At 40.6% G+C, this 60,948-nt stretch overlaps 2 protein-coding genes across 3 annotated transcripts; one reads left to right on the forward strand and one right to left on the reverse strand.

Moving 5' to 3' along the window:
- Window positions 1-8,792: 8,792 nt before the first annotated feature.
- Window positions 8,793-26,720, reverse strand: pias2 (protein inhibitor of activated STAT, 2). Of its 2 annotated transcripts, XM_083912365.1 has the most exons (15): window positions 26,679-26,720; window positions 23,139-23,202; window positions 20,487-20,663; window positions 20,215-20,302; window positions 20,081-20,131; window positions 19,102-19,192; window positions 18,877-19,011; window positions 18,638-18,743; window positions 18,074-18,147; window positions 17,351-17,511; window positions 16,544-16,677; window positions 16,143-16,335; window positions 15,804-15,940; window positions 15,687-15,724; window positions 8,793-13,378 (listed from the first exon to the last, which is right to left on the reverse strand). In XM_083912365.1, exons 3-15 carry the CDS (start codon window positions 20,596-20,598, stop codon window positions 13,163-13,165), a joined length of 1,536 nt encoding a protein of 511 aa, XP_083768491.1. In that variant the 5' UTR covers window positions 20,599-20,663; window positions 23,139-23,202; window positions 26,679-26,720; the 3' UTR covers window positions 8,793-13,162. The 2 variants fall into 2 exon arrangements, with proteins under 2 accessions (XP_083768491.1, XP_083768492.1); XM_083912366.1 differs by lacking the exon at window positions 23,139-23,202 and having other exon boundaries at window positions 26,679-26,702.
- An 18,656-nt stretch (window positions 26,721-45,376) lies between these two features.
- LOC310945557 (ubiquitin-conjugating enzyme E2 L3) lies at window positions 45,377-60,129 on the forward strand. Its single transcript, XM_083911688.1, has 4 exons — window positions 45,377-45,438; window positions 53,952-54,047; window positions 54,130-54,316; window positions 58,525-60,129. The coding sequence occupies exons 1-4, from the start codon at window positions 45,412-45,414 to the stop codon at window positions 58,677-58,679; spliced, it is 465 nt and encodes a 154-aa protein (XP_083767814.1). The 5' UTR covers window positions 45,377-45,411; the 3' UTR covers window positions 58,680-60,129.
- Window positions 60,130-60,948: the final 819 nt, after the last annotated feature.

Here is a 60,948-nt window from a genome sequence, read left to right on the forward strand (position 1 = left end):
ACATTCACCATCCATCATACATCCATCATCATCTCAAACCTCTTGTCCCTGTCGGGGTCGCGGGGGGGCTGGAGCCGATCCCAGCTGACATCGGGCGTGAGGCGGGGTCCACCCTGGACAGGACGCCAGTCTATCACAGGGCACATAGAGACGAACAGAGACAGACAAACACTCACACTTAAAGTCACCAATGAACCTAAATACTGCATGTCTTTGGACTGTTGGAGGAAACCTGACAGCCCGGAGAGAACCAATGGTATGTCAATCCTGTGTCATTGTTTTACTGCTCCAAAGATCAAAAATCAGTGATTGCAGGTTAAATTTAAAGCTGCAGTTTGCAAGTCTGGCAGATCAAGTTGACTTAAATTTCTAATGTTTACAACTCTCACGCCCCTCCCCCCCTACCACCGAGCTCCTCCCTCCATCCCATCGAGTGCTCGTTAGTGCACATGCACGAGATTCCTGTGAATGCGCCTGTGTCTTCTCTCATCAATAAACAGCACAGAGTACACACTACATGGAGGTAGGCTGGCTTACTTACTCATAGATAGCAACTGCTAACGTAATTTTGTATATATATCTCTATTATCATATTGTAACATGCACAGGGTTGGGGGGGGGGGGGGGGTATCTGTGGCGTGTGAACGAACTGTGCCTGACTGTCAGCTCTGTGCTGAGTGGACAGGGGCACTAGAGGCGTGTTTTTTTTCTAAAGAAGATTTTTTTTGTTCTATCGGAGCAGAGTGTTGGCTTCAGTAAATATGATCAAACAAGTGGTGAATAGTAAATGGACTTTGCTTATTTAGCACCTTTCTAGTCTTCTGAAAAAGTGTTTCTGTCCTCTAAAATGTCCAGCACTGACTTGTTTACATTCCTCTCCTGAAGATGACCAATGAATAGTCTTCTCATATTAGACGGTGAGTGGTTTATGGATTAGTGACGTACCAAGTAAAGTTGTTTGTACGTTTGAATTTCACACTGCTCTGAGGTGTACAGAGCACAAGCAGGAGTGGGTGGGTTGAGGCCAGATACTACAAATCTCATTGAGGGAAAAATAATAAATGTGCTTCCAGCCCCAGGGACATCAAACATACGTCCTGAACATCAGTTTCCAATCAGTTTCCAATCCGGCCCACTGGATGACTCTGCAAGGTGTGAAAATGGCAGAGCAGTAATTGATTCTAATTTTTTAATGAAATGCACTTGTTCGTATTTGCCCTCTAGGGGTCATGCTGTCCTTTGTATCAGGCCCTATGCAGGATACGCTATTAAAGATCCCACGCTTCCGTACAGGCTTGGTGACGTGTAGACTACTGTTCATGCAGGAGCTGCCATGTAAAATATATTTGTCAAGAAGGAGAAAGGTGGACACAGGACAAGGACAACTGAGCAAAGTTAAAATAAAGAAATTGTTGGCAGGTTTGAGGAAACAGCGGTCTGTTTTAAAGCAGCGGCTATACTCCGATATAACTTCCACATCCGCAGACTTGTACCGGCATGCGTACAGTTGGTGCAGCCACTTTTTTGGGAGCTGCACACAGACACTCGTGGATATTGGTGGATGACAACATTTATGTCAAACAGACGGAAACGAACCTTCGCGGACATGCGGGCGGATAATTTTGGCTTTAGTCCTAGATAGATTACCGATGCTGCTCTGAAAGCTAGCTACCTTATTGTTAATTAAATAGAATTAGCATCAAAGCCATACTGAAGACATGCTAAAGGCTGCAGAAATCATGTGCACCGCTAAGCCTGTTGAAAAACTCTGTTGCAGATAAGATTTAAGATCTTGCCAGCCCACCTGACATGCCTGAGTCAGACCCACAAAATGAATGCACACATGTGCACTGATATACTGCTGAAATCAGCAGTTCGTTCTAGTCTGTATGTTTAGGTCATATCTTCATGACAGCAATGAGGGGGGTGAATTTTTTTGTACCAGGCTAGTTTTTATTTTATTGGAGGTTATGAATAATAAGGGGCGTGGCCTCTTGAGTAACAGCTAGCCCTCACTTTTCCTCAGAGGTAAACGTCAGCCAGATGGACGTATCTCCTTCCCCCAACGTCACATACATGCCCTTTTTTGTACAGAGGAAATGAAGCGGAGTCAAAGTCTGACAAGATGGCGACTCCCAGAGGTGAGGACGATTGGATCAAGTTGAAAGAACGGACCTCGACGGAGAGGCTACGTCTATTTTTTATACAGTCTATGGGTCAGACACATATTAGACCTATCTGTGTACTGGAGAACCGATCTTCTGATTTAATTATTTTAATGCCAAAATGTCAGACAAAGACTTGGTGAAAACTCTTATGACACCATTTCAAGTTCCTCATTTTCCTTTATCAGCTTTATGCAATTGCAGACTTCCCCTGGTTGTTTGTGTGCTGCAGACACTCCGAACAGTCTGAATTGATTCCTGTAATGGACACTAGCCTGGAAACCGTGTAAGCAATTACAGCAGAGTACAGAACACCAGGCAACACACACCTGAGTAAACATAAAATTACATTTTAACACATACAGAGAGTACAACTACAATAAGTGACATAGTTAAAGTGGTGATCATAATATTGGCTAACTGGTAAAAACAATAATGATCATTTAGCACGGCCGTGTTAAGGTTAGGGGCTGATTTGGTAACAAGGCTCCCAGAGAAACCACACTGCCTACAGCAGCCCAACACCTAACGAGCCTCCCAGCCACTCCGCTGAGAGCAACAGCCGCTGTTCATTCCTCCATTAATTGGGATCTTGCCTCTGTCTGCCATCCACTGCCAGTCAGAACCATGCCACACATAATAAACGCTTACTGTTCTGGCCTGAGTATGTGTGTAACTTCTTCTGCTTCTGTCTTTTGGAGAACCTATTACAGCTGTGGAGAGGCCTTTTGTTGTTGTTGCAAATTAAGGGCCTTTTGGCTGACCCTAGATAGATAATCAAGATCAACTTAGATAGATAGATAGATCGATAGATAGATAGATAGATAGATAGATGGATAGATGGATAGATGGATAGATGGATAGATGGATAGATGGATAGATGGATAGATGGATAGATAGATAGATAGATAGATAGATAGATAGATAGATAGATAGATAGATAGATAGATAGATAGATGTGTCTCTTTGCAGTTGTGTTGTGTCTCTTTGTGGTTGTTGTCTCTTGGTAGTCATTTTGTGTCTCTTTGTAGATGTTTTCATGTCTCTGTCATCTTTTGTGTCACTTTGTGGTTGTTTGTAGTCGCTACACATCTCTCTGTAGTTTTGTGTCTCTTTGTGGTCACTTTGCCTTAGTGGTTGTTTTGTGTCTCTTTGCGGTTTTGTGTTTCTTAGTAGTCTTTTTGTGTCTCTTTGTTGTCATAGTGTATCTCTTTGTCCTAATTTTGTGTCTCTATGTAGTCTTTCTGTGACTCTTTGTAGTCATTGTGTACCTCTTTGTCATTGTGTATCTCTGTCATCCTTTTGTGTCTTATTGTAGTCGTTTGGTGTCTTTTTCTAGTCGTCTTGTGTCTTTGTAGTCGTTTTGTGCCTCATCGTGGTCATTGTTTGGGTCTCTTTGTGGTTGTTTTGCATTTCTTTGTGGTGGGTCTGTGTATGTTTGAGTAAGATGTTGCAGGTGAAGCCATGGGGGGCCCCCGACACTTTGGGCCCCTGGGCATGTATCCAGTAGGCCTGTTCAGTTTGAAACACTGTATAGCTCTTTTGAAAACAGATACAGTATATTTGGCACATTTTTAATACCTAAAGTACCAAGAGCAAGAAAAGTGGCATAGTACATACATAATGATCATTTCTTCTCCTGAGACTCTGCAGTTATAGAAGGCCATGATAATCACATCTACATGTTAGAAATAGGAACTAAAGACAAATGGTGTTTTGTGTTTGTGGAGCCTGCTATTTCACAAACACCTGAGGATGGCACTGACTTTAACTTAACCTCAACTTTCACTGAGTCCATGTCTGAGAGTCAAATCTGATTTCCCAAGATTACTTTTCCCCATTTTTCCCTCTGCTTTTCACACACGCCTTCCCCTGCAGTCCCGTGCCTGCTCTCTGGTTGTCATCTGACCTGTCATGTTGAATGTACAATGATTAATTGGGCCTTGTGGCCCCTGACCTTTGCACAAAGATTAAACGGCCCTTCCCACAGGTGACAGGAGGTCACTGTGGTTACTTTTTGGGTTGTGAACAAAGTCAACGAGAGAAGAATTTGACCTCAAAGAAAGAAAATCAATTAACTGCTGTTTACTTTGTTGAAATTTTGCAAAATATTAGTCTTTTTTAAATGACCATGGAGGGCACAAATCATAGGAACAGCAGTACTATCTTATCTGACAGTAGTGATCATTTGGATTGGAAGGCCATGAAGCTGGGTAATGTTTGGAAATTCTAAATGTGTGGATTAAAGCAGAGGATGATGATGAACATGATGTTTACTGATCAATTACCTGTCAAACTCAAGGCTCTTTGGTCACATAAGCAGTTTTCTCATATGACCTCCAGACATTGTCCCGAGTTTCCCTTTCAATTCAATTCAATACAATTTTATTTAAGGTGCTAAATAATAAAAAAGTTATCTCAAGACACTTTACATATAGAGTAGATAAAGATCACACTCTATGATTTATTTATGATTTACAGAGACACAACAATTCCCACATGAGCAGCAACAAGTCGTTTAATAATAATAATAATAATAATTATACAAATTATTATTGTTATTATTATTATTATTAGGATTATTATTATTATTATGTACAGTATTAAAGGTTGAATATGGAGAATGAGTAGAACATCTCCATCTAGTGTCTCAAGATCGTAGTTGCAACAAAATAATTCCACCACTCAGGTTGCCAGGTTGGTCAGATCTGGCCCAGTAGCCTACAGGAGACCAGAGTCTGTTTGAGCCTGTTTGAACCCATCCCCTCCAGCAAATCACACCATAAAAACAAGTATTGGAGGAGTTTGACTGACAGTTAGCATTGGCTGTTGGCGTTAGCCGATCCAGCTAAGTAAAGATGAAAGTGATGTTAGCGATAAAGGAGAACCATAGCCAGAAATGCCATAGCGTTTAATGGCATTTCTCTCCTTTCTCTCAGTCCATGGAGTGAATGCTCGGCCTATATTGACTCTGGTTTTGCCCGTCTCCGCTCACTCAGCTGCTGGGACAAATAACGCCCCCTTCACTGAGGCTCCGAAGCAGCTGCAGGATTGGCAAACTCCATTTCACCCAGTGCCAGTCTATAGTAGCTGCACCCAACAACAGACAACCCTGGCAACCAGCAATGCTATTGGCTGCTGCCATGGAAACACAATGGGACAGAAAGTCATTGTTATGTTAAAATATTAATTCTGAGTAAATATATATTTTTGTGGAAAAGCAATACTTTCATTCTGTTCCCCTCAAAACACCCCTGTGGGTGTATTATTATTATTATTTTTTTAATAAAGCTTTTAATAGAGATTCTAAATATTCAATCTTGAGCACACAGTGGCGTCTAAAACCTTCCCTCTAACAGACAGGAACTGGGAACAGACCCAGCTCTATGGAGGACGGACATCTGTCTGCACCGGTTGGGGACATGTAGCACTCAATAGCAGAGTGTCTGTGTGTCAGATCATGCGTTCTCAAGTCCTATACTCTTGGCTTAGGCGAGGGGTGGCGAGTGGAGGCCGTAACACAGATAACACCTCAGTTACACAGCCAGTTTGAAATTTGGTCACAAACAGCCGAGTCTCTTGCTGTTCCTTAAATTGGTCTGATGATTTGGGCGTTGGCTTTTTCCTTTGTTTTCATCCTCTGTACATGACCCTTACTGTGAATACACCGCATTCACACTTGTGCCCAATCGGACATTACACAGCCTCTGTACTCAGGAGCTGGCAGGGTAAAGTCTGTTTAATGTCCAGTCCAACTGATTCGGTCATTTGCGTTCTTACATAGCTACAAATTCGCCGGATAATGTCAAGATAATTTAAGGATTGCACAGTTAAAGGGGCTGTACAGACATGCTGGATCCAACAAACTGAGGTTTTGCAACAAGATGTGACAGTTGTATTCATGTGTGTTGATGTTAGTCCACCTTCAGTCACAGACTCATACTCCCCCTGTGTAACACTGAACGCCGGAGGAAGTCTTTTCTTCCAGTGGCCATCAAACTTTATAATTCATCTCCCCCGGTCAGGTAAGGAACAGTGGTGACACTGTGTCCTGAGAAAATGTCACTTTATATCACTTTATATCGTCACTACATCACTTTATTAGTTGCACTGTTACTTAGTTCAGTAAGAAATGCTGCTACACTTTTAACACTGTTATCACTTATCGCTCCTTATCACTTATTTAGTTTGTACTTATTTTATTTCAATATGCTGCTAAACTGCACGGTGCGTATTGTTGTATAATGCATATACCTACGTTTAACCACAATGTCCATTGCACTCTGTCACATTAGTTATTGTTTGATTTATTTTATGTTAGCTTTCGTTTGATTTGATTTATGTTTTTATGCTTATTGTTACTCTGATCCTTTCATCTTTGTATTGAAACTGTTGCACAATAATTTCCCTCGGGATAAATAAAGCTTCTTGAATCTTGAATCTTTCATTAGGAGCCATTTCATTGGAGTGAGAGCATCTTAGTCTAAACTGAGCTGCTGTGACATCCAGGATGATCACAGCCTCATGAAACTTACAAACACAAACTACAGACCTGGAGCATTCAGGGGACGGATAGTTTTTACTACAGACACTGACAACAGGGTTCTCAACAGTTTGAACAGCACAAGTGCTCGCCATCCAATCACTGAAAAATTCTTACAGAAATCTCCAAATGTCAAAAGTTTTTGATCCCAAATCGCGGCATGGAGTTTTATGATTCTGAGCATAGAATGGTCTTCATAAAGTTAATCAGAATGTATTAAGCCTGTATACACGTCCACAATCTATTTTAATGAATGACTTTATTGAAAAAATCATTCTTAATGCTGATTTGGGACTAGAAGAACTTGACACAGTGCTGAAGGTTTCCACTTGATTACTGATACTGTCTCCCCTGAATATCCCATCCCCACCATGGAAAGCTAGTTAGCTGTGGTCTGTGTCACTTATTGAGGTTATGCTGCTCTCCTGTGGACAAGGAGAGGAGTCGGTTTTCTCTTCACTGAGGCCATGATTGAAAATGTCTGTTCAGCTCTAAAGTGATGTATACTTGCAACATTCTAAATCTAAAAGCTGCGTTTGAAGGTAAAGGGAGCTGCCACTTCTCACGATCTGGTTTGTGACTTAAACCATCGTATGGGACATTTCCATTAAAGAAAGACCATCACTGTTGGAGATATTTATTAATTGGTAGTATTTAGTGCCATTAAGTTTAGTATTCTGTTTAGTAAGAAGTTAGTTTTGATTATTCTGAATCAATTTATTTGATTTCATTAGGATTTAGATTTCTTTTTGTATTCTAGTTGAGAATTTGTTTAGTTTAGGTGTTTCTTGCTCTTATTTGTGTTTTGTTTCATTTGGGCACGTTAGTGGGGACCTGAAATATAAAGGTAGGCTGTCGGTAAGGGACCAGCATGCACCTGGGTGAGCAAGTGTTTTTTACCGGAGAGGTAGAGGCACAGGAATTTTCTTTGTTCTTGGTTTGCTGGCTTTCTGGTTCAATAAACCATGTTTTTTGTTGGAACTGCACATTTGTTTGGACATGATGTTTTTCCCATCCGAGTACACCACAACCCATGGTGCAACCGTGGCCCTTTGATTTTTTGATTTGTTTTGACAGATACGACTCATTTTTAACTTTGCTATTGACAAGTTAAACAGCGCAGCTGAGGTTCAGCAGCACTGATTCATATGTATCAAACTGCTAAAGGTGAAAATCCTGGACTTTTCTCCAACTCACCGACATTATGATAAACACTGACAATTCTGCAGTACACAAACAATATTAGCACACACGCACACACACGAATACAGCAGAGCAAGTACAGAATACCAATACGTTATCTGAAGCAATATGCATAATTCAGTTCTTGCCGCCTTTGTGTCTGCTGCTGCCTTGACTTATCTTCAAAGACACATTTGAAAAGAGGTTCGCAACCCTTTTTAAAAAAAAAAATCATCCTTGGTGCAATCACTTTCCATGCATTTGTCTTCATCTCCTGCACAAATACTGTTAGTAAGTTCTCCTCATATAATGCAGCTCTGCTACCAGCAGCCACTTTTCTTCCCTGCTCCAGTTTGTATTTCGTTCTGTTTCCATTTCAGACAATTTTCTGTTATTTCTTTAGATTTTATACATTATACATTTAAAGGTTGGATATGTAGAATCTTTATTAAAAGCTATATTTTAAAAAAAATAAGATTCTCCTAGATCGCTAATATCACTTTCATCTGTACTTAGCTGGAACAGCTAACGCTAACTGTCAAGTCAAACTCATCTAATCCTTGTTTTTATGGTGTGATTTGCAGGAGGGGATGGGTTCAAATAGACTCAAGTCTCCTGTCTCCTGGCATTACTCACTCGGCAGCAAACCTGGCAACCCCAATTCAGGAATTATTTGTTGTTGCGACTACGATCTTGAGACACTAGATGCCGATGTTCTGCTCATTCTCCATATTCAACCTTAAACGTCTTTTTCAGAAAAAACCATCCCAGAGAAAAGGTGAGAATGTTTTGAAGAGTGAGTGATGGGGCAGATGCAGGTTCAATCCCTGTGGGATCAGCTAAGAGCTCTTCATGCGAGCTCTTTACTCCTGAGAGTAATAAACCTTTTTAGACTATTTTCAAGAGTGACAGATTTTAATCGAATAAAAAAGAAAACTTTTAATAATTAAAAACACCCACACATGGTACAACAATTCAAAATTCTGCAAGTTTACAGATACAGGAAAACAAAGACAATTTTGTAATAAACCCTCCTTGTAATGACCCTTGTGAATCTGAAGTCATTTTCTCAGAGTCTGTTATCATGGTGTCAAAAGAGAAACATCCAAGTGACCTGGATTATGTTTCAGAGTCCATAAAGTATGAAGAGTACATAAGAAAAGTCAGCACATCTGCCTGCGGGTGAATACAGACAATGTCCAAAGTCTAATCAGTAATCTTACAAAACAGTGACCTTGATGCACACACTACCCACTAACGTTTGTTTATCTCGGAGTAAAGATGCTGTAAAGGTTGGAAAATCCTTTGATGATGTTGAATTTGCATGTTTTTACTTTACTAAGGCTACGTCCACGCTGCTACACTTTCATTCTGAACGGCATTTCAGAACAAAAACCATCTCTGTCCACAGGAGCATTTCAGCGCCGCATCAGAGACAATCTGCGTCCGTATGAACACGCCTGAAAACACATATCACATGACCATCGGCGTACACCATACAGTCTATGGCATAAAATGGGCATGGGTCTGCCAGTGTGAACAGAAGCAGATGTCCAACGATACTCTGCGGTGGAAAATCATGTAGGAGTTGAAAATACAGAAAATGCTTTGGGGGAAGAACAACAATGAAAAGAGCAGAGATTTAAGGCGGTAACGATGGTGGGAGTCCCTCCAAAGCAAATACAGCAACATACTTGTGCGGTTCCAAGAGCATTATCATCACCAGAGAAGGCCACGGCAAAGGGAAAGGATTACCCACACAAGGAGGAAATCCCAAAAGGGATAACACACATATAACACTGACGGGGGTGCCAGTGTCGTCGTTTACAAACGTCTCCGCTTCTGTGCATCCAGACTAGTGATAGACGGCCGATATCAGCCGATATTTGCTTTTTTACATGTACCTTTATTGGCCGATGCGGGCTGCTGTGTTCACCTTTTTCAAGGCATTTTTTACACACAGGCATCCACAGGCAGCTCCCTGTTGCTGGAGATGCCTTTCTTAAGTTCAATAAACGTTCTTTTTTTTTTTTTTTTAAATTGAGACTTAACATTTTCATCATCATTGTGTCATTGATATGATGTAAATAGAGGGAGCAAAAGAAGCATCGGCTCCAAATATCGGCTCAAGAAAATCAGCAGTCTGTATCGTTCATCGGCTAAGGCTGATGAAAAAAAGATCGGTATCAACATCGGCCCTAAAAAACCCTAAACCGGTCGATCCCTAGTCCAGACTAAGACACAACCCCAGAGTTTTTCACACTAAAAGGGGCTCAGGAGGGTTTCCAAACATCTCCATTTCATGGGCTCAGAAACACTGGATTAGTGTGGACATGAAGCATAAATGTAGCAAAAGTTTTTAAATGAAAATGTAGCAGTGTGAAGTAACTATGGGTTGCTCACAAAAACATATTCTCTCACTTGCCAGCAGCGGTTCTGCTACGTTCAGATAGTTTATAGGTTTATTTTAAAGGTTTATTTCTGCCTCTTCTCCAATACATTGAAAAAGAATAAATTTAGCCACAGTTTTGCTGACAGTTTTCAATCCGATCACGATTGTCTCAAGTCTGGTAATTATCCAGAGTAACAGATTCTTGAAAACACAGCTGTTGAATTTTTGAAATGTGCCTCGTCAACTAAATTTCATGGCGACTGAAATCTCAAAACCTGTTCACATAAACCAAAACCATCCGTGTAGCTGGACTCCAGTGAGCTAAGTGAGTTTTTTTTATTAATTTGGGCGAATTGATCATCACGTTAACTTGAAAGCGCAAAATTCATTAGCATGTTTGAATCAAACAGATGCTGACCCAAAGTGTTATAAATTAGCAAACTTTTACATCACCTACTGACATCAGCTACTGACAGTGTTGTGTCTGTGTCAGTATTTGAATAAACTCAGTTGTGTCAAGTCCGGAAAGGTGGCGTGCAGGTCCCTGAGATTGAGCTCCTGATGGCTGGAGTCCGCATGAACCACAAGACATCCAGAAAATGTGGCTGTGACGCAGTAGCTGCCCCCTTTATGCTCCTTTATACTAGTGCTTGCTGTCAGCTATGAGAAAGTGGGCAGCGTAGGTGTCAACACTGAGCAAATGTTCAAGTCAAATCCATCCGTCCCATCCCAACACACAGCACCATCGACATCCAACATCCAAATGTAGCAGAGGCCAGAGTCCAGAAGGATTACAGAGTGGACTTCAAAATGAAGACAAGATCAGATGTTTGGCAGCATGAACTTTTTGGAAGTTTTACACCAACTTCTGGGAAAACAAACTCTTTCATTCACATTGTGTCAAAATCCACTGAACTGTGACGTGCTAGTCAAAGCTGAAAATTGAACTTGAAAAAATAACAGTTGAACATTTTGGGAAATACGGTTGTTGACTTACTTTCTGAGCATGAGACGAGAAGATGAATCAAGAAAAATCTATTTCATGTCTGTTTTAAGCAAAAAGCTGGAGTCAGGACATGGTTAGCATAGCTTAGCATAACAACTGGACAGGGGATGAAACAACTAGCCTGGGGCAGCACAAATTGTCTCCTAAAACCACAAACTGTAGCTCATACATGTCTGTTTGTGGAAGGAGCAAACACCGGAGATATAGCAAGTTAACAAGTTCAAACCTCGTTGAAGTACTGACTGACAGCTGTTCGAACCAATGAAAACGTTTGAATTAATGACCTGCCTTCCGTCACAGTCAACAGTCAACAGTATGTTTATCGGTCCACAAGACCGAGAGGCTTCCTGCTTCCAACCATTCACTCACTTGCATGGATGTTGTGTGAAACAAGGTCCTGCTGACAGCAGTGAGTTTGAGCTCTAGAGGTGTTGCTAGGTGTATTCTCGTACTGTGGGCAGAGCCAGGCTACCTGTCACCCCCCGCTTTCAGTCACACTACTACATTCTCTTTCTTTAATGGCATTTAAAAACTAAAAAGATCTGTTTTACACTAAGTACGTCCTGTTCTGGTATACATCTAAACATCTCAATCTCTGTAAGCAAATGAGCACATTTCCCTACATTTGGAACAATTCCTTTGGGTGCTTTCCTTTAACAAACCATATTCATGTTTTCAACTTAGAGAAACCAATAAATGGACCACAAGGGAAAGGAATTCCATTTGGGAGGCAGTGGTACGGACCGGCTGGAATCATTTACAAAGTATCTGAACTACATTTACAACTTTATTTAACCCAACACTAGTTAAATTATTATTGCTCTGACTAAATTACAAAGGAACATTTTACATTGGTATGCCAAGAAAGCTGCCCAAACCTCGTTGAAGTACTGACTGACAGCTGTTCGAACCAATGAAAACGTTTGAATTAATGACCTGCCTTCTATCACAGTCAACAGTATGTGTATCGGTCCACAAGACCGAGAGGCTTCCTGCTTCCAACCATTCACTCACTTGCATGGATGTTGCGTGAAACAAGGTCCTGCTGACAGCAGTGAGTTTGAGCTCTTCTTCCATTCGTCCTGACTCTGTCCCATGCTAATGAGGCACACAGTTCAGGTCAACCAGGCCAGAACCAGCTCAAGTCAAATTCACATGTACGTTCATGTTAACAAATTGGTATAAATGAAGAGTTCAATGCTCTTAATATTTCCAAAACTGGAGTAACTGGTGAAAAACTATTACAGACATCTATCTTTCTGCCAGGGAAACCTCTCAAGAGCTGAGGGTGGAAGGTTATTCAGATATTTCTACAACTATATATGGATGACCAAGACTTTCTGTTCGGGTCATAATTATACTCTGTGAGGAAATAAAGAGCTGAAGTCAGAGAGTGATGGGTGAAAAGAGTGATTCATGGAGCAAGCCACAGAGATATAGAGATTTTCCTAGGGATATGGCAGACCACACCAGAGATAAAACACCAGAGAATACTGGAGTAAAACATGGCTACAATGATTTTTATCTGTGTGTATGTGTAATGTTATTAAGGTATGTATGATAGCACACAAAAGTATTTCCCAAATGTTGAAGTCAAGAGAACTTGAAGCTAAATGGCAATTCAGTAACACATTATGTTGTCCTTGACCACTGAACCATCTATAGCAGATCGGAGGAAAACCCCATTTTCAACTAAAAACCCCAGGGGCAAAAAGAAACATGCCTGGATACAGTTTTTAACATCGTGAAAATGTTCGATCCATCAAAGCGTTCATGTATACCAATTTGGGTGTTCCTGTGTAAAACTCATGGCATGCCATGTGCACTGAAAAGGCCACAGAAAACAGGCCTGAAGAGGTCCAGGGAGACGTGGCTCAGTCTAGTGAAATGATGTCTGATATGCTGCTGTCAGTCCCTCCTACAGCGCCCCCTCCTGTGATGACCCGGGTCTCGTGGATGGAGCTGACAGTGTGGGTGCTGGTCTCATAGTGGCTGCTGGAGGAGGAGACCAGGGCTGAGCTAGTGCTGGCCGCAGCTGCACTTTGCATGCTGTTTGTCAGGTTCTCCAGGAACATCTGTGGCCGGTAGTGCTGCGCAGGGAAAACAAGTTGCATCAGGAACAACAGCATTAGTCAGGACTCTGTAGTCAAACTCATCCACTCCAATGTATAGCAATTCAGTTCCTGCAATCTTGTATTTTTGTATCAGCTATGGGTACATTTTAGTCAAAAATATTTAACCGTGCAGTCCCACAAGAGAGTCAGGCTTTAAGTGTAATTCCAGTGTAAAATCATCCCATGGTCTAAGGCACTTACATACATCAAATAAGCCATCAAAACTTTTGTGTATAAACTATTAACAGAGAAATCCGGGAGAGTCACTAACAGACGGATGTTGCTAACAGTGTTTAGCTCGGGGAAGTACAGTGAAGTCATTACAAGCTGTTATTTTGAGCAGTATTAGTGGTTAAAAAGACGTTTTAATGTCTTCACCGTACTTCCCGAGCTAATCAGTGTTAGTGACTCGCCTGGATTTCTCCGTTAATAGTTGTTACACTAAAAAAAACTGTCTCCATGGCTTATTTGATGTATGTAAGTGCCGGAAAAGACCATGGGAGGATATTTCACCGGAAATACACTTTAAGTGTGAACTGATCTTGTCTATGTTGATTTGTGTCACTCAGACTGTATATGAAGATGGACGAGTAGACAACTCCCTGGTGGCTGGCTGCAGTGTGGGTCTTAAGTCCCGACCCTCCATGTTACGGAATGGGACATGAGCCAAACTAAAAAATCAGAATACACCTCAAACATTTTTCTCAAAGATAATTTCTGTCACTGTAGGTAGTTTTTAATCACGCCGATGTTTGTTCAAGTATTAGTTTTTTAAATTTGTTATTTGATGCTATAAAATCTTGTACTTGTACGGGCCGGACCTTGATACTGCCTGATCACTACTGCACTGACTCTGGTTGCAAAATTACTACACAGAGGCACCCGTATCGCCCCATATTTTGGCTTTGTTTTCGTACAGTGTCACTCTACAACCAAACTGGGCTAGCATGCAAAAAAATGCATTTTTTGCTTTTGAATTGAGTTTCGGTTGTTGTTTATTGGTAATGTTGAGGCTACACACCAAAAACACAGATTACACTAATGAGTCAGATTACCTTTTTTTTTGCAATAGCAAGATTACATTTGAGGCCTTAAGAATTCAAATGAATACATCCTGTAACTGGATTTTTCTATGCGAACGTACATATATCTATATCTTTTATATTGGCTCCGTGGTAAAGTTGCAGACGCCTGCCCATCCTGGGCTCATACTGAGATAACATCTTGTTCCTGCTTTTAGCACTTGATTTGTACACAATTTGCTCACAGCCCCTCATAACTGCCAATATAATCCCACCTAATCAGGTAGTCGCCAATACCAATAAAATTTGGATCCAGTTCTGGGCGTGCCCGAAGCTTGCTGAATTTTGGTCTGATATATTTCAAACCCTCAAGAAGGCTCTGAACCCAAACTTGGAATCAAATCCTCTGACTGCTCTTTTTGGGCTCCCTCCGTCTAAAAATCTGCCTCTACCACCCTGCTCGTCAGATGTAACATTCTCCTTAAATGGAAACATGTTTCTCCACCGACTCATAATAGTTGGATACGTGAAATTTTACAATGTCTAAGGTTAGAGAAGCTAAGGTTTTCACAGAGGGGATCTCTGACAGCATTCCACAACACCTGGGACCCACTGCTGGCTCTTATTAGCAATAGTCTTACTGTTACTGCTGATGATGCTGAGGACGATTCCTAGTGCTGGAAGGAGGGCAGGATTCATGTTGGGGTTTTTTGTTTGTTTTTTTTGGTCTTTAATTTCTTTCCACTTTAAAGCAGACACACCGTGCAACTGTTATGCTTTTTCTTGTGTACTTGTCTGCAAAATTTAGTTTAAAACATTTGTGGAAAAAAAATTCTATTTCATAAAGCCCTGGCTATCATGAAAAACAAAAAAATGGAAGTAGGCTCATGCATATGGCTCTAATAGCTTGAGAAAGTGAAATAGTCAGATGGATACAGCTGTTCCACTTGTCAGAAGCTATTTATTTGAGAAGAATCCAAACCACACAGAAGGGCCCCATCCCAGAACCGAACCAAGACCCTCTTGCTGTGAGGAAACGGTGCTAACCACTACACCACCGTGCTGTCAAAATAAATATATCTTCACTACCAGAAAAAAATTAACAACAAATGTAAAACAACACTGTGAGTGGCTGCTTCTTAAAATCTGTTTTGTTACAGAATTCCTGAAGAATAACCATGTTTTTAAACATACAAATCTGCTTTGCTCAAGTAATAAAGAGGTCTGCAGCTTTTAACAGTGGAAAACTGGAACAAACTTACCTGAGGATCTGCTTGAATTAAGGAAAACAAATCCAGACCTATGTGTGAGAAAAAAAGAGATTATTAACAGTGCTACATAGTGATTGTGCTTACAGCCGCTCTATCCAGCTGACTCACTCTGCATGTCTGTTGGGATGGTGGCCAGGGTGGATGGGTGGAAGGGGACTGCATAGTCAGTGAGCGTGGAGGTCAGATATGAAGGGTCCAGGGCCTGGACATTTGGCACGCGCACAGTGGGCTGGTAGGTCAACACTCTGAGAGGAAACAAAAAGCTTTTACTGGGGCAGTGTGCGTCAGATCGCATCCTTCCACAAAACAGCAACAATTTGACACAATGTCTAAACGTTCAGTGTTGTCACTGGATAGCAACAGAAATAGAAAGTACAAACTACAGATTTCCTCTAGAAACAAGGTTGGTATATGCAGGTCTGTCTATGGTTCTAGAGACTTGCTCACCCCTTCGCATGCATCTCCTCGCTCTTGGAAATGTAAACGCAGCGTTTCTTCAGTGGAGGGTCACTGTCCTCTTCATCAGAGGAGGAGGAGGAGGAGGAACTCTCCAGAGTCAGATCAATCACATCTGCCTTCTTGGTGGTGCTCGGCTCAGTAGAATGGGGGACCACTGAAGACTGGCGTATAGGAGTTGAGGCTAAAAGACAAAGGTTCACGGTTAAGGCTGCTATTATTCTAGATTAATCCCTGAAATCCCCAAATCATTGTATTTGGTTTTTGTTTACGTTTTACACAACGTCCTAACTTCATTTGAATTGGGATTGTAGATCAGGCTGTGAAACAAAAACTTTATTGCTGGTAGGATCAATTCAACCCGAACCCACTTATCACGAAGATGTACTTACTCTCAATTTTTGGAATCGACTGAGAGGGAACTTTGACGGCCTCTTTCTTTGGTCTCATGGGACACCAGGTTCCATCTTCCTGGAATTTGATTTCGTCCACATCTGAGCAGTCATTAAGGATCTCTAAGAATAAACTGAACAAAGAACAAAACACTTAACTTTGTACCTTTACTGGTCACACGGGCTGACTGAAGTTCTCATAAACATTGGTGAATAAAGACTTCAGGTTCTTGTGTGAATTTTAATATACATGAGCATGAGGACTAAAATTTAAAAAATCAATTTTTTTTCGGCCCACCTTATTTTTCACATGCTGCTTGATCCAAATACTGAAGGTGCTGGTTGAAATTAGCTTAGATCATTGATATGATATTAAAGAAAGTTAACCTGGAAAAATGGCTGAAATGTAAATGATCCACCAAAGAGAAGACGTATCAGTCAGATCAGAGTCAATCACAGCTGGGACTGAATACTTCACTCTCATGTGCAGTGAAATGCTCTCAGTAGTCTGGCTGTCATTCAGGAGAGCAGTGCTGCAACACTAGCAGGCCAAGGTCACACGACACAGAAAAGAAAGGATCAGCTTTTTACCAGTTTCATTGTAGCTGATACTGATCCATTCAAATATGCTTGGGACATGAAAGTAAATTTGTGGAGTTCTAACCGCTACAGTGAGAAACAGAAATGCGTGTTTATACTTAGAGATTAGGATGAAGCACAGGTAATGAGAACCCAGCACCAGACTAAATGGGCACTGAATGCACCACTGCCTCAGCAAAAGCAACAGCAACAACTAGTTGAACTAACCCATCAATGATGAGACTCTCGTATGCAGCCTTCTTGTCACATACAGGACAGATCCAGGTGGGTTTCTTCTCATTCATCTGCAGATAGAGGGCAGCGTCGAAACACTGCAGGTGAGAGCAGGTCACTGCCCGGCATGGCACCGTCAGGCGCATTTTACCCAGCTGGAGGACAAAACATACTGAAGTCAGTCAAAACTAATCCATGAAGAAAATGGTTGGTCTACTGGTATCTGCCAGTGAAACGGGACCAAGAAGCCGTTTATAAGTCGCACATAGCATTGGCGTATCATGACAAGCAGTGGCATGTCAATTAGAATCTGTATACAGTAGGCAGGTGAGACTTATATAACGGTGAACTACGACATTTCATAACAGATCTGTGAAGTTGTTGTATTTCAATAATGGCAATGGCAGCTGTAATGGACACTGTGGCTACATCTACATACTAATATGTCATACCACTAACAGTCAATAAAAGTAAAACAGGGCTTCTGGTGTGAGCGCCCAGTTGTTCATTTTGGGCAAAAGAATGGCCATTGCTCGCCACCTTTTAAATGTGAATGTATGTAATGTAGAACTGTGGCAGAAAGTGTATGATCCACAGGCACAACACATACTGTGTATCAATTATATTCACATTTCCTTACAAAATATAATTTATTCTGTCAGAATAATTTGAAAGTTAATATAATCACATACACTTTCTTCACAAGTGTTTATTTACCGGACACATGAGGGAGACTCGAAGGCTTGTTGTAGCAATCTCACTGTCTGGATCTGCTGTCAGCTTCTCTTTGACTGGAACACAGAGGGCATGGGAAAAAAACAGAGAAACAAAAGGACTCGGTAAAAAACGGTATACAAAACACCAAAACCATATAGAAAAATAAACTTCCACTTCTATGAACCTGACATCACCAGCGGCCCCGCTGTGTCTCTGTGCATTGATTCTAACCAGTTTGAGACCCATTTTCTTAAGGGTTGGGTCCAGTCTGCATCATGTCTGCTTTTGGACAGGTCAGTATCATATCATACACCCAATATGTTGTGTAGTGCAGCTTTACTCATCATGGTTAACTACAGTGCATGTTAATACATTGTCCGATTACCTGTGTAACCTGATGTTTAAGATGAACCTGGTTTCTTGTGTGCTAGTAAACATACTGATGTTTGCTTTTCAGGTCAGGTAAATGTTTTGGATTCATCAGGTGTGACTACCTAAAGGTAAAACTGCTGCTGTATAACTTCTACTGGGTAACACTATCATAGTTGATTACAATATAGTTACTTAGTGCTCTGGAGTGGTCTGGGTTTCTGATGCCCTTCATCCTCAGCCTCTGCAGGAGCAGTGGTGATGTCAGCTGCCTCACCAGGTAGACAGACATAGAATAGGTCTGAAAAGAAATATGATGGAACAGCCTTTACAGAGACGTCCCAGTTACTGTCCCCAAACACAACATCCAACTCAAGCACAGGAAACCGAAGAGGGAAGAGCTTAAAATGTTCCAATGAGGTTTATGTCCTCACTTTTCCAATTTCAGGTGCCCATGTCACTGAAATCTGATTGGGTACCGCAGAGGAGAGTCGGACAAGCGAGGTAATGTTTAGAGGTCTTCCTGGTCTCTTCTGTTCCACGCCGTTTTTTGGTGGTGGTGCATAACCCTGCAGGAAGAAATGGATTTGTCTTTATGGTAAAACTTCAGTTAGATTGGCTTTTTATTGGAACTGTTCTGGAGTAAAAGGAGCACTTACTGGTAAAGGAAAAAGTTTCCCATTGACCTTGATACAAAGACTGTTGGGGTAGTTATCCTCTTGAGGGCAACTTGTCTCTGACAAGCAAAACCTGTCAACACAAAAAAAACATTCAACAACCTAAGTATACACTGGAGATCAAAATTATTGAACAAAGTATTCATTCTTGATTTATTCTGAAATACTGTTTTGTTTTTTTATTGTTCATAATTTGATAGAATATCCACTGTGGCTTTACCACTGCTGTACTAGCATGTTTTTTTTTTTTAATAACCAAGGAAAAACAATCAACAAAAACGTATTAGTTTACTTATTTTGGGAAAACACAGTGATCAGAATTAGAGAACAGTAACCACTGTGTCAGAAGAGAAGATTTCAACAATGTTTTCTTCTATGGGATTCAAAAATGAACAGGAAGTCTAGAGGCCACAGCTTTGAATGACTTCAGCACATCTGCGTCCACAGGACATCACTAGTTTCTCACACTGCTCTGGTTTGATCTTGGTACATTTGACTCTTCCACACGTCACTAACTGGAGTGGGTTTCTTACACATTACGTTGTTGACAAGGATTTTCCAGAGATTCTCTATGGGGTTTAGATCTGGACTCTGGACATTTCATTGTTTCAATATTCTGAGCTTCAAGGAACTGCTTCACCTGTTTTGCAGTGTGACAGGGGACATTGTACTGTAGGAGAATTGCAGCTGATTGGAAGACAGTTGCAGGGAAGGTGTTGCATGTTGCTGAAGGAGGTTCACATAAACATTTGCATTCACCCTGCCATGTAGCTGTACAAGAGGCCCAACTCCTGCTGCAGAAAACATCCCCAAACCATGACACTTCCTCCTTTCAGAGTTAACCGGCTTCTTTACACACTTTGGGTTCAGTCTTTTCCCAGTCCTACGCTGAATATCCCATCAGTTGCTAAGAGTTACAAGATCTATTATTTACATATCAGAAAATTGTGAACATTCTCACCTTAGTTGGATTTGAACCATATAGTCCCTTCTGCCACCTGGTAGAAAGTCCCTGTAAATAACAGAGGTTAAACATACTGAACATATTTTTTATTTACATACAGACTTGGCATGATTTTCTCAAAACAGTCCTACCTGGAAATGCATACTTCACGAACTTGCTGGGGTGTCAAGGCAAAGATAAAATATTTTTCTTGGTGATACCTCTGTGCAGGACTTGCTCCTGAAAACATAAATACTTGCTTACTCTAATGGCTAAAATATCATGGTTCAAAACACACATACAGTATAATATGAAGAAAACTTCCCCAATGTCATTGTAGTTGTGGTGGACACAATCCACTTGAGTTAATTATTCATGATAATTATCTTTATCACTGTTAAAAGTGAAAGAAAACAGTACAGACCTAGACTTGAAGGCTTGATCAGGACGTCCAGCACATCATAGAAGGGCAGGGTCTTCATCTGTACATCAGGGTGGACGGGGGGGACGAGAGGTACTGGCTGCTGGAGATTCATGCTGGTTTTGGTGTCGTGCCACACAGCTGTTCCACAGGCTGAAGTGTGTGTTACAGGACTGACTCCTGCTAACAGAGGTGTCAAGATTCAGTTGTTTTTTGTTCCTCTGATCCAAGTAGCTGAGATCAAGAACATCCATAAAATCAGCTGTGATAAACAGGTATCAGCCAACTCTTCACTTCACCCAAACTAAGGCCTGTGGAAAATGCCAAAGTTCATGTTGAATTACAACTTTGGGTATATGTTTTTAGAAAAGATATGGTTTTAAGGTGGTGAAATCCGTTTTCCATTAATGTGCGTGAAAAATGGCAAACAGCTACAACCGGGCATGATATATCTCCTCTTGTACAATATTAATGGTCCCTAACTTGAAATAAATCAATTGTAAATTAAAAATGACAAATGAAAACCAAAATACCGTACACCTGATTTACCTAATACAATGTAAAAATATATTCAATGTATTAATATCTGTTTCTAGTAATAATTTTAATGTGATAGGCCTATATTTCAGGCCTATGTGTCTAACATACCCTGTGAAGAATAAAATGTCATTCTGTCGTTCATGGACAACCAAAGAGATGCTCATCTGCTTTCAAGTTTCCCTGTCTCCACCAGAGCCAAACTAAACTGGATATATTATATGTAGCCTACCCATTTTGAAAGGAAGACTTTTTAAACATGGTCTAGGGCCGAAGTATATCACTGATGTGCTCCCACTACATAAGCCTTCTAGATCACTAAGATCCTCTGAGGCCAATCTGTTAGTGGTTCGCAGAGTAAACTCAAATCAAGGGAAAGCTTCTTTCAGTCATTATGCAACAAACAGCTGGAATAAACTTCCTGTAGATGTGAGACTTTCACCCACTCTGACCACTTTTAAAACTAGACTGAAAACTTTTATGTTCACCTTAGCTTTCTGCTAAATCTTTGCACTTTTAACGTCCTGTTTTTATTATTGTCTATGTTTTTATTCTCTTTGTCTTTCTGTAATGCATTTTAATTCATGATATGTTGTGCTGTGAAGCACTTTGAGTCTGCCTTGTGTATGAAAAGTGCTATACATATAAAGTTGCCTTGCCTAAACTTTTGGTACATGCTGCTGTGGGAATATTATTCTAAAGATTGTTAGCTCTAAGCATTTAAACCATGCTAACGCGACTGGAGGAAGACGTCCTGTCAGAGCAAAAACAACGAAGCTCAAGAATATAGACAACGAAGAAGTGGGTCTGTAACCACAGTAACACACAGTGACCTAGATAAGGGACTTTAATCTGAATACTGATTTGGAAATAGTAACGCGTTAGACTAGCCTACTGGTTACTGAAACAAGGGAGTCATTAGAGTAGTGTTACTAAGTAGGCTAACATGTTAGTGGCATTACTGGTCCTCACTGACACTGACAGGCTAACAGTTTTTGATGAATAGTTTATAATTTTTTATTTAATCACAAGTTACCAACTACGTCTAAGGAGCTAGAGTGAGACTGAAATGTCATAATAATAAAACTGTGTGCCGTAGAGTAGTGCTAAACAGTTGTTCGTTGCATCCCTGCTAATAAATACAAATAAATCAAATGTTAAATAACATGTAATAAGATCATAAACGGGAACACAAGAACACCATTGGTGCGCCTATCCAATCAATAATATTTCTGCGGGTTGTACAATGGCTGGATGAATGGATGCATGAATTCATGAAAGAATCTCGTACCTGTAGCTGCCTCTGGCGAAGGGAAAATAATATTCTAACACACAGCTATTCCACCAATATGCTGGAGGTGCTTGTTTTGGCTGAATTTAGCCTGTGAGAGTAGTAGGGTGCGCAACTATACGTCGTTCGGTCAACATTTACAGTTTTTCATTTTCTCCTATATTCCCTCTTTGGATCTTTCATTACAGTTTTTAAACTGCATGCAACACACTGAGTGACTTTATAGTGGCCAATAGGGCTGTAGGATTTATTCAATTCTGCGTTCTAAATCAGTATTTTGTTTCCACAGAAAGTATCAATTTTTTGGCCGCACATAAAGATAGATTAAGTCCCATTCAAATCCCCCTGGCACTCTGCTCGCTGCCAATTTCCTCCCCGTTCACTTTGCAGGAAGAGCTATTAGGTCCGCCAGCCGCTAGTGTCGCTGTAGAGCATTCTCCACATTTGTAGTCTACAATCTTTTTATCTGTGTACTTTTTGGAGCATTAACATCAGGAGCAGAAGGGCATTCTCTCCTATAGAGATGCGCGAGCAGTCCCAGTCTATCCCAGTGTTTCCACTACAATTATACAACAATTGCATCCCCCACACCCCCTTGAAGGTCAAGTTAATTTTTTTTAATTTAATTTTCTTTATAGCGCTACTACAGAAGTAATTTAAGGATGCATTTCTTTTAGAACAGGTCTATACCTTGTCCTCTTATTGAACAAACTATCTTTACTGCGCAGTTAACTTACTGCTAATGCAAACAAAACATCATACAGCTGTAGCTTCACATTAAAAGCTTTTATTTGGCCAAAGTGAGTTGACTTTTATTTTGAGCAGACCTGCAGCGTCAGTCCTGGTCTATGGTCCCGGTCAGTGAGTCAGCGTGTCTTCAGGGTGGAATTTCTACACCGTAAAAGAAAAAAACAGAAAGTTTGAAAAACTTGCAAGGCAGAAGTAAGCTGCGGAGGAACGACACCGAAAACATTAGATACACACTTTCCAGCGGCAGCGTAAAGTTTGGGCGTAATCTTAGTTTAGCATTAGCTTGAAGCTTTTCCACACACCATGGCCACCGCCGTAGTCAAAGATGACAGAGATACAACAGAGCTTTGAAATCTTCCTGCTTCTCTAAAGTCACCGGTGTGGAAACATGTTTGCCTTCTCTGTGAGTTATGTAAACAAACAATGAACGATAGTGCTCTGACGGGACTTCATGGTGCATTCAGGTGCACCTTTTGACCTGGAACAAGCGGATTCCACAACAACGGTAAACAGAAACAGGTAGATGAGAAAAAGAGCTGTCTGTCTGGGGACAGAGATGGTTCTATTTGTAAAAAAAATAATCTACCATTAATGTTCAAGTGACTACATTTAACTTCTGACAACAACAACCTAAAGGTGCTTTCTAGTCCTTCAGTTGCTGCTTTTAGCTGTTGCACTTTTTTTGGAAAAGAAATGTAGTACAGATTATATATTTTTAAGTTCCCATTACCTGCTGCATTTTTTTATTTGATCTTTATTTTATTATTTGAAAGGTACCTTCAGTTCTCCGTTGTTAATCTGTTATTAATTTTAGACTACCTCACCTGTTACATTTTATACTACTTAGTTTTATAGTTTGGGTTCAGTAAAAGAAAGAAAAGTTCCAAAAATGTTTCTGTATGCTGTGAATTATAGTTGTAAGGGGGGGATCAGAATTGGCAAAAAAAATCGGTATTGGCCAAGCAAAATTGAAATCGGCGCACCCCTATACTTATCTTATTCACACGATCATTTCTGTCTCTACATGGTCGCACGTTTACACACTTTGTGATGCACGAACACCAGTGGACAGAGAGCTTGCATCAGAAAATATTGCACGACTGACACTGTTTCTAACAAACATAATGACAGCCAATATACTATAATAGATATTTAACAAGTAAAGAAGCAAATATACATACAAATCCAGCATAATCCTGAATATATCAGTCAGAATATCTACAGCCAGATGTGTCTGCCCCCAAGTTCTTATCAAATGTCTTCAAATCCTCCAATGAGAGCAGGACCTGGGGTTTCAGGTGTGTCTGTAATTAGTTCAGGTAAACTTTGTTTATTTACACTAGATTATAAACTGTCATTAGTTGGGACTTTGACAGGCCTCGTGCTCGTGCTCGTACACCTGTGCACGATCGTGCTCGTACATGTACAAACGTGCTTTACAAAAGCCCACCTCTCCCAAACGGGCAGTGGACGGCAGGCGTACCGCTCCTGGGCGCGGTGCGGTTGCATTCACACTGGTCAAAGGAACTAGACTTTACCCGTGAAACGTGCTTGGGCACGGTACAGATGGACAGTGTGAGTGCGCCCTTAAGTGACTGTGCAACAATCTCTTTACCAAAAGGCACAGATGTCAAATGACGCTGATCTGCTGTGTTTGCTCCAGTTACACATGAAAACAAACAAATTTCTCAAAATATGAAAAACATTTTTAAAGGTGAATTATTAGAAAACAGAAGTCCCATTCCTACCGATTATTAGAGATGCACGATAAAGTTTTTTCCGATCCAATCAGATGCACATACCTGGGCTGAGCGTATACCAATCCGATCCTACTATTGACTGAATGAAGTGTAAACCTGTCCATGTGAGTGAAGGCACCAGGCTTGACATAAACATTTAGCCTTGTTAAAAAAAGATAACAAATTAACACAGATAGGAATGTACTTGATATTATTTATTAACAATTATTATTGTTAATAATAGTTATTATTATAAACTATTATTTATTGCAAACTGATATTTTAAAATGTAATATAAAACCCTAACTGCTAGCTACTTTTTCCGACTTTGTAACTGAAACGCTGATAATTCGGGTGTGACGTCATTCCCAGCTCTGACTTCTGAATTCTGAGGTAAATGGAATGCGTCGTAAGAATATTGAAATAATGACAGTTAGTGAACTGTGGAAGAGACTGAGTCAGAATGGACCAACATCAAACCAGAGCAGTGTGAGAAACTAGTGATGTCCTGTGGGCGCAGATGTGCTGAAGTCATTCAAACACACTGATAAACTATTATAAAAGATACAAACAGTCGGATTCTGATGAATGATAACATATGCATTCCCTGCCTGCCCAGCCTGTGGACTTGCTGCCCCTCTTCCTGCTGATCTCCAGGAGTCTAAATTCCCAGATTTTGACATGTGGAGACAGATCAAAACCTGCCACTCCAGTGGACTCATTTAGAAAGAACTTAGTAGCATTTCTGTTTGGGATAGTTTGGTTTTTGTAAACTATATGGTCCACACAAGTTTGCCAGTCTCTTCTGTGCACACACACACACACACACACACACACACACACACACACACACACACACACACACACACACACACACACACACACACACACACACAACAAGTTTAATGGTAAACTGCTGGAGGAACCTGAGGAGCCAGGGGAGGGGGCGGGGCCTTAACGTTAGCTCTTAGCATTCATAGCAGCTGTATTCCAGTAAAATATAGAACAACATCACAGATTTCTGTGGCCACATCTTTCATACTGCCTGGAACTGCCGCAAGAAAGTCGTGTGAGCTCCTTGTAACTGATCTGGGGTTATGAGATGACACTAACAATAGGTAGATTACACAAAGTGTGTGACACAAAAGTGACAAGCAGCCCGGTACACACATTGTTCATACCCAAACTACTGGATTCTCAGGTCAACACATAACGTTGAGGGTTCCATCATCTTATGTTACCAAGAAAAACTAGAAATTAGATAATACATTATCTAACGTAACGAAGCAGTGGGGGGGGGGGGGGGGGGGTCACTCAGCTTTGTGTTTGGAAATAGTTGTTCACATTTAAAGTACATTTTAAACATAATATGAAACGGAACAGTAGGTAGTTAACACGAAAAAACAAATCGAATGTTAAATATGTGTAACCACACAATGTTGTGATTTTCAGGAGAGTTTAAGCCTAACGTTAACTTTTGGCTAACTGGGTGTATCATCGTGATATTAGCTGCATGCAATCGGTTTCGTGCATAAATCATCAACATGACTGAACAGCTTTGATGAACCACTCACTAAGACGCTGGCAGCGTGACTACACGCGGTAAAAGCACAATTCCGTTTAGGTTTCAGCTATTTGCAGGAAGCTAACAATGGACCTATTAAGGACTGGCTTGTTATCAAGTGTTAGCATTAAGGCTAACTACCGAAACACAACGATGTGCTCTGAAAGTGCCTGTTCGTGCCTGACAAAGCCCTGTCTTCTTGGCCCATGGACTCGGAGTGTCCTATATCGACCAGTTTATTCGTTAAAAGGTATCGTTACACGTTGTAATGTTGACAGAAGTAAGTCACAATCAGTGTTTTTCTTTTTGCCTACCCGAAACTCTTCTCTCTCCGCCATCTTGTTGTTCCGGTCTTCTCTCTTCTTCTTCTTCTTTTTGTGTATTGGCGGGTTGCAACCATAACTTTCTTTGGTGCATACCGCTTCCAACAGTATCGGAGTATGGAACAATAGTATCTATGTCTTTTCGAATAAAAGAAAGATTAAATAAAATAAATAGGTAAATAAATAAAATAATAAACAAGTAATTACAACAAAAAGGGGTGTAAGGTTATATAAACACTTATATAAATCATTGTAGATAATCCTGTCTCCTTTAAACACTTGCTGAGTGCCTTCTGTGTAAGTGACACACCCTCTCCTGTTGTCCCAGTCTGCCTCCCAGGCTCCACACTCTTCCTGCCAACCTCATTCTCTCCTCTGTGTATCTATCACTCCACCAGTACATGTTCTACACTTTGTTGCCCACATTCACACTCCTCCGTTCCACTTTTTCCTATTCAAAATAAAGTTTGATTCAGTCCTGTGTGTCCTATTTTCGTTCTTGTCAGCACTGTTTCCTCCCTTCTGTCTTTCCTTTTAACACCATGAACACTCACATTTTTTGTATATTATAATAAATTATTCCAGTTATGTCTCAGTCCCACCTATCTTGCCACTTTTTTATTACTTATTTTTAAATATTGCTTTAACTTCTGCTTTTCCAAAAGACAAATCTATTACATTATTCATTTTTGTTGCTCTTTTGGTAGTTTGGTCTGCTCCCTCATTCCCTTCGTCTCCTACATGGGCAGGAACCCAGCAAAACATTACAGATAATCCTGTTCTGTGTCATCTATCTGAGCTTTGTAGTATTTCCAAGAGAAGGTCTTGTCTGTTAGAGTTACACTTCTGTATACTTAGAGGGGCGGCTAATGAATCAACACAGAACAACGCTCTATTTGGTTGAACATCCTCCACCCACTGTAAACCAGTAATGATTGCCATCATCTCTGCTGAATAAACTGAAATTTCATCAGGTAACCTTTCCCAAATATTGATGTGCATTGATGGAATATATACACCTATTCCTACTTTATCATTTTCATCTTTGGATCCATCTGTATGTATGTCTAAATACCTGCAGTGATTTTTATTAATATAGTTACTTACCTTGTATGCTATCTCACCCTCTTCCCATTCTCTCTTCATTTCTATTGAATTTAAATTAGTGCCCTAGGCCCTAACCTAACAAAGGACTTGTCTCTGTACTTGTTTTACTGGATCTTAGTGCTGCCTTCGACACTATTGACCATCACAACCTGCTACAGAGACTGGAGCATCTAATTGGCATTAAAGGAACCGCACTGAGCTGGTTCAAGTCTTATTTATCAGATAGATCTCAGTTTGTACATGTTAATGACAAATCCTCCATGCACACTAAAGTTAGTCACGGAGTCCCACAGGGTTCTGTCCTTGGACCGATTATATTCACCTTATATATGCTTCCCTTAGGAAATATTATAAGGAAGCACTCCATAAACTTTCATTGTTATGCTGATGATACACAATTATATTTGTCGATCAAACCAGATGAAACCCATCAGTTAGATAAACTTCAAATGTGCATTAAGGAAATAAAAAGCTGGATGACCTGCAATTTTCTGATGTTAAACTCAGATAAAACTGAAGTTATTGTACTTGGCCCCAAAGGCCTCCGAAACTCAATAGCTAAAGACATTGTTACTCTGGATGATGTAATGTTGTCCTCCAGCACCACAGTAAGGAATCTGGGTGTTATCAGGATATGTCCTTCGATTCTCACATAAAACTAACAACAAGGACTGCATATTTTCACCTGCGTAATATTGCGAAAATTAGGAACATTGGCCCTCATTTATCAATCTTGCGTGAAAACAGGCGCAGATCTGAGCGCAGAATTGGTCGTAGGACAGGACTCACGTGTGATTTATGAAACATTCGTATCCGACCAATCTCAGCATACGAATGAGCGGCGGCTGAATTCGATCGTCATTAACATGTTACGCGCTTAAAAATTCCTGGTTCGGAGGCCTCGCCAACTGAGGTCAAACGTGGAGAGTAGAAACACTGGTAAGAAAATAAATTTTTCCGACACAGATCGGCATCCTGACATCCGAGATGGATCAAAATAAAGATGTGCTTTTTGGCAGTCTTAAGAGTGGAATAAAAGGGGCCCATAAAAACGCTGTATGGAAAAGAATAACGGAGGCAGTCAACCCGAAGTAGCGCTCCAGTGTGACCCGTGTGCGTACTGCTGAACCTGCGCCAACACATTCATTAATTCATTCATCTTCAACCGTTTGTCCCTGTCGGGGTTCGCGGGGGGCTGGAGCCGAGCTGTTTTGAAATATAAAAGAATCGCGTGTGCTGCTATAGGCCTAGTCTGCCGGGGGAAAATACTTTTCCTGATACTCTGAGCTTCTCTCCCCTCTGTCTGTATCATTCATGTCTCATCAATGCATGTTACAAATTCAGCTTCTTCCCCGAAGCTGTTTGTGCTTTGTCGTCTCGCAGGTCTCTGCTGATCGTGGTGGTGCCTGCTGCTATTGTCCTACATGACGCTTCCTGCTGCTATTATCCCTGTTACTCATATATACTATCACTAGTTTAATAAACTATAAAATTTTGTAACCATAAAAACACCACCAGTGGTAAGTCTTGCTGTATCGTAGATGCTATTGCCTCTACTCATCATTGATCATGTTTGCCACCATAATTGCTGTCTATCACCTTAGCTGTGCTTGTTTCTACTATTCTGTTGTATTAACTGCCTTAACATTTAAGTCATATTCACATTACTATAGATATTATTATAGTTACTGTACTGTACACTTTGGTTGCTTACATCTCTGGAAGTGTGTCTGTCTTTGTCTCTCTCTGTCCATCTGTGTGTCTTTTCTCTCTTTCTCTCTCCTTTTCTTCCTCCCCAACCGGTCAAGACAGATGGCCGTCCTCCACAGAGCTGGGTCTGTCTGAAGTTCCTGCCTGTTATAGGGAATGTTTTTGTTGCCACCGTACTCTACAGAGGAATTGTTTGGTCTATGTAAATCATAAATGAGTCATGAGTGTGGTCTTTCCTACTCTGTAAAGTGTCCTAAGATAACTTTTGTTATGATTTGACACTATAAATAAAATTGCATTGAATTAACCCTAACCCTAGGGAAAAAACTAATTGGAACATTACTAACAGCGGTAGTGGTCACTCATATATTACTTTCCCTATATTCCTCTGATTTAGCTTTTGTTATCCATCCAAATCCATTACTGTCATTACTGGGTAGAAATCCCTGATGAGAGATGGATCAAGAATCACAGACCGGGGGACCCAACTCCTCTCCTCGGGCCATATCCCTCCCAATCGACCAAGTATTGGAAACCACGCCCTTGTGTCGCACATCCCGGATAGAACTGACCGTGAATGCCGGATGGCCAACCACGGTCCGGGGGGGTAGTGGGGCTACGGTAGGCGGGCACAGCGTGCTGGTGGTCACAGGCTTTAACTGGGAAAGGTGGAATGTGGGATGGATCTTGAGAGAAGCAGGGAGTTTGAGTCGGATGGCACTAGGATTAATCACAGACTCGACCTCAAAGGGACCAATAAAACGAGGAGGGAGCTTCCTGGAAGTGACATTCAGAGGGATGCCGTGAGAGTTCAACCAAACCCTGTGCCCAGGTCTGTACTTAGGGGCCGGGATGTGACAACGATCCGCCATCTTGCGATTCTGTTTTGCCGTGCAGAGCAGCGCCCCTCGGACCTCTCTCCAGATCTGACGGACCCTCCGGAGAGGATGTTGGACTGAGGGGACTGCAATCTCGGACTCCTGAGCAGGAAAATGAGGAGGTAAGTAGCCGAATGAGACCTCGAAGAGTGAGATACCTGTGGCGGATCAGGGGAGGGAGTTGTGGGAGTATTCCACCCAGGACAGCTGAGAAGACCACAATGAGGGATTGCGAGCGCAGACACAGCAAAGGGCGGTCTCCAGGTCCTGGTTGGCCTTCTACGTCTTCCCGTTGGAGTGTGGGTGGTAACCCGAGGACAAACTTACACTGGCTCCCAAAGCCTGGCAGAAGGCTCTCCAGACATGGGAAGTGAACTGAGGACCCCAGTCCAAGACGATGTCCAGAGGAATACCATCAAGTCGGAAAACGGTCCACCAGGAGGGATGCCGTCTCCATGGCTGACTGCAGCTTAGGCAGGGGGACAAAGTGAACCATTTTAGAAAAGCAGTCAACAATGGTCACAGTAGTGTCATTACCATGAGAGGCAGACAGTCCCGTGAGAAAGTCCAACGCAATGTGAGACCAGGGGCGACCGGGCACGGGAAGAGGACGGACAACACCAGCTGGGGGACGATGAGGGGCCTTGCCTCTAGTTCAGACGGTGCAGGGTGAGGGTGACCATAACGCAGGAAGAGGGTAGGAAGTGGTCGGAACTGACCTCTTCCTCCTCGGCTGGACCAAACTGTCTGGGAAGGGCATCCGCCTTGACATTCCTGCTTCCAGGAATGTAGGTCAGGGTAAAGTTAAATCATCCAAAAAACAACACCCAGCAGGCTTGACGAGAGTTAAGTCTCTTGGCCGTCTGAATGTACGACAGGTTTTTGTGGTCCGTCCAGACCACAAAATGAGTCTCTGCCCCCTCCAACCAGTGGCGCCACTCCTCTAAGGCCTACTTGACCGCCAGCAGTTCTCTGTTACCTACGTCGTAGTTCCTTTCTGCCGGGGACAGTTTCTTAGAGAAGAAAGCGCAGGGGTGAACCTTGTCGTCCTTCCCTGAACGCTGCGACAAAACAGCACCCACTCCGAGGTCCGAAGCGTCAACCTCCACCATGAACTGGCACGAGGGATTGGGCTGGACCAACACAGGTGTGGAAGAGAAACTCTTCTTCAGAGCCTGAAACCATTCTCCACAGCAGGAGACCACACAAAGGGGGTAGTCAGAGAGGTTAATCTGGTCATCGGGGAAACAACCTGACTGTAATTTCGGATGAACCGATGATAAAAAATTAGCGAAACCCAGAAAATGTTGTAGTTGTTTCCTGGAAGAAGGCGCCAGTCACCGCTTGGACCTTGGCCGCGTCCGCCTTCAACTGCCCGCTCTCCATGATATAGCCCAGGAAGGACACTGAGGAAACGTGAAACTCACACTTCTCTGCCTTGGCAAATTCCAGTGCCAGTTCTCTTGTAGACGCCATAAGAATTGGTGAACATGGTTGACGTGCTCTGACACGTCCTTGGAGAAAATCCGAATATCATCCAGGTAAACAAAAACAGAGCGGTTCAACAGGTCCCGAAGAACGTCATTTACTAATGCCTGGAACACGACAGGGGCATTAGTTATATGGAAAGGCATGACCAGGTATTCAAAATGGCCTAGTGCTGTGTTCAACGCGGTCTTCCACTCATCTCCCTCCTTGATCCTCACCAGATGGTACACGTTACAGAGGTCCAGTTTGGAGAAGACGTTGGTGCCATGCAGCGGTTCAAAAGAGGAGTTAATCAAGGGAAAAGGGTGCTTGTTCTTCACAGTGATGTTGTTTAAACCACAGTAATCGATGCATGGCCGTAGCGAGTTGTCCTTCTTGGCCATGAAGAAAAAACCCGCTCCCAGGGGAGAGGAGGAAGGATGAATGATCCCTGACTTGAGGGAGTCATTAATATAGGTTTCCATGGCCTCACGTTAAGGCCCTGACAGGTTGTAGAGACGACTAGTAGGGAAGGTCGACCCGGGTAGCAAATCTATTGGACAGTCATAGGGATGGTGAGGTGGCAGAGATAACCCCTTAGTCTTGCTAAAAACCTAAGCTAAGTCGTGGTACACAGGTGGCCCGGATAACAGGTCTGGAGGTACAGGCAATGAGGAACTGGGGTCACTTAGACGGAGCCGAACAAAGACATGACGAGTGACAACCACTGCTCCAACTCACAACCCTACCTGCTACCCAGTCAATAACTGGATTGTGGTCAATAAGCCAGGGGAGACCAAGAACTACAGGGGCATTAGCAGATGGCATGATGTGAAAAGCTATGGTTTCAACGTGATTACCCGTTAGCCACAGGGTCATGGGAACCGTCTCGACTGAGATCTGAGCTAATTTTTTCACCACTAAGACCGTTTACTACCAATGGAGTCTCCAGGGAAATAGTCGGGAACCGATTAGTACATACCAACCCGGTGTCGATAATATTAGTGTCCGCCCCTGAGTCGATAAGAGCTTAAAGGGGGAAATCTCTGCCCTAACAGCTCAAAACAATGTCCAAATTATTTATTTTGCAGGGAATAGCTGGAACAAAGGATCGACTCACCAGAACCCCATCTGCGACTGGTGAGTCTGGGCGTTTAACCGAAGCGGGCAGGCGGATGGTTAGGGGCCCAACAGTAAATACACAGCTTCTCCCGGAAATGCCGTTGTCGTTCTGCTGGGGTTAGGTGACTACGGCCCAGCTGCATGGGTTCCTCCCTGGAAGGAGCGGAGGACTGACTGACACTGGGGTGAACTGGAACGCTTGGACAACTAGTAACAGGGTCGAGGGGTACTGAGAGTGAGAACGGGGAAAAAGGACGGTGAAGACCATCGCTCACCGCGTCTCTCACGGAGACCGTTGTCAATCTTTATTGCTAGGCTGATTAGCTCCTGTAAGCAATTAGTCTCGGACCTACCCACTAGACAGTCCTTAACCTCCTCATTTAATCCCTTGAAAAATATGCTCTGTAAAGCCCTGTCGTTCCACCTCAACTCTGCTGCTAGGGTGCGAAAATCAACTGAATAATCCGCAGTACTGGCGGAGCCCTGGCGCAGGTTGAGCAGCTGGTTGCTGGTGTCACAGTTAGAAACCGGGTTGTCAAGCATGGAGAGAATCTCATTTGAGAACTGCTGAAAGGTAGAATACTGGGTGAGAGGGTTGTTCCAAAATGCTGTCCCCCAATTCCTGGCCCTGTCTGTAAGCAACCCTAACAGTTAGTATAGGTGAGAGGTTGCTGACCAGAAACTAAGGGGCATTGGAACAGAAAAAATGCAAGGAGTCAGCAAAGGCAGAGGGGGTTATGAGAGGCCCAGCCTGTCTTCCCTTTACACAGGAAACACAGGTGGCGAGCTGACTAAGATTTTCTAGTATACCTTGCAGGATCTGAGAATGTTGACCGAGCAGAACTCCTTGGGCGGACACTGCCTGACGGACATATTCCCAACATTCCTGGACAACAGTTTTTGCAGGTTTTTCATATCCACATCCCTGTAGTCGCCTCCAGTATTCAAGCAACAGTTTATCTCTTCTGAGCTATATCTGCATTTCTCCTAATTCTACCTGTAGTGATTTAATGGGTGATGACTTCATTACCCCTGCACAAATCCTCAGTGCTTTATTTATTACTCTGTCTATTTTATTTAAGCGTGTTTTAGCTGCTGCTCCATACACCACGCATCCATAATCTATTGTAAACCTCATTAAAGCCCTGTTTTGTCTGCTCCCCAGTCTCTCCCAGCTATTGCCCTCATTAAATTAATAACTTTCTTGCATTTTAATACTTTATACTCCACCTCTGTTCTTCATGTGCCCTTTTGTAAAATCCCGAGATTTTGTCCACTTTTCCCATATCGTTCCCATATATTTGTACATTCTGTGCATCTATCCTTTTCTATTTGGTTATTATCATAAAACATGATTTACTTCAAAAAATCTTAAAGCCCCAGTTGTGCAACCTCTCCTCAACATCTCTGACTGCTTGCCTAATTGTGTTCATTACTATTGTAGTATCTCTTCCCCTTATCCAAATGCCCCATCATCTGCGTACAAAGCCGATCCAATTCTTCTGTCCAAATTCATAAATATAGGAATCATGATGTTAAATAAAACTGGACTAATAATGCTCCCTTGTGGAATTCCGTTTTTTAATTCTAAATTCTTCAGACACTTCTGATCCCACTTTAACTTCAAATCTTCACTCAGATAGAAAATTAAGGACCCAGTTATAAAATCTTCCTCTAATTCCCATCTTGTTCAGTTTTATTAATAATCCTTCCCTCCACATGGAGTCGTAGCTTTTTCAATGTCAAAAAACCTGATAATGATTAACTCCTTCTTTTTAAAGTTTTTTTTTCCATCTCATTACTGACTTTAACTACAGCATCCATAGTTGGCCGTCCCTTCCTAAAACCATTTTGATAAGTAGCAAAAAGTCCTCTACGTTTAAGAAAATACTTAAGTCTTCTAACTAGGATTTTCTCCATCCATTTACAAAGATGGGAAGTTAGGGCAACAGATCTATAATTACCTGCTTTGTTTCTGTCTCTTTCCAGGTTTATTAAAGGGCAAGATTAATGCATTATTCCAACTTTTTGGCATTTTCCCTTCTTTCCATATTTTATTAAATAGATGCAAGATTAATTTTAACACTTATTCTGGCAGTCTTTGGAACATCATATAACTTTTTGGGCCTCTCCAGTAGCAGTATTCCCAGCTCCATCTAACACTGTAACTAATTCGCTCATGGTAATCTCAGCATCCATTATATTATATTTCCTCACTATCTTTCTTTATATACACATCCCCATTTTCCTTTAAGATTTCATTTTTCCTTTGTTTGTGTTTATCATCTAAATGATTACTATGTACACTAGAAAATGCCGTTCCTAACAAGTCTGCCTTTTCTTTATCAGTTATTGCCAGTGTTTCTCCATCCTCCAAAACAGATATTTTAGTAAATACTTTTTTACCACTCATTTCTTTTCTACATTTTCCAAACATCTCCTATTTGAACTTCCCTCCCTATTGTAGAACAATAATTTCTCCATGCACCACGTTTAATTACTTTACGTGCTATAGCTTATTTACTCTGATAATAGCTTTTTTCCTTGATTTAGATTATTACGTAATATTCTCAGTGCACTATTTCGTTCTTTAATTGCTTCTGTACATTTGTCCTTCCACCACGGAGCCCCCCATGGAGCCCCCCAATATTTCTCCATTTTTATCAGTATGTTTACTTCCCCAAAGGATATTATGAGCAGTAAAATCACCACACCATATTTCTTTTCTATTTCCTTGTTTCTTTATTATACTATGTAATATTTTTGTACATAATGCTTTGCAAGGATTATACAAGTTAACTATTACCATGTTGCCATCTGCTTTATATATTTCAATCACTACACATTCTATTTCTGTTATAGTTGCTATTCTTCTAAATGCTACCCCTTCCCTTACAAATGGTGCACGACCTATCAGATCTTATTGGCTCATATCCAGGTAAAATTAAATCAAACTGAGGTCGGAGCCATGTTTCCTGAATGCAATTAATATCCGGTTTCACTTCTGTTTCTTCTACAAACCTCTTAAATTATTGTCTATTTGCAATCAAGCTTCTAGCTTTCCACTGCAAGAGATAGAAAACCATTATTATATTAACTATCATTCTGAGACCCTCCATTATTATTTGCCCTTAGAATACCATGAATATCTTCAGCTTTCAGTTCTTTAATGCCTAGAAACTCTTCTGCAGCTTCTACCACTATTTTGATTCTATCACTTCTCTTTTCTGGCCATACTGCCACATTAACAACGTTGCGTATGAAGGCTACAAAGCTCTTTTTGTTAACAAGCATTATATCTTCCTGGACAATCCACTTGTGAGTGCATGTCCTCTCAGGGGGGGGCTGACTTCTCAGGTTGGAGTTTCCTCAGTCTTGATCTCTGGGGCTCAATATCATTCTTAGTAAGATTGCCTCTGATGTTATCAACTGACTCATTTGGCCTTGTTTTCTTGTTTTCACCTTTTCACCTGCGTAATATTGCGAAAATTAGGAACATTGTGTCTCAAAAAGATGCAGAAAAACTAGTCCATGCATTTTTTACTTCTAGGCTGGACTACTGCAACTCCTTATTATCAGTCTGCTCCCATGAGTCTGTTAAGAGTCTCCAGCTGGTCCAAAATGCTGCAGCTCGTGTATTAACTAAAACAAATGGAAGAGAACATATTTCTCCTGTATTAGCTTCTAGAAAATATCTAGGTCCTCACACTCCGCCTCCAAAGTGTGATGTCGTCGATAATTTCACAAGACCAGACAGGCTTTATATTATATTAGGGAGACATTCTTCAACACCAGAAGGCTGCTCAACATCATATTCTCAACTGGGTCGGAGACTCCCGAGGTCGTAGTTGCGCTGGAAGCCTTCGACCGGGTAGAGTGGGGCTTTCTATTTTTCATTTTGGGGAAATTTGGCTTTGATTCTAATTTTATTTCTTGGGTTAAGCTTCTGCTCTCACCCTTGTTGTTCAACATAGCCATCGAGCTGTTAGCCATATGGCTTAGAACCCAGAATGAGTTTGAAGGCTCACTCGTTTTGGCCTGGTCCACAAACTCTCCTTATATGCCGATGACCTTTTTCTTATTTATCTCAAACCCCACAACCTCCCTCCCCCAAGTTTTATCAATCTTGAATCAGTTTGGACACCGGGGTATGAGTTGAATATTCAGAGAAGTGAGTTATTCTTTGTCAACAACTTGGCGAGATCACTCCCACAATCCATATTCCTTTTTAGCTGCGAGGGGTTCAAGTATTTGGGGGTGTTTGTCAACATCTCCTTTCAGGAACCTTTTTCAAAAGATTGTCCAGTCGCTATTGGTCAGACTTGTCTAGATGGGCAGGCCTCCCCCTATCCCTTGCAGGCGGGGTTAATGTTATTAAGATAGTAATTTTACCAAAGTTCCTGTACCTTTTTCAACACCTCCTAATTTGTCTTAACAAATCATTTTTTTTTACTAATCTAGACCAACAACTTAAAGCAAAATAAACCAGCCCGTATCAAAAAACATATTCTTCAACTCCTTAAACCTGAAAGGGGACTAGCACTCCCTAATCTCCGCCACTACTTCTGGGCTTGCAACATTAATAAATTAAATGTATATTGGCTCTGCGGTGATGTTGTAGACGTCTGCCCGCCATGGGCTCATACTGAGATAACATCTTCCACCTGCTCTTTGCACTCTACGATTTGCTCCCAGCATAACTGCTCACAAGATCTCATCCAATCCGGTTGTTGTTAATGCCATTAAAATTTGGATCCATTTCAGGAAGCAGTATGGCTTGCAAAGGGCTTCGGTCCTTGCCCCAGTTTTGAATAACAATGCCTTTCTCCCTTTCTGCACCGACTCTGCATTCTACATATGGTCAGATAGGTTATAGTGTACCGTGCTCCTGGTCCGTACTCTGAATTTCTGTCTGAATTCTCAGAGTTTCTGTCAAATGTAGTCCTTAAATCTGATAAAGTAATCATTGTGGGAGATTTTAATATTCACGTGGACGTTGATAATAATAGCCTTAGTATTCCGTTTATCTCTCTATTAGATTTGATTGGTTTTAGTCAGAGTGTATATGAACCTACTCACTGTTTCCACAGAGTCCTATTTTATCAGACCATTATTTAATAACTTTTGAATTCGTATTACAGGACTACTTACCACTAGGCAAATGTTTCTACACTAGATGTTTATCTGATAGTGCTATAACTACATTTAAGGAATCGATTCCATCTGCATTTAATTTAATGCCTTATCCTAATATTCAAGATTCCTGCACTAACATTAGTTTCTTTGAAATTGATCACCTTGTTGACAGTGTTGCAGGCTCACTACGAACAACCCTTGACTCTGTTGCTCTGTTAAAAAAGAAGATAATGAAACAGAGGAAGTTAGCTCCGTGGTATAACTCACAAACCCGTGAATTAAAACAAGTATCGCGAAAATTAGAAAGTAAATGGCGCTCTACTAAATTGGAGGAATCTCGCTTAGCTTGGCATGAAAGTCTAAAAACATATAGGAGAGCAGGCTATTACTCATCTCTAATAGAGGAGAATAAGAACAATCCTAGATTTCTTTTCAGCACTGTAGCCAGGCTGACAGAGAGCCACAGCTATATTGCGCCATATATTCCTATAACCCTCAGTAGTAACGACTTCATGACCTTCTTTAATGACAAAATTATAACTATTAGAGACAAAATCAACTCGCTTGGCACAGATTTTTCTTCAAACCCAGGAACCCAGGAACCAACTCTATGACCTGATATGTTCTTGGACTGCTTTTCTACAGTCGACCTTAACAAATTAACATGTACTATTTCAGCATCAAAGCCCTCTACTTGTCTCCTAGACTCTATCCCAACTAGGTTACTCAAAGAAGTGTTACCTATAGTTAGCACTCCTGTATTAGATATGATTAACATGTCTTTATCAGCAGGTTATGTACCACAGTCTTTTAAAGTAGCTGTAATTAAACCTATTCTTAAAAAGCCCAGTCTTGATCCAGAGGTACTAGCCAACTATAGATCTATATCTAACCTTCCTTTTCTCTCTAAGATCCTGGAGAAATTAGTCCCCTATCAGCTGTGCAACTTTTTACATAATAATGAGTTATTTGAGGACTTCCAGTCAGGATTTAGAATGAATCATAGCACTGAGACAGCACTGGTAAAAATTACTAATGACCTTCTAATAGCTTCAGACAAAGGACTTGTCTCTGTACCTGTCTTACTAGATCTTAGTGCTGCCTTCGACACTATTGACCATCACATCCTGCTACAGAGACTGGAGTGTCTAATTGGCATTAAAGGAACCGCACTGAGCTGGTTTAGGTCATATTTATCAGATAGATCTCAGTTTGTGAATGTTAATGACAAGTCCTCCATTCACACTAAAGTTAGACACGGAGTCCCACAGGGTTCTGTCCTTTGACCGATTCTATTCACCTTATATATGCTTCCCTTAGGAAATATTATAAGGAAGCACTCCATAAACTTTCATTGTTATGCTGATGATACACAATTATATTTGCTGATCAAACCAGATGAAACCCATCAGTTAGATAAACTTCAAATGTGCATTAAGGAAATAAAAAGCTGGATGACCTGCAATTTTCTGATGTTAAACTCAGATAAAACTAAAGTCATTGTACTTGGCCTCGAAGGCCTCCGAAACTCAATAGCTAAAGATATAGTTACTCTGCATTATGTAGTGTTGTCCTCCAGCACCACAGTAAGGAATCTGGGTGTTAATTTTTATCATAAATAAAATTTACGACAAGGACTGCATATTTTCACCTGCGTAATATTGCGAAAATTAGGAACATTGTGTCTCAGAAAGATGCAGAAAACTAGTCCATGCATTTTTTACTTCTAGGCTGGACTACTGCAACTCCTTATTATCAGGCTGCTCCAATAAGTCTGTTAAGAGTCTCCAGTTGGTCCAAAATGTTGCAGCTCATGTACTAACTAAAACAAATCGAAGAGAACATATTTTTCCTGTATTAGCTTCTTTGCACTGGCTACCTGTAAAATCTAGAATAGAATTTAAAATCCTTCTCCTTACCTACAAAGCTCTTATTGGTCAGGCTCCATCGTATCTTAAAGAGCTCATAGTACCGTATTACCCGACTAGATCGCTCTGCTCTGAGAATGCAGGGCTACTTCCTAGAGTTCCTAGAGTCTCCAAAAGTAGAATGGGAGGCAGTGTCGTGAACGGTACAGGTATAACACAAAAAGGTGGACCCAATGCAGACACAGACAAAAAGTAAAGTTACAAAACAAACGTTTAATATAATGAACGGACAAACGCAAAAACACTACAGAGAATACAAATACAAAGACTAACTGAACGAACACGGGAATAACAGGAACAGGAAGACGACGGAAGATCAGGGAGACGGACGGGAAACGGGAACACGGGAACTACGGAGAACAACAGAAAACAAACACGATTAATCAACTTACTACAGGGAGTGTGAAAACCACAACGAGAAAGGGGATGCCAGCCCGGGGGGAATAGTTTTACCAATACAGGGTCGACGATGGTCCAGCGCTGCATTCCTGTCAGCTTCAGGTATTTAAGGTGGTGGGGTAATCAGCATAACAGGCTGCAGCTTGGGGGGAACGCCTACCGGACCTACACAGAGACAAGGGAGAGAAACATGCAGGGAAACACAGACAGGGGGAGACAAACTCACACAGAACGGAAGAGAGGAGGGTACTGACAGAACCAGATCTTGACAGGCAGAGCCTTCAGCTACCAAGCTCCTCTCCTGTGGAACCGACTCCCAAGTGTTATTCGGAATACAGACACTGTCCCCATTTTTAAGAATAAACTTAAACTTTCCTTTTTGATAAAAACTTACAGCTAGGGCTTACGAGCCCTTAGCAATGTTGTTATTTTTAAGCTGATTTTTTTCTGCTTAATTTGCTGCTATAGGCCTAGTCTGCCGTGGGATAATACTTTTCCAGATACTCTGAGCTTCTCTCCTCTCTGTCTGTATCATTTATGTCTAATCAATGCATGTTACTAATTCAACTTTTTCCCCAGAGTTGTTTGTGCTTTGTCGTCTCGCAGGTCTCTGCTGATCGTGGTGGTGCCTGCTGCCGTGGTCCTGCATGACGCTTCCTGCTACTATTATAATTTATAACCTTAGCTGTGCTTGTTTCTACTATTCTGCTGTATTAACTGCCATAACATATAAGTCATATTCACATTACTATAGATATTATTATAGTTACTGGAAGTGTGTCTGTCTCTGTCTTTGTGTCTGTCTTTGTCTTTCTCTGTCCATCTGTCCGTCTTTTCTCTCTTTCTCTCTCCTTTTCTTCCTCCCCAACCGGTCAAGACAGATGGCCGTCCTCCAAAGAGCTGGGTCTGTTCCACGTTCCTGTCTGTTAAAGGGAAGGTTTTCGCTGCCATCGTACTCTACGGGGGAATTGTTGGGTCCATGTTTACCATAAATAAGTCATAGAGTATGGTCTTTACCTAGTTTGTAAAGTGTCCTGAGATAACTTTTGTTATGATTTGGCACTATAAATAAAATTTAATTGAATTGAATTGAATAGATAAGGGCCTCAAAACTCTTAAGGACCTGTATGACGAAGGGGTTTTTGTGTCCTTTGCATCTATGTCAGACAAATACAGCCTGCCTAATAGACATTTCATCCAAAAGCAATTCCCACTTTTTCCGGACCGCCCCCTGAAGCTGAGATGGACCTATTCCTGTCTCTCAATGTACAACACAAACGACTGATATCTGTCATTTATAATAAGATTGATCTTCTGAGCCCAGTCCCCACTTCCTCACCTAAAAATGCATGGGAAAAGGATTTGGGGGTAGACATTACTGATGACCAGTGGAGGGACATTCTGAAACTGTATTTTTGCCAGGCACGGCCTATTACAGTGGAAGGTGCTTTGCTAAATTGGCAAAGATATACCCTAGTCACAGTGACGTTTGTAACCTTTGTAAGCAGTCCCCAGCAGATTGGTCTGATATATTTCTAACCCTCAAACAGGCTCTTAACACAAATTTGGAACCCAATCACCTGACTGCTCTTTTTGGGCTCCCTCCGTCTAAAAATCTGCCATTACTACACAACATGTCGTGGCCTTTACCACCCTGCTCACCAGAGGTAACATTCTCCTTAAATGGAAACATGTTTCTCCACTGTCTCACAATAGTTGGATACGTAATATTTTACAATGTCTAAGGTTGGAGAAGTTAAGGTTTTCACAGAGGGGATCTCTGACAGCATTCCACCAAACCTGGGACCCACTGCTGGCTCTTATTAGCCATAGTCTTACTGTTACTGCTGATGATGCTGAGGACGATTCCTAGTGCTGGAAGTAGAGACCCCCCCTTCTCTTTCTCTTTCTTGAATTACGTTAATTATTTTTGCTATGTGCTTTGAGTGTGTTTTTTTCTTCTTTTTTTTTTTTTTTACCTTTATCTTACTTTATCCACTTATGTTACATGTTATTCGGTTATTTATTTCTTTATTTTTTTTGTGACCGTGCCTGACGTGGGTTGTTGGGAGGTATAGCGGGATTCATGCTGGGGTTTTTCTGTATTCTTGTCCGGGGTTTTTTTTTTGGGGGGAGCAGATACATTGTACAGCTGTTAGTTGGACCAGTCCCAGCCTGGTCAGATGCGTAAATGAACTGATAAAGCCTCTTGGATGAGAGGTGAAACATCTTCCTAGACCAATAACCAAGTGCAGTTGCTTCTGACTGAAATTGCTTTGGGAACAACGATGACCTGGACAAATGAGAACATTCAAAGGATCTTTAATTTACTTGCTTTTTCTCTCTACTTCCTCTATTCTTTTTCTTCATCTAAAAATACATGCATAACAAATTTGTCAATATAGCGTAGCAATGATGATTCCAGAGGAATTCTTATTGTAAAAATACCAAAAATATCATTTAAGATGGCATTTCGGTCATTAATTAGATTAATTAAATCATCAAAATAGTGTGTGTACTCTATGTATTGTACAGTATTATGTTACAAAATTGTGACATGACTGTTCAGGGCTAAATCACCTTATATACCTACAGTATCAAATTTGATAACAAAAAATATTTTATTCTTGCTTTAAGTTCTTGAAAATAAGTAAATGTTTTCCCGCAAAACGTGTGTGGCTGAGCCGATGACAGCAGCCATTTTGAAAAGGTCAAAAAAAAGCCCCTCCACTGACTGCATTGGAATGATAATCCACTAGAGGGCAGAGTACAGGTATCAGGTCGTATACAACAGGTTTTTAAGGAAAGTATTGATAATGTTGATCAAATAGAGGTCTCAGAAACATAGACATATGATACAAATGGTTACAATTCTTAGGACCTCAGCATATGGAACTTTGTTAATGATTTTAATGCCCTGCTCTTCTTTGGCTTGTCTTTGTACCACACATCCAGTAAAAGCTGCACTATGCTCCCCTCCACAATTACAGCATTTAATCTTAGCATCTTTGTTACATTTTCCATACTCGTGTTCCCCTCCACATTTTGCACACCCCTGCCTCCATTTGCATTGCTGTGCTGCTGTGTGTCCCATTTTCTGACGTTTGAAACATCTTAAAGGTTGAGGAATGTACTCCCTGATGTTGTAGTTTAACCAACCAGTGTGCATTTCAGAGGGCATTGTTTTATCAAAAACAGGGAGCACTGAAAAACTATCCTGTTTGACTCCACTTTTATTAGTTTGCACTCTTGGCTTCAGTCACTTTCCCATCCATGATCTCTTTCTTTACTTCATCCATTGACATTTCTAGTGGCACATCTGTGATAACCCCACGCAGTTTTGCTGCCTTTCCTGGTACATGGGCCTTAATCCTTCCACCATCAAGATACACTTCTCTTCCCAATAGTTCCTGTTTGGAGCCACGATTGCAGTGTTTTTAAACCAAGCATTTTACCTATGCTTTACTCTCCTGCCGTCACAGTTTAGCTCGTAACTCATGACCGTACTACGTAGCAGGCTGATATTGAAATAAAAATATTACAGGGAATGCTAAACTTATTTTAAAATACATTTCACGGATCCTAAAAAGTTTAAGTATTTTCTTTCAAAAGGTTGTAGTATTTTGATAGTATTATATTTATTTAGTAATTCATGTTTCCTTTTTTTATTTTGGAGATTCCTTTGCGTACCATCAGAGAGAGCTTGAGTACCACCAGTGGTACAAGCACCACAGTTTGAGAACCAGGGCTATAGACCTAATCTATGAGGGTTCAGTTATTTATAAATGATGGTGATATTGTGGACATATCCTTCATCAACAGCTGTCAGAAGGTGGAAACAAATCATGTATTTACAAAATCTATTTCAAAACCAATTTTAAACAAAGATATTTTATGTTAAATCACCTTGTTAAAACTCTACCCAGCATATATGAACGTGCAAATATGTTGCATTTAATCGTCATGGAAACAACATGTTTCCTACTGACAAAGTCCTCTAGGTGCATGCTGGTGGTTTTAAGTTTTGTCATCTCACCTGTGTAAGTTGCATATTGGACCACAAAAGGCTTCCTTGTGATTTTATTTCAATGGGTTCAAATGTGATTTAAGGTGAGCACAGAGACATCTCCCCCTTTTCACACATAAATGATGGCAAGTAATGTAAAGAGCAACAAGTGATGTCTTTACAAGTTGATACAAAGCCTTGATTTTATGTAGCAGAACAGCCAGCCTAATGTTAGCCTCTAACACATAGGCAGCAGGAATAGTTTGTATGGTTGAGAATCAAATGAATTTGCAGTTGCATCAGTATAGCCTGTTGTATTTTTTTTTTAAAGAAAAGAAAATGAGCTGTGTTCATTTATAGAATGTTTAATGACTCAATTTCATCCTATCAATAAAATGTAGGCCTATCTGAAATATTCCTCTTTCCCTCACATTAATCAGCTTCCAATGAAATGCTAAATGTGTTAGGCATTTTCATTTCTTTATAATTATTTAGCCCACGTAACCATGAGCAATAATTATCTTTATCAACATCAATTTGAATGCATGTATTAAAATGTATTTATGCAATCAAATGTATTTCGGTTAAATAAATTGACCTTTAAACTTAGATGTAAATGATTTATTTTGATACAGCCTTGAGCCTTTTATCTAAGTTAGAAAGACTAACTTGTGTTGGCATATGTCAAATCCTGATTAAAAATATATGAATATGCTGTGTCATCTACTTTAGACCACACCTAGGCTAAACAAGCCTGAGAAGTAGAAAGAGTTGCCGTTATTAAAAGGGTTAACTTGGCTGGGGGCTTTTCTGTGAGCCCTGTGTGATGGAAAATTCGGGATTTCCCTGAGTTTCCATTTAACAGATGCAGTGAAGCTGCTGGGCTGATGCTGATCCCAGCCCCAGGACAGGACCACCAGACCCAGATATTCGCCGCGCTGTGTATTCTGGGAACACACAGTAGTTTCAAGATGGCGGCGAGCAGGAGGCTGGCCAAGGTAAATCTCCCGATCCCGTTATTTTCATATAATTTGTAATGTGTGAAGACGCAATGGCGAGTGACGGGCCCACTCGTTCTTCGCCTAAACTATTAACATAGAGTGTTGTTCGAGGACACAGGTAGTGCCTGCTTTTAGCTGTAAGCTTAATAAAGCCGAGAGGTCACTACTGGCCACCTAACGTTAGATGACCAGATATCACCGTTAGGCAGCAGAGCACCGGCACATTAACGTTAGGCCAGAGAGACGGTAGTCAGCCTCCGAAACACGGCAACGGAACATGGGTCGTTTACGAGCCAACTATATGCTCCATGCAGCTGTGTGTTGTATGACCGAGTGAGTGAGTGCGAATGTGGCTAATATAAGACCGTGAATGTGTGAATTTTCACGACATAAGGCGCTAATCAGCTAGCATGCTAACGTTAGCCTCAGAGCTGCGTTTCAGTTGGCTAACGTTAGCTAGTCCGCGAGCGTCGGCTACACTGTTATCCGTGTTTGGGAGTTCATAAATCGGACATGTGTGGGGATGAACTTACGGTAAATCCACAGCTACATGTTTTATTGCTGTTTGGTAAAAGAAACAGACGGTTTCGTTTTCCAGACAAGTCAGCGAGACTTTATACCGGTGCTAGTTTGAACCATACGACACTCGCAACAACATTACGCGTACAAAGCTAGTTGTCAGACAGAATGAGGAAATCGGCCTGCAACCCCCTGAGGCTGGACTAAAGCACTGCCTTAATTGACAGCCTTGTTTCACGGAGCAAAATGGGTCTTTTGTTTAGACCTAATAACTAAATTGATCACTAAAGATGAGACTCCAACAGAATCAGTCAGACTTGGATCAGCTGAAGACAGTGATTGAAGATCAGACTCACAGGCTATAACATTGTACCGTTGCTGTATGGGAATTAAGACAAGTATAACAGAATGTAGGAACATATGGTGTGTAATTCCCCCTTCCTCTCCCCACTATACCTAAAGATCCCGGGGTCTTTTTGAGATAGGGAGGATGAGTACATAATATTCCCCAGTCTGTCACTGTTGTTTAGCGCACTCAAAATATGATACATAATAATAGAAAAAGCACTGAATGTCTATAAACAATACCAACATTTCCACCAAGCTCTAGAAAAAACATCCGATCTTGTATGTTCCGTATATAAGATGGGGACTCGAGTTTCACAAACAAGTGTGACTCAAGACTCGACTCTAACCGCAAAGACTTGAGATACGACTCAGACTCCAGATTTGGGACTCGTGCCCAATCTCTTCACTTGTGTGCTTTTTGGAGCATTAACATCACAAGCAGAATGTCATTCTCTCCCACCATACGTAACTTTACGCATCTGGTGCGCCAGCGTTCACATGGCACAGATAAACACCGGTGAGCCCATCAACCTGCTGCTGCTGACAGGGGGAAGTTAGTTTGAACTGTGATGTTCAAAGCATATTCACTCCAGTCCCAGCCTGTCCCAGCATCCAACTTCAGACTGACTTCACCTCGGTCTGCTGCTGCAGTCTCATTATCGTTTCTCATATTGTTTGGCTTTAAAAACTTCAGGCACAGCTGAAACTAAAGAATCACAGAATGCAACGTCTGTGTCAAGCTCAGCTGCATAAACTAATGTATCAACGTTAGCTTGTTACTAACGTTAGCTTTGTGAGAGGTTAACTTTTAGATCCACGTTCATTAAATTCCATATTTTTGAAAAGTGTTTTCTGCCGGTGCTGCCTTCATCTGCAGTGTTAAACTGGGAGAAATACACGTTAATTATTAATGTTGGCTAAAAGCAAGTTTACGTTACAGGTTTAATTTTGACCACATAACGTTTACGTTACTGCCCTATTTGCTTACCATTACACTGCATTTGATAGGCTGAAGCAGGGGTCTGCAACCTTCTATCTATAGTTATGATATATACAAAAAAATATACTTTTTTTTAATAGTTTTTGCATTTTTGAAATTATAGAACGACAAAAAAGAAAACATTTTATTCCTAACCTGCTTCTAATTTTCTTGTTCACTAATTTCTTACCACATATTAAGCATACAGGTAAACCATCACCATTTGCAGTGAAAGCAAATTAATCTCTCCACGCAAACTCTTTTTTCCTCCGATATTTTTTTTTTTGGGGGGGGGGGGGGTTATCATGGTTAGCATACTGACAGAAACCCAAGATTAGCCACCTGCAGGGAAAGATGCTTGGCCGTAGATGTAGGATGACAAATATTTTAGTTTCACATAATATTTTAAAAGAATCACCTTTAATTCCAAGATAACAGGTGTTCCCTTCGAAACATTGTCTACTGTGCGGGTTGTGGACCCCCTAGAGGAATTTTTTTCATTTAACCTTTATTTAGCAGGAAGAGCTCGCTGACATAAGAGTGTCCTGGCCAAAGCAGGCAGCAGCACGACTGACAATGTTTCTGACAAACAGAATGAGCAGCCAATACAAAATAACTATGACTACAATACAATAAAATATATCAAATAAGTGAAACCGCAAATATACATCAAAATACATGACTACAATACAATAAAATATATCAAATAAGTGAAACAGCAAATATATATAAAAATACATCACTATAATACAATAAAATATATCAAATAAGTGAAAACAGAAAATCTACATCAAAATACATGACTATAATACAATAAAATATATCAAATAACAAGTGAAAACAGAACATCTACATCAAAATACATGACTATAATACAATAAAATATATCAAATAACAAGTGAAACAGCAAATATATATCAAAATACATGACTATAATACAATAAATATATCAAATAAGTGAAAACAGCAAATGTACATCAAAAAACATGATTATAATACATAAAAATATATCAAATCACAAGTAAAACAGCAAATATACATCAAAATACATGACTAATACAATAAAATATATCAAATAAGTGAAACAGAAAATATATATCAAACTACATGACTAATACAATAAAATATATCAAATAACAAGTGAAACAGCAAATATACATCAAAATACATGATTATAATACAATAAAATATATCAAATAAGTGAAACAGCAAATATACATCAAAATGCATGACTAATACAATAAAATATATCAAATAAGTGAAAACAGCAAATCTACATCAAAATACATGACTATAATACAATAAAATATATCAAATAAGTGAAAACAGCAAATATACATCAAAATACATGACTATAATACAATAAAATATATCAAATAAGTAAAACAGCAAATATACATCAAAATACATGACTATAATACAATAAAATATATCAAATAAGTGAAACAGAAAATATATATCAAACTACATGACTAATACAATAAAATATATCAAATAACAAGTGAAACAGCAAATATACATCAAAATACATGACTATAATACAATAAATATATCAAATAACAAGTGAAACAGCAAATATATATCAAAATACATCACTAATACAATAAAATATATCAAATAAGTGAAAACAGCAAATCTACATCAAAATACATGACTATAATACAATAAAATATATCAAATAAGTGAAACAGCAAATATATATCAAAATACATGACTATAATACAATAAAATATATCAAATAAGTGAAAACAGAAAATCTACATCAAAATACATGACTATAATACAATAAAATATATCAAATAAGTGAAACAGCAAATATATATCAAAATACATGACTATAATACAATAAAATATATCAAATAAGTGAAACAGCAAATATATATCAAAATACATGACTATAATACAATAAATATATCAAATAAGTGAAAACAGAAAATGTACATCAAAATACATGATTATAATACATAAAAATATATCAAATCACAAGTAAAACAGCAAATATACATCAAAATACATGACTTTGATACAATAAAATATATCAAATAAGTGAAACAGCAAATATACATCAAAATACATGACTATAATACAATAAAATATATCAAATAACAAGTGAAACAGCAAATATACATCAAAATACATGGCTATAATACAATAGAATATATCAAATAAGTGAAAACAGCAAATATACATCAAAATACATGACTATAATACAATAAAATATATCAAATAAGTAAAACAGCAAATATACATACAAATCCAGCACAATCCTGAATATATCAGTCAGAATATCTACAGCCAGATGTGTCTGCCTCCAAGTTCTTATCAAATGTCTTCAAGTCCTCCAATGAGAGCAGGACCTGGAGTTTCAGGTGTGTCTGTGATTAGTTCAGGTAAACTTTGTTTATTTACACTACATTATAAACTGTCATTAGTTGGGACTTTGTGTAATTATAGAATACGGTTTCACTCCAACTCTGTTATTATTTATTAAAACCATAAGAGACTTGGTTAGGACTTGCTGCTGCCCTCAGAGACTTGAGACTTGTCTTGGACTTCCCCTCAGATACTTGAGACTTGACTCGGACTTCCCCTCAGAGACTTGAGACTTGACTCGGACTTCCCCTCAGAGACTTGAGACTTGATTCGGACGTCCCCTCAGAGACTTGAGACTTGACTCGGACTTCCCCTCAGAGACTTGAGACTTGACTCGGACTTCCCCTCAGAGACTTGAGACTTGACTCGGACTTCACCTCAGAGACTTGAGACCTGACTCGGACTTCACCTCAGAGACTTGAGACTAGACTTGGACTTCCCCTCAGAGACTTGACTCGGACTTCACCTCAGAGACTTTAGACTTGACTCGGACTTCACCTCAGAGACTTTAGACTTGACTCGGACTTCCCCTCAGAGACTTGAATTGGACTTCCCCTCAGAGACTTTAGACTTGACTCGGACTTCCCCTCAGAGACTTGAGACTTGACTTGGACTTCCCCTCAGAGACTTGACTCGGACTTCACCTCAGAGACTTTAGACTTGACTTGGACTTCCCCTCAGAGACTTGAGACTTGACTTGGACTTCACCTCAGAGACTTGAGACTTGACTCGGACTTCACCTCAGAGACTTGAGACTTGACTCGGACTACACCTCAGAGACTTGAGACTTGACTCGGACTTCACCTCAGAGACTTGAGACTTGACTTGGACTTCCCCTCAGAGATATGAGACTTGACTCGGACTTCACCTCAGAGACTTGAGACTTGACTCGGACTTCACCTCAGAGACTTGAGACTTGACTCGGACTTCACCTCAGAGACTTGACTTGGACTTCCCCTCAGAGATATGAGACTTGACTCGGACTTCACCTCAGAGACTTGAGACTTGACTCGGACTTCACCTCAGAGACTTGAGACTTGACTCGGACTTCACCTCAGAGACTTGAGACTTGACTCGGACTTGACCTCAGAGACTTTAGACTTGACTCGGACTTCCCCTCAGAGACTTGAGACTTGACTTGGACTTCCCCTCAGAGACTTGACTCGGACTTCACCTCAGAGACTTGAGACTTGACTTGGACTTTCCCTCAGAGACTTGAGACTTGACTCGGACTTCCCCTCAGAGACTTGAGACTTGACTTGGACTTTCCCTCAGAGACTTGAGACTTGACTCGGACTTCACCTCAGAGACTTGAGACTTGACTCGGACTACACCTCAGAGACTTGAGACTTGACTCGGACTTCACCTCAGAGACTTGAGACTTGACTCGGACTTCACCTCAGAGACTTGAGACTTGACTTGGACTTCCCCTCAGAGATATGAGACTTGACTCGGACTTCACCTCAGAGACTTGAGACTTGACTCGGACTTCACCTCAGAGACTTGACTTGGACTTCCCCTCAGAGATATGAGACTTGACTCAGACTTCACCTCAGAGACTTGAGACTTGACTCGGACTTCACCTCAGAGACTTGAGACTTGACTCGGACTTCACCTCAGAGACTTGAGACTTGACTCGGACTTGACCTCAGAGACTTGAGACTTGACTCGGACTTCACCTCAGAGACTTGAGACTTGACTCGGACTTCACCTCAGAGACTTGAGACCATGTCTGTTAGTAATGAACTACAACAGTTAGATAAGTCAAGTGTAAGGTTGGGTATTGTATTTTTTTCTTTGTGGTCACCTTATTTAACAGATGAAGCAAAAGCCTTAGTATGGCTGATTTATTTTCATTGATTTTATCATTGGTTGTTTGGTTTTCAAAATGGTGAAAAATGTCCATCAGTGTTTCCAAAAGTTCAAGATGAACTCCTCAAATGTCTTGTTTTGTCCTCAACTCCATAATATTCGGATTACTTTCATAGAGAAGGAAAGAAAACCAGAGAATATTTTATTTGAACTTTATTTCCCTAAAAATCGATCATCATACTAGTTGGGGATTAATCTAATAGTTGACCTAACCTTTAGACTATTTTATACGGATTAAAGGCCTTTTCACATCAAGGACAAACTGAAAAACTGAAACGAACATGTAGAATATATGAAACAAACATATAGAATATATGAAACAAACATGTAGAATATATGAAACGAACACGTGGAATATATGAAACAAACACGTAGAATATATGAAACAAACACGTAGAATATATGAAACGAACACGTAGAATATATGAAACGAACACGTAGAATATATGAAACGAACGCGTAGAATATATGAAACGAACGCGTAGAATATATAAAACGAACGCGTAGAATATATAAAACGAACGCGTAGAATATATAAAACGAACGCGTAGAATATATAAAACGAACGCGTAGAATATATAAAACGAACGCGTAGAATATATAAAACGAACGCGTAGAATATATAAAACGAACGCGTAGAATATATAAAACGAACGCGTAGAATATATAAAACGAACGCGTAGAATATATAAAACGAACGCGTAGAATATATAAAACGAACGCGTAGAATATATGAAACGAACGCGTAGAACATATGAAACGAACGCGTGGAATATATGAAACGAACGCGTGGAATATATGAAACGAACACGTAGAATATATGAAACGAACACGTGGAATATATGAAACGAACACGTAGAATAAATGAAACGAACGTATAGAATATATGAAACGAACGTATAGAATATATGAAACGAACGTATAGAATATATGAAACGAACACGTAGAATATATGAAACGAACGTATAGAATATATGAAACGAACGTATAGAATATATGAAACGAACATGTAGAATATATGAATTGAACATATAGAATATGTTAACACTTTGTTCCACTCGTGCATGTATTGTAACAAGTTTAAATGCTGAGTTGTATTGTACTGGATTTTATCATTCAGGGCGGGGCCGAACGTGTTTATCATGTGTGTGTTCTGCGTCACGTGACCTTAAAAACAAGGCTTAATGGTCATCTTCTAATTTCTAAGCTTATAAAAACCCCAGGGCTCAGTGGATTTCTCAAGGAAATACAGTGACCTCATATGCCTCCTCTGCTGTATTATTAATAATAATTGCCTGCCTAATTGATTTACCTCTATTGTTTATCCTATATGGCAGGTTTTATATTGGCCTATACCTTTCACAACAACTAGGTTACATGTCATTTGTGAGAGGAATAATGTCCACAGCATAACATCACCTATGCCCATGGAAATAAGGGCTTCTCTATACGTTACCTTGATAACAAACTACTGGTATGGTTATCCCTTTTTTGTAGGCTACTCACTGTCACACGCCAGTTCAACTACTATACTTTCCCACACTGGTTCTTTTGTCTTTGTAATCTTAATTTTGTTTGTCAAACAGGGCAAATGTTGTGAGGTGTGAACTGAATTATGACATTGATGCTTGAGAAAATCTATCAGTCGCGTGAGTCTAAATAGAATAAAGTCCTGACTTTATTTCTTGGCTTGTTCTTATTGGATCATAAATCAGCTGCGGGGAAAAAATGGAAAATGCAAAAGTTTGGCTTCGGTGGGAATATGCTTATAGAGACGGATGGGCTCAAATATTTCAATTGAAGGTGATTTATCCACAAAAAAGATTTGCGTTTGTTTTGAAAAGACCTTTAGGCTGTCATAAACAGCCATTTGTAAAAGCCACATTTATTTAATCAAGAACTTTACAGCCAGTTTGTGAAGAACACATAACCAGCAAAGTACAGGTCATGACAGAGCATGTTTTTTAAATCTACACTGGAGATCAAAGTTAGAGAACAAAGAAATATTACTTGATTTATTCTGAGGTATTGTTATTTTTTATTGTTCATAGTTCTGTCTCTGCCACAGTTCACTAACTGGAGTGGGTTTCTTAGACATTACTTTGTTGACAAAGATTTTCCAGAGATCTAGATCTGGTCTTCTGACATAATGGTTACTTTCTTTTCACAAAATAAAGGTTTTTGTTAGTGTGCCATGGTTATTTAGAAAAACATGCTTGTACAGCAGTGGTATTGACACAGCTGATATTCTATCAAATTCTGAACTATAAAGATTAATAGTATTTCAGAATAAATCAAATTTTAACCCTTTGGTCTCTAATTTTGATCTTCAGTGTATAAATCCCGGGTTAAACACTAGTTCAACTTTTATGAACATGAAGATTTTTCACTTCTCTAATATGTTTACTTGTTCTCTCAGGAACTTGAGGAGATTCGCAGGTCTGGAATGAAAAACTTCAGAAACATTCAAGTTGAGGAATCAAACCTATTGTCATGGCAAGGGCTCATTGTTCCTGTAAGTAGCCACTCCTCATTCGACCGCGCTGCCATTTGTGGGCTCACAGTTTCCGTTACTGACCTCCTTTGTTCACTTCCAGGACAACCCTCCCTATGACAAAGGAGCGTTCAGAATCGAAATCATTTTCCCCACCGAGTACCCTTTCAAGCCTCCCAAGATCACATTCAAGACAAAGATCTATCACCCCAACATCGATGAGAAGGGCCAGGTGTGCTTGCCCGTGATCAGCGCAGAGAACTGGAAGCCTGCCACCAAAACTGACCAAGGTGGGTGTGTTTGTGTTACAGGGGCTCTCTGTAGGTTACCTGAAGCTACATAATCACCTTGTCTTAAATCTGACATTATTAGACATCCATGTTTCTACACACAGAAGGGCTTTGGTTGAAAGTGTTACAAGATGCTACAAGTTTTAGTGCCAGTACCAAAAAAAACGGTTTCAGTACCTGACTTTATAAGGTTGGGGTGATAGGCTTTTCTCCTGGTTCAACACTATGAACTATGCACTTAGGTGCCGATTTGATATGTATTGAAATTTTCAAGTATTACGATTCTACAAGTACAACTGCGATCCAGGATCTGATTGATTTGATTGATTTTTGTTTACCTTTTTTAACACTAGACCATGAAAGAAAGTTAATCATACACTTCGAGAGACATTCACTTTGGTAAATCTTTCAATTGATAGAATTAACAAGTATTCAGAAATATAGCTATTTCAAGGTACAAATACTCTGGAATATCTCTCAAGTTATAAAGTAAAAATGCTTGATGTTGTGTATATAGACAGACATCTAGAGCTCAAATATATATCAATGTGAATTATTTCTTTTTTCCAGCAACCCAAAAATCAATTTACTGATATTTTCTTTTTCTCTATAAGGAACATAGATATATATACAGTGGAGATCAAAATCGGAGAATAATGTTTTCATTTTTGATTTATTCTGAAATACTTTTCTTTTTATAGTTCAGAATTTGATAAAATATCAGAGGTGGCTATACCACTGCTCTCCTAGCATGTTTTTTTTAAATAACCAAGGCACCAAGGCTAAAGTGACCTCTTGGCAGCCAAAACACATGCTAAAGTGCCCTCTAGGAGCCAAAACATGTGCTAAAGTGCCCTCTAGGAGCCAAAACGGGTGCTAATGTGCCCTCTAGTGAGCCAACAAGTGTGCTAAAGTGTCCTCTAGGGAGCTAAGACATGTGCTAAAGTGCAATCTAGGAGCCTCTAGAAGTTGGCTGAGTGTGACTGTTCAAAACATTTGCTCAAACAATATTTCTTCAACCAAAACACAGAGTTATTGTGGAAACTTTATTTGGAAAGTTACACTATTACACACAGTCCAGATTTTCTACGACATGGGTTTATTATCAGGGCTGCCCCTCCTTAGTCGAGTCATTTGGTAGTTTGGTTTTAGTTGCCTTAAATTTCATTAGTTGATTACTAATATTTAATACATTTTTTCATACTGATTCACTTATTTCCAAAACACTTATCATGATCCCATCTCTGGTAAACCCAAGATTTAAGCTGGTTCTTTTACAGATGTGTCAATTAAATCAACTAATTCATTAGTCAACAAAATCATGTGTGAGTTGACTGAGAATTTCTTTAAATGAAGTTTAAAATATCTACACAGCCCTCACGTTATTGTGTAACAAGCTAATTATTCCAAATTATGTCATCAATAAAATATATATACATTTCATAGTTGGCTGAAAAAAAATTACTTCTTATTCATACCAACAAAACAAAAATCTGGTTTAGTTTAAGTTTAGTGATTGTTTGTAGCAACTGCAAAAAATGTTAATAATTGAAGTTATTAATAATAACCTACAGTATCGTACCGATAAGTTGAAGTGAAATTCCAGTGTAAATCACCCCAGGGTCCTACGTTGTTGGTGCTTTGGTTAATGTGTCAGGACTCTTCTCATGCTGCTGCAGAGGTTTGGTGTTATTTTGAGCAGTGTTAGTGGTTAAAAAAGACCTTTGAATGCATTCAACTCACCGGGCTGAGCTCATCCGTGTTAGCCGAAGCGACTCTCCAGAAATTCTACGTTAATAGTTCATAGACAAAAAAAAGAATTGTCTGGATGGCTTATTTGATGACCTAATTTGCCTAAAAAGACCCTGGGGTGATTTTCCACCGGAATTTCACTTTAAGCATTAACATAAGCATTTAAAAAAGCTAATATACTGCTGCAACTAGCTTACAACTAACTCAACTTGTGTTCAGACTAGTTGAGCTAGTTGTCATCTAGTCAATGCTGTAGCTAACTCTGCCGTGGATGTGGTGCTGCCAAGTCATGTGAACTCCACATAAATGTGGTCTTGTCTTCCCAGCTTTGAGACTTGTATAGTAGTCTGTGTGAACTAATCAAGACTTTTGACTGGAGGTTAGTTGGGCAATAGTGACAGGAAGTTAACGACAAAAGGGGAAATGGAGAAAACCTGTTGCATCAGGTCAGTACTCGGGCTCAAACTGATGCGCCACAACAGTCACTCTGTAGTGGAATGGCCTCATCGTTAGAGCTCCTCCTCATCATATTCACTCTCTGACTTTTTCTTGTGAAAGCGTCACTGCTTCTCTGCCAACTACTTTTCCTTTACTAACTAGTGTGTGGGTCCTGATCATCTAAGGAGAGCCCTCCTCTTGAGTTTCACATTCAAGTCACATAAGGTGCGTTTCCACTATGGTCGAATACCCAGAATGAGGCAGGGTTGTCTCTTTGAAACGCCCCTAATTTGCTGCGAGAGAGCAGGTCCACAAAACGGCCGCTCAAACTCCTGAGAGTTACCTGGTTGCTGATTGGATGCAGCTCTCAGCTGGATGTGACGTGTGGTCGTACAGACGGCACAACAACACGGTGTGGTAGAGTAGACACTTATCCAGTGGTAAAGAAGAACTCAGCACAGTTTATGTATAGGCAGCAAGAAGCATTCACCGAGGCCCAGGTAGTGTGAGTACAAACGGGCCTGGAGGGGGGGGACAAGTACCCTAAAGCACGGGGCACGGGAAGGACGCACAGTGGGAGTGCGCCCTTTGTCTGTATGAAAATATGAAATTACAATACAGAGACACTACCAGGAAGTGTAATTCTGGCGAAAAATCATCTCATGTTCTTAAGCCAAGGATACAGTTTTTTTTGTGTATGAACTATTAACAGAGAAATCCGGTAGAGTGGCTAACACCGATTAGCTCGGGGCAGTACGGTGAAGGCATTAAAACGCCTCTTTTAACCACTAATACTGCTCCAAATAATAGCAAACCTCTTCAGTAGCATGATAAATGGTAAATTGTGAATGGACTTGGACTTCTATAGCGCATTTCTAGTCTTCTGACTACTCAAGGCACTTTCACACATTCACTCATTCACACAGACATTCACACAAATGGCACAGGATCTACATACCATCTAACCTAACCATTCACACCACATTTACACACCCATGTGCAGCATCGGGAGCAATTCGGGGTTCAGTATATTGCCCACAGACACTTTGACATGCCAAAGGAGCCGAGGATCGAACCACCGATCTCTCGAATAGAAGACGACCCGCTCTTCTTCTGAGTATGGTGACGGCATTAAAATGGCTTTATTAAACACTAATACTGCTCAAAATAACACCAGCAGTAGCACACGAGTCCCTCCACAGACAACGAACACCAACAACGTAGTTAGTAAGCCAAGAGTTTATTAAGAGTGTTTTAAAGACTTACCTTCTGGCCCCTGTACCAGCTCCTCTCATAGTAAAGTCCATTCAAGTGGATTACCAAAGTCAATCCCAAAGGAAGGAGCCCATTGGGGCTTTGTTTTCTGTGTAGGGACTCTTCTCATGCTGCTGCAGAGGTTTGCTGTTATTTTCAGCAGTGTTAGTGGTTAAAGAAGACGTTTGAATGCCTTCACCGTACTGCCCTGAGCTAATCACTGTTAGCCACGTCCGGCTGTTAGCGACTCTCCGGCATTTCTCTGGTAATAGTTGTTATACGAAAAAATCTTGTCTCTGTGGCTTATTTGATGTGTGCAAGTATCGAAAAGGGATGATTTTAGGCCAGAATTACACTTTAATTTTGACATTTTGGGCTATGTGGCTCTATACATGTCTTTTTTTCAGACCAGTGGAAAGAAAACATCCAAAATCACATTTATTTTACTACACTTGTGTGTTTGTGTCTAAAAGTTATCATCAGATAATGCCTCACATGCATTTTTACACCCAACATTTCAGAAAACGTTTGTTGTGATGTCAGTAATCTACTGGGGAAGTTTCATGCTGATAGCAGTGGGTAAAATTTGATTGGTACATGGTTGTCAGTAATGTAATTTGTAATCCCGTAGGATTTACTGGATTTGGTCCCTTAATTAACTCTACTGAACCTTTTCAGTGTTGGTGCCAGCACACAGCGCTGCGTAGCTGGGACCACAGTCTGGTTCATCTCTAACTTGATCCTTTGCTGTCTGTGTCTTGCAGTAATTCAGTCCCTCATCGCGCTGGTGAACGACCCCCAGCCGGAGCATCCCCTTAGGGCAGACCTAGCAGAAGAATACTCAAAGGACCGTAAAAAATTCTTGAAGAACGCTGAAGAGTTTACAAAGAAACACGGCGAAAAGCGGCCAATGGACTGATCACCTGACAAGCGTGTAGCCCTCTCTCTGTCTCTTTCTCCCCCTCTCCTCCACTTCTCACCTGCCCAACCAAATATCCATCTTCCTTCTCACCTCCCTGCTCCCCCTCTCCCACGCACCTCATCACCTTCCTCGCACCCCCACCCCCCACCCCCTGGCCCACACCCGTCCTCCCTGCAGTCCAGGAGCCGCCCAGCCTCAGCCAGGCAGCGGCAGCCTCAGCATCCCTCCCCATCCAGGACTCTCTGTGGATCAGACAGCTTCCTCGCCCACCTCTTACTACTGCTCCTCCTCCTCCTCGGCCATAAATCTCCAGACCATTTCTAACTTTCTACTCTTTTCTTAATGTGAAAAATGGAAAAAGAAATTCTAAGGGAACATGAGGTTCAGATGAAGAGTTAGATGGAAATACTGAGTAATGTGTTAATTTTCTGTTTGCTTTTTCCTCTATATAAACAACTCCTGTGTTCAGTAGCGCTCACCTAGACATGATTTTTCTCAAGTATTCTATTTTTAAAGAGCAGGAAAGCTGGTTGGTTTCTCCTTTTTTTCTTTTGCCCCATTATCAATAATCTTTTCAGCTAAAAAAACAAACGTGACAGAAAGATGAGAAGCTGTAGGTAGGACCTGGAGGTGGGTGCCTACTGATATGTTTCCTCGCTCACCTCCACTGCTTCTAGACTTGCACTGTACTCTACGGGACAATCCCTCTCACATCTCCTTCCCCACAGTTTGTAACCCACTGTGCAGGAAGAAACAATGAAAGGCCATACATGAATTGATTTGTTATGAAAATGCTACAGAAAAATCTTGAGTGTTAAAGAAGAAACACACTCTCCAAACATGCAGTTATCATCAGCAGGCCCTTAAAGACTATTTGATGGGTTTTTGCAACACAAATTGGTTGCACTCTCAGACCATGCTGTTAAACCAGTTTTCAGCAAATGGCTATTGTGATTTTATTTTCCTTATTAAGAATTTCTTTATTTGAAATAGTTTTGATTGGCGTGATATCTAAAATTAGTAACATGGGAAGAACCTGTTTGGTTAATTTGAATATTCCACGCATGTCCTCTTCCCCACTATTGGCCACCCCAATAAAACCACCTATCACATTAGAAACAGCCTTTACCACACTGAGACATATTCCAGTGGCAGAAGGACTGTCAGCTGCCCAGCTGAAAGGGACCTAACTCACAGGGATGGGGAGGGGGGGAGGAGAAGCTGGAGAAGGATACACTCAGCTGGAATGAAGCTCAGCTCCTGGAGGCGGTCCTAGAAACAAGCACCTAGAAGGCAGCTGGGAGAGGGCTGGCTGTCTGTGGGGATGTGTCAGGACATGGAAAGGGACTGCAGTGGCAAAAAAAAAAACACCACCATGTAACAGCTGTTTGATCTGGTCCCAATATTGTTTCATAATAAAGATGGCTAACCATTTGGCCTCACTGTCTGCCTGGTAGTCAAGTGGATGTTGCTCGTGTATGGCTGTACTATGGCTTTTTTTGGAGCAGTGGAATGAAAACAGATATTTGATAGAAATCAATTAGAAATTACTGTAATTCAATTTTATTTACAGTCCCATTCATTCATCCATCCATCTTCAACTGCTGACATCGGGCGTGAGGCAGGATCCAACCTGGACAGGACGCCAGTCTATCACAGGGCACATAGAGTCGAACAGAGAGACAAACATTCACACTCACATTCACACCTACGGGCAATTTAGAGTCATCAATGAATCTAACACCTGCACGTCTTTGGACTGTGGGAGGAAGCCGGAGAACCCGGAGAAAACCCACGCAGACACGGGGGGAACATGCAAACCCACTTTACAGAGACCCAATAATTCTCCCGTTGAGTACACATCATCCAGAGTAACAATATCTTTAGAAATTGAGTTTCGGAGGCCTTTGGGGCCAAGTACAATAACTTCAGTTTTATCTGAGCTTAACATCAGAAAATTGCAGGTCATCCAGCTTTATATTTCCTTAATGCACATTTGAAGTTTATCTAACTGATCGGTTTCTTCTGGTTTGATCGACAAATATAATTGTGTATCATCAGCCTAACAATGAAAGTTTATGGAGTGCTTCTTTATAATATTTCCTAAGGGAAGCATATATAAGGTGAATAGAATCGGTCCAAGGACAGAACCCTGTGGGACTCCGTAACTAACTTTAGTGTGATTGGAGGATTTGTCATTAACATGTACAAACTTAGATCTATCTGATAAATATGACTTAAACCTGCTCAGTGCGGTTCCTTTAAT

This window comes from Echiichthys vipera (assembly GCF_963691815.1).
Source record: "Echiichthys vipera genome assembly, chromosome: 4".
Lineage (NCBI taxonomy): Eukaryota > Metazoa > Chordata > Actinopteri > Perciformes > Trachinidae > Echiichthys > Echiichthys vipera.

Coding starts and splice junctions, on each gene's coding strand:
- LOC310945557 (XM_083911688.1), top strand. CDS start 45,412: ATGGCGGCGAGCAGGAGGCTGGCCAAG. Junction 54,048..54,129: donor GGCAAGGGCTCATTGTTCCT/GTAAGTAGCCAC, acceptor GTTCACTTCCAG/GACAACCCTCCCTATGACAA. Junction 54,317..58,524: donor TGCCACCAAAACTGACCAAG/GTGGGTGTGTTT, acceptor TGTGTCTTGCAG/TAATTCAGTCCCTCATCGCG.
- pias2 (XM_083912365.1), bottom strand. CDS start 20,598: ATGAATCTCCAGCAGCCAGTACCTCTCGTCCCCCCCGTCCACCCTGAT. Junction 19,193..20,080: donor ATGGTTCAAATCCAACTAAG/GTGAGAATGTTC, acceptor TTGTGTTGACAG/GTTTTGCTTGTCAGAGACAA. Junction 15,725..15,803: donor CATCCCAACAGACATGCAGA/GTGAGTCAGCTG, acceptor TCTCACACATAG/GTCTGGATTTGTTTTCCTTA.